This window comes from Solanum stenotomum, chromosome 2 (genome assembly GCF_019186545.1).
Source record: "Solanum stenotomum isolate F172 chromosome 2, ASM1918654v1, whole genome shotgun sequence".
Taxonomy (NCBI): domain Eukaryota; kingdom Viridiplantae; phylum Streptophyta; class Magnoliopsida; order Solanales; family Solanaceae; genus Solanum; species Solanum stenotomum.
The window spans coordinates 11,256,022-11,328,110 of record NC_064283.1 but is presented as its reverse complement, the minus strand read 5'-3'; the positions used below and the strand labels follow the sequence as shown (position 1 = coordinate 11,328,110).

The 72,089-nt window shown below is 32.3% G+C and overlaps 5 protein-coding genes and 1 non-coding gene across 6 annotated transcripts; 3 read left to right on the top strand and 3 right to left on the bottom strand.

The window, feature by feature from the left end:
• Nucleotides 1-25,257: 25,257 nt before the first annotated feature.
• Nucleotides 25,258-29,253, bottom strand: LOC125855453 (putative F-box/LRR-repeat protein At5g02700). The gene is made up of 4 exons (XM_049535175.1): nucleotides 29,057-29,253; nucleotides 27,473-28,396; nucleotides 27,246-27,404; nucleotides 25,258-25,760 (listed from the first exon to the last, which is right to left on the bottom strand). The coding sequence occupies exons 1-3, from the start codon at nucleotides 29,090-29,092 to the stop codon at nucleotides 27,390-27,392; spliced, it is 975 nt and encodes a 324-aa protein (XP_049391132.1). The 5' UTR covers nucleotides 29,093-29,253; the 3' UTR covers nucleotides 25,258-25,760; nucleotides 27,246-27,389.
• Nucleotides 29,254-40,863: 11,610 nt separating this feature from the next.
• LOC125854266 (abscisic stress-ripening protein 1) lies at nucleotides 40,864-42,505 on the top strand. Its single transcript, XM_049533762.1, has 2 exons — nucleotides 40,864-41,073; nucleotides 42,007-42,505. Exons 1-2 carry the CDS (start codon nucleotides 40,924-40,926, stop codon nucleotides 42,184-42,186), a joined length of 330 nt encoding a protein of 109 aa, XP_049389719.1. The 5' UTR covers nucleotides 40,864-40,923; the 3' UTR covers nucleotides 42,187-42,505.
• A 7,175-nt stretch (nucleotides 42,506-49,680) lies between these two features.
• On the top strand, nucleotides 49,681-50,968 carry LOC125854265 (stress protein DDR48-like). The gene is made up of 2 exons (XM_049533761.1): nucleotides 49,681-50,301; nucleotides 50,567-50,968. The coding sequence occupies exons 1-2, from the start codon at nucleotides 49,681-49,683 to the stop codon at nucleotides 50,750-50,752; spliced, it is 807 nt and encodes a 268-aa protein (XP_049389718.1). The 3' UTR covers nucleotides 50,753-50,968.
• A 6,609-nt stretch (nucleotides 50,969-57,577) lies between these two features.
• LOC125856889 (uncharacterized protein At4g08330, chloroplastic) lies at nucleotides 57,578-63,715 on the bottom strand. The gene is made up of 2 exons (XM_049536542.1): nucleotides 63,379-63,715; nucleotides 57,578-58,278 (listed from the first exon to the last, which is right to left on the bottom strand). Exons 1-2 carry the CDS (start codon nucleotides 63,453-63,455, stop codon nucleotides 57,882-57,884), a joined length of 474 nt encoding a protein of 157 aa, XP_049392499.1. The 5' UTR covers nucleotides 63,456-63,715; the 3' UTR covers nucleotides 57,578-57,881.
• A 2,062-nt stretch (nucleotides 63,716-65,777) lies between these two features.
• LOC125856661 (egg cell-secreted protein 1.2-like) lies at nucleotides 65,778-66,170 on the bottom strand. The gene has a single exon (XM_049536248.1). The coding sequence runs from the start codon at nucleotides 66,168-66,170 to the stop codon at nucleotides 65,778-65,780; it is 393 nt and encodes a 130-aa protein (XP_049392205.1).
• A 5,040-nt stretch (nucleotides 66,171-71,210) lies between these two features.
• On the top strand, nucleotides 71,211-71,302 carry TRNAY-GUA (transfer RNA tyrosine (anticodon GUA)). The gene is given in 2 exon segments: nucleotides 71,211-71,247; nucleotides 71,267-71,302. It is a non-coding gene; the product is annotated as a tRNA-Tyr (tRNA).
• Nucleotides 71,303-72,089: the final 787 nt, after the last annotated feature.

Sequence of the window (72,089 nt, the reverse complement as noted above, 5' to 3'; positions counted from 1 at the left end):
TTTTTAAGAGTTAAAATTTGGTTAAAAGTGGAGTTTCGAGACATTTGGAGTTTCGAGACTGGAATCGGATTTCTGTCGATTTCAGTAGTTTTAGAATGTCGAAACGGGTCTATGAGAATTTACGGAGTCGAATTTGGAGTTAAAACGAAGATTTGAGGTCCTAAGTTGCTAAAATTGTGAAATTTTGATCAAGAGTTGATTTTGGTCAACAAACGAGGTTCCGGTGCTCGAAATTGAATTTCGAGGGCACCGTTGGATTCAGGGGGTGATTCTAAGTCTCGACGATTTCATTGAGTCCGAAATGTCATTTTCAAGCTAGTAGCATATTTGGTTTGTGTTCAGGAAGTGCCAAATGAGTTTTGAGTGAAATTGTAAGCTTCTTGGATGCTTTGACACTATTTCAGTCAATTGTGGCAACTAAAGGGTTCATTTTTAGTTTTAAAGGTCGAAAAATTATTCCGAAGGTTCTGAAATTTTGAGCATGAATTATAGGACTTATCTGCAAATTTTGGTGCATTTTCGCTAACCCGAGATTGGACTTTTATCGCAAATAAGAAATAATTGTTTACCGAGTAAAAATGATATTTAACTGGGAAAACGAGCATGAAATTGAGCTCCGATTAAACGAGCAGGTCCGTATAATTATTTAAGACATTTACAAAAAAGAATCGGGTCATTTCACTATCGTATGAGGAAATTACGGTCTTTTTAGTGAAAGATTAACTGCTGTTTTTCTGGTGCATAACAGCCATGCACTGTTATAAAAATCTCAGACTGTGTTCATTTGGTATTTTGAGCATATCGGGAGTTCTAGAGATCGGAATGGAGTGATTCTTACGGGTTTCTTCTTAAATTAATATGAGAGTTAGTATTCAATCTTCAATTTGACATTTTCTCATAATTTCTTTATCTGGTTTTTTTTCCTATCCGTAAATCTCTTGGGAAAAATTGGGGTTTTATCGATTTGGACTCCCTTTTTGATGAAAAAGGTATATTTACGATCCTTATGTTATGGGTAAACTGATTTTAACATAAAATTATTGATTCATCGATTATTTTCATCATATTAACCGCGTACAATTTGGACTTTCCCGGTAAAGTTAAAGTTTGATAAATTGAGAATTTCAAGGTCGATCTTAACTCCGTTTTTGATGAAATTTCATATTTGAACTTATCTAAGCATGGGTAAGATGTTTTTCAAGAGATATTTCATTTTCGAGTCGGGGTTTCGGATCCGAATATTTTAGGCTTCTTCAAGAACGTGGATTTTCCTTCAAATTGAGTTTGTGAATTGATTTCAACTCCGTTTTCAAATTGGTTTTCACCATTAGCTTCCAAATACTTTAAGGATCATTTTACATCAAAAATTTCCAGATTTGGGTATCGTTTTCCGGTATGAGACTTTTGGACCGTTTTGCCCTTTTTCCCTAAATTTCTTGATTTTGGTGTCATTGGACTCGAATTGTGATTGTGAATAATTGTTTGAATAGATTATCGTGATCCGGATTATACTCGGAAAGGAAAGGCTCAAGTCAAGTAACTTTTGGAGTTCGTTTTAAGGCAAGTGGCTTCCAAACTTTGTAAAACTCTTAGACTACGCATGATTACTTTCCTAATTGTGTTGGGGAGTAATGGGGATTGAGGATGGGTTTTATTTGTTGATTGAAATTGTTGTAAATGAAAGATGGGGAATAAAACGAGCTAAATGTGTTATATGTGAATTGAATTTGTTGAATAAGTCATGTGATAACTGATATTGAGGGGATAGAAGAGCATGAGTAGGCTATGATTGATACAGACATTGATGTTGAGACAGATGATGTGTAATACTATGATGTGGTCGTGATATGGTTGTGATTGAGACATGTGATGTGTAATACTATGATGTGGTTGTGATATGGTTGTGATTGAGACAGGTGATGTGTAATACTATGATGTGGTCGTGATATGGTTGTGATTGAGACAGGTTATGTGTAATACTATGATGTGGTCGTGATATGGTTGTGATTCAACTTTCAAAGAAGGAATTAATTGTCCTATAGTCATTAATCTCTCAGACGAAAGATTCATGAATGCAAGAGAAGGAAATCTTGGCATAGTTGAAAGAAACCTATCCTACACCAAGCTTCTATTCACATACTATCCATAATATTGTATTTCACTAAAAGATACATACATACATACATATATACATACATACATACATATATACATACATACATACATACATACATACATACATACAGACAGACTCTATAAGCGTAAAACAACACTAAAAGATACATACATACATACATACACACACACACACATATATATATATATATATGTATGTATGTTATCTTTCTATTTTTTATTTTATAAAATCATTTAAATATAAAAGTTTTGTATTTAAACTCAAATCAAAATGCAGATAATTTTTTATTATACACAATTTATTAGGTTAAAATCAACTACAAATTCTAAATTGAGTTATATATATATATATATGAAAATTCACTGCTTGAAGCAATACATCTGCTGACATTCACAAGGGTGTTTATGAATTTATTTTTTGAAGATGAACTTTTCACTGTATGAAAAATTATTTGTGAAAACTGATTCTTCTCAAGGATAGTATTTGAAGAGGACATATATTTATAGAATAAATGAAGCAAATGGATAAATAAGTAACTTTATTTAGGATTTCAAAAATTAAAGGTGGTTGCATATTTCTTTTTTTTCAGATTTTAAATTAATTTGTTAAATAATTTGATTATCTTTTAAACATATTTTCAGATTTAAACATTTTAAAATTTATATTTATATTCTATATAATAGGAGAGGTGATAACACCTACGTGTCAACGCCACAATTAATCTCTAATTTTTAAATTTTAAATTATCAACTAATTAACTATAATTAATTAATTTTAATAAAGAAAAGAAGTTACTGTTTTAGAAGATAAGTTAGAGTTTTTAAATTAATAAAAAATGTTTTGTTTTTTGTTTCAGAAACACGTTTAAAATAGGAGAGAGATTCTTGAATTTTGAGTTTTTTTTAAAAAATAATTAAATATATATATAATTAAAAAATGATTTTTAGAAAAGTACCTATTTAATAGCAATAATAATAACCTTTCCACAACCTCCTTAATTATAGCAAAATAAATGTATAATAATAATAATAATCTGAAAAAATATAATCTTAAAATTCAAAAAATAATTTTAAAAAGATTAATGTTGATACAGTATTTAGTGGAGAATTTTAAGAGGTGATTTTAGTGTCCCGAATAATTTCAAATGTTAAAATGAATAATCTGAATTTTTTAATTTCAAAGTTTTAATTGTGAAGTGAGGGTAGTTATTAGTTTTAAAATAGGGAAAAAGGTTTGAAATATATTCGAACTTTGGCCGAAATTGTTGTTATGATACCGAACTTTGGAAATGACCTTTTACTCCTCTACACTATTTAATAGTGTATCTTAAAGGTATATGTGCCCACATGGACATCATAAATATTGCATAATTATAAATAGTAATGTGTCCATGTGGGCACATATATACCTTTAAAATACACTATTAAATAGTGCAGAGATGTAAAAGATCCTCCATAAAGTTTGGTATTGTAACAACAATTTCGGCCAAAGTTAAAGTATTTTTCAGACCCTTTTCCCTATTTTAAAATAATATAATTAGGAAAAACTACTTGTATAGACATATTTTCATACAATAACTACATATATTCCCACTAGTTTAAAAATATTACTTATAATACCATTTTTAATAAATATACCGTATCTTTTTTTTAAAAAAATCAGATACACAATCCCATTAAAAATGGTACTCCCTCTATCCCAATTTATGTGACACTTTTCATTTTTCGAGAGTTAAACAATTTAAGTTTGACCAGAAATTTGCGCATGGGATCTTCAATTTTTTTGAAATGAAATTTATATATTTGTAAACTATATAAAAAGTACTATAAGTCACAATAATTGATAATTCAAAATGTTTAAAAGATCTATAAAAAATTCACGGTTAAAGATAGACTTGTTTGAATCTCGAACTCTGAAAAGTGCCACATAAAATGAGGCGGAGGGAGTAATTAATAATTATCCTAACATTATACTTCCTTAATTATTGGGACTGTTTACAATTCAAATCAATTTCCCTCTTTCCAACACCACCGTTTCCCTCCCCAGTCACACGTCTTCTTTGTATCTCTACCCACACCCCCACACCTACACGTTATTATCCTCACTACTAGAAATATGATCTACTGTCACGGTTACCATACCGTTGCAATAGGCTTCTCTACCGTCGTTGTAGCTCTAACGCCACGGTTTAGGCAACCGCTACAACAGTTGGCGTTGCATTAGTTCTATTGGGACGGTTGTTTCCAACGGTTATTCAAATTGTAGCAGTAGATGGCCCTATTGCGACGGTTTACACATTAATAAATTGCCAACGGTTAAAGCTCTATTGGTACGGTTATGAACCGTCAGAATTAAGTTTTATGCCACATTTATTTACAATCCATTGTCGACGGTTAACACCCTATTGGTACGGTTATTTACCGTCGCGATAGAGTTTTATGTGACAGTTCTTTGTAGGTTGTTGCTACAATTATTTTTAGAAGCATTTTGATTCTATTGCAACGGTTGTTATATGGTAATGCATCAATTTTAAGCTATTATAATTGTTGCTCAATGTCTATTGCTACAGTTATTATGGGGTAATGCAATAATTCTTTATTTTTTGCAACAATTAATATATACATATTGCAACGATTAATATTAGGCTATCCCAACATATATACTATTGGTTCCACATATATTATTAATTGAGCCATTGCAATACTTTTATAACATAAAATACACATAAGAAGATCATGTGAAGAAGTTATATTTCATTACCAAAATTATAATCTAAGATCCATGGTTGAGTACGTAATATCGATAAAAGCAAAATATATAAACATTTTTCAACCATTCAAAAAGGGTGAAATGTACAGATGCACCACACGATTTTCAATTCTCAAGAAGAACAGACTTCCAAAACATAGGTAAAGTTAACATCAACTCAATTCAGCTCCTATGTCAAGTCTTCAGTACTACTTTCATCTCCTTCTTCGATATCATCACCTACATGCAATTAATGAAAATACAAAATAGTTTAGCAATTTTGTTGCAAAAGTTCAATGACTTCAATGATATATTTGAAAGTTATCACTCTATATCTACAACAAACATATAAATTGAATAAGCTTCAAATGACATTAAAAAATAGCATAGTTGGAGGAGATATTTGCATACTGCGCATGCTTCTAGGAATTATTCCATCACTCCTAATTCAATTCAATAGTTACTCAAAACTAATTTCTTCCTCACTATTAAAGTCTTAATTTATTTACAACAAGAAGAACAATGACTAACAGTAAAACTATTTTTTGACTAATAGAAGAATAATGACCCAGCTGCAAGAGCAATCAGATAAACAGTTCACATACATGAGAAACAATCTTCATGAACAGAATAATTGTTACAACACTGAAGCTACTAGAAAATCTGATTCAGATCTATGAGCCAGACACTAAAAGCAGGGGAAGAAGTAGGGTCAGAAAAAATGTGAGGAAACATAGAAGCCGACAATATCCAGTTAGATCATAGAAGACCAACAATCTGCGGAACATATCAAGTATAAAATGTTTTAATTGGAGGAAACACAGAAGCCAACAATCTGATTTAGTTTTAATGATTAGTGCACTTTTCTGGAACATAAGAGGTGTTAGGTCATAGAAGGCCATTTACAAGGGAAGAACTACGCATTGTACCTAGTTGGATCAAGTTTCCTGGTTTTGATTTTAAGTACTGGAGTTCGAAATGACTTAGTAAGATTGGTAGTTTGGTTGGAAACCTCTAATGGTGGACCATAATACTGAAAGAAAAGTAGGACTGAACTTTGCGAGGCTGCTAGTTGAAGTTGAAATGGACACAACGCTGCCAGAGGTGATCCTGTTCAGGTCGGAGAAGGGTAATTTGATAGAGCAGAAGGTGTTGTATGATTGGAAGCCAACGTTATGTAAGGTTTGTGATAAATATGGCCATTTAGAAGTGAACTGTAAGAAGAAGAATACAACTCCGGGCACAAAAAGGGAGGAACTGGAAGTAAAGACGACTCGAGTTGGCCAAGATATCCAACCTTCAATTAAAGGAATCGTTGTTCAGGAGAAAATATCATCTCCAACAAGTGTGTTGGATCCTCATAAGGCAGACAGATTAGATGAGTCTCAGAATCAAAGTGCAACTAATGTTTGGGTCACACCTCTAAAACCACTGAAGTCTTAAACTAAGCAGCCACTACATGTAGAGAGTAAAAACAATTTTCAGGTACTGAACAAAGAGGGTAAGAGTAAGAAAGCTATCAGTAACAGTGAAGGAATAGTGGGAGGCCATCATAATCTTAACATTGGGAATGGATAGTTGTCTTTGTTGGAATGTGAGAGGGCTCAATGGCCCTAATAAACAAAAGGAGGTGAAACTCCTTTGTAATAATGAAAAAATTGGGCTGATAGGGTTACTGGAAACAAAAAATAAAAGTAGGGAAGATTGATTTGATAGCTCAGAAGATATTTGTTGGTTGGCCGTTCATTACTAATCTTGCTTCTCATTACAATGGTAGGATTTGGATAACTCGGAGGCCGAATTACTATACAGTTACACTAATAGAGGCAACATCTCAGTTGATTACTTGCGAAGTGAGAAATGTTTCTTTGCAACAGACATTTATCATGACAATGATTTATGCCTATAATACAAAGGAAGGCAGGAAAGAGTTATGGGATTCTCATATGGCTTACAACGTCGTTTGTCAATTACCTTGGATGATCCTAAGTGTATCGGCCCCTTGTTTGTTAATGGTATTTTATAGTTTACCAAAAAACATAAATGTTACAGCAGTCCAACAGACATTAAAATGCTACAACGAGAAAAAAAGGGAAGATCTCCTAAAATAGTGGTATATAGAATGATGTTAGCTGATACTTAATAACTCATAGCCGACGAGGCTGATCCTACAACATACTCAGCTAACCAAATGGTAGGCAAGGCACAATCAAAAGAAATAGGCAATAACAAAATCAACAAGACTTTACTCAATAGTCCCTTATAACATAAATGTTACAGCAGTCCATCAGACATTAAAATGCTACAACAAGAAAAAAAAAGGGAGATCTCCTAAAACAGTGGTATATAGAATGATGTTAGCTGATATTTAATAACTCATAGCCGACGAGGTTGATCCTAGAAAATACTCAGCTAACCAAATGGCCGACAAGGCCACAATCAGAATAAATAGCTGACAAGGCCATAATCAGAATAAATAGCGACACTAACCTTGCTCGACTGTTTGAGCAGAAGTAGCTTCTCTTGGGGAAGGAACGGACAATGCTGCCAGTATGTTAGGATCAATTAATCCTGCATGTTGAAGTTGTGCAAATACATCTGCAATAACTTCTTGTCGCATAGTTCTCCTTTGTTCTTCCATTTGTTTCTCCATTTTTTGCATCCTTTCTTGCATTTGTTGCGCTACATCATTTGTTGCATTCAAAGTTGGTTCAGAATTGTCAACTTTCTTTTTCAAAGTTGTCTTTGTAACACCCACTCCATATAGTGAGAAGAACAAACAACAAACAATAGGATCTGTACTAATATATCTATAGTACCAACATTAGAAAGAAAATATTTCAGAACAAATAAGCAGAAATCATGCAACCAGCAGTTGCAAATAAGCAGAAATCCAAATAGAGTCCAATCGACATTCATACTTTATATGATGCAACTCAAAAAGGTATTTATTACTCACTACAAAATAATGAAGAAGAGAATGTATTGAACAAGTTCGGAAGATCCTTTGTCAATCGTCTGCTCCATCTAATCCCAATCAGTGTCATCAAAGTCATCCTTCTCTTCTGATGTTTCCATAGTTACATCTTCTGAATGTTGTGCAAGGGAAGGCAGATCAATGATATCAACAGGGAGATCTTCTCTCGACCATCTAACATCTACATCGAGTACTCTTTTTGATGAACCAATGTCATCGTCAGACTCTCTCCAAAATGTTTCTTCAATATTAGGACAATTCTCTTCCTCCAAATCATATAAATCCATTGGAACTTTATGTCTTGCATAATATACGTTTTTCTCAATTGGGTCTTCCACATAAAAAACTTGATGCACTTGAGATGCTAGTACAAAAGGATCATTCGTGCTGCATTTTTATTAAAGTATACTTGAGTCATTCCATATTCATCAACTTCGTTATGAAACCAATCACATCTAAAAAGTACAACACTAAAGCAACCCCAATAATCAATCTCAATGATATCCTGAATAATTCCATAATAAATTACTATTCCATCGATAGGATTTTGGTCCCTAGCGCTAGCAAAACTATCTGTTGTTGCTGACAAAGTCACTCTACTATTCTGAGTCTTGCAAGGGACATCCCGTGTCTTTGTATGAAATCTATATCCATTAATGAAATATCCAGTATATCTTTTAGCCACAAAATTAGGCCCTTTAGCTAGCCATCTTAAATGATTGGACACGTCAATATTTTTAACTTTATCCTTAAACCAATCACTGAAATCTCTACTATGGATTTGTGCTTTTACCTATGCATTTCCTCTGGTACGATTATCAATTAAATTCTTATGTTCCCTGCAAGAATGATATGCAATTTAATCAATGTAACCTTATTAATGGAATTTAAATTTAAAAACAAATGACTATTTTATCTTACTTGATGAATGTCTCTACTTTTTAATCTCCAATATTGAACAAAGCATATCGATGAACTTCAAACAACTTATGATGCTCCATGTTAAAAGTCTTGCCTTTCCTTTTATTCATACTTCCGATTGGATGACCTGTCTTAGGAAATAAGGTGAAGCATCACCTTTCCCAGTTTGATTATCCTTATCATTCTCGATTTGATACCTACTAAACGTTGTCTTCACCATATCAGGTAGGTATCTCGAAATAAAGGTCAAACACTCTATAGCTGGAAAAAACCCACTCTCTACTATTGCCCTTTCTGAATTTTTTCGATTACGAACAAGCCCCTTGAAGCCACACATAGTTCTTTCAGTAGAATACATCCAACGCAAATGAGTCGGGCCTCCAAGCTTAATTTCATCCACTAAATGGATAGGCAAATGTGTCATTATATAAAAAAAGGATGGAGGGAAAATCTTTTCAAGCTCACATTCTATATCTATGATTTCAGCCTTCAACTTATCAGGATTGCTTCTTCTTATAACCTTACTACATATGGCTCTAAAATAATTCCTCAACCTTATTAAAACCAAAGACACATTCTTGGGCAACACTTTTCTGACAGCAACCTGGATCAAGTAATGTAATATGAAATGAACATCATGGCTTTTGTATCCTGATACTTTCATATCTTCAATTTGCACACGACTTGATATATTAGAGGTAAATCCTTTTGGTAATTTGTCATCTTTTAAAACAGTGCAAAATAACCTTTTCTCCTCTGGTTTCATAGAGAAACAAGCTTTAGCCAAACGAATATTTCCAGTATCACAATCTTTTACCGGTTGAAGCTTATTGCGTATCCCCATCTCATGCAAGCCATAGCAAGAATTTATATGATCTTTGGACTTTTCAAGTATATCTAATAAAGTCCCAAGCAAACTTTCACAAATATTTTTCTCTATGTGCATCACATCAAGATTATGCCTCAATTTATTTGTTGCCCAATACGGCAACTCAAAAAATATGGATTTTTTTTCCATGGACCATCATTCTTTCGTTTCCTTTTCTTTTGGCCCTTTCCAAAAACATTATTGAATTCACGAAGTCCTTCAAGAACTTGTATGCCTGATAAGAGAGTAGGTGCAACTTTATCCTCCTCTTTGCCATTAAAGAATTGTTTATCTCTTCTATATGGATGATCATGAGGCAAAAATGCTCGATGACCCAAATAACACATCTTATGACTATGTTTGAGATATTGGAAATACGTATTATGATTACAAGTGGGGCATGCCCATTTCCCTTTGGTACTCCATCCGGAAAGCATTGCCAATGCTGGAAAATCACTAATTGTCCATAATAACGATGCACGTATCATAAATGTTTGATTAGTTACAATATCATATGTTTCCACTCCCACTTTTCATAGTTCCTTCAACTCTGCAATCAGTGGTTGTAAGTATACATCAATATCATTTCCAGGAGACGATGGACTTGGAATAATCATTGACAATATTATATACTCTAGTTTCATGCAAATCCATGGTGATAAGTTATAATTCATCAACATAACCGGTCATGTGCTATGGAAAATGCTCATATTTCAAAATTGATTAAAATCATCACTTGAAAGACCCAATCTAGCATTACGAGCATCACTAGCAAAGTCAGGGTGCAAGGAATCAAAATCCTTCCAAGCTTCCCATCAGCAGGATGTCTTAAATTTCCATCTTTGGGTCGTTCAGTATCATGCCATCTCATAGCTACAGATGTTTCAGAACACATGAATATCCTCTGAAGCCTAGGCTTTAAAGGAAAGTACCTTAAAACCTTTGCTGGAATTTTAGTGACCTTATTAGTCAAGTCGTCACGAACTTTCTTCCATCTAGAAGATCTATACACTGAGCACTTGTCTAACTTTGCAGTGTCATTCCAGAATAACATGCAATCGTTAGTACATGCATGAATTTTTTCATAATGAAGACCCAAATCTTTTATCACCTTTTTTGCCTTGTAGAAAGACTCGGGTATCTGAGCAAAGGGAAATGCCTCTTTTATCAAGTCTAACAAATCTGAAAAGGCTACATTACTCAACTTGTGAATGCATTTAAACAAGTATAACCGAATAGTGAAATTCAACTTAGAAAAGTTCTTACACCCCGGATATAACTCTTGTTTCCCTTCTTCCACTATTCCACTAACTTAAAGAATCTTTTTGAATCTTCAGATAGTCCCTCTCTTACTCCTTCATGCTTCAAGTCATCTGTGACATTTCTAAAAGTATCTTGAAGTAGTTTATCTATATCGTCTTGCTTGTCGAAATTTTCGTCATCATTGGTTGGATGTGGTATATTTCTTGAGGAAAACCCTTCTCTATGGAAAACCCATTTGGTGTATCCATGAACAAATCCACGACAAATCAAGTGATCCTCCACCACATTTCGACAATGTCAATAACGATTAAAGCACTTCTTACAAGGACATAGTATTTCATCTCCTTGGGAAGCTCGTTCAAATGCCTTGTCTAGGAAATCATTAACTCCATGGATAAACTCATCGGTGGATCTTCGGAGATCCATCCAACTTTTATCTCCAACATCCATTAAATATCCTATGTTACATGAGTAAAACATTAAAGAGAATAATTCATTAGTACAAGCAGTATCAAGAGAACTTTACCTTTCAAAGTTTCAAGACATTCTTTACCTTTTTGTTTCTAACAAAATCACAATTGTAAATGATCTAATTTAGGTCATTAGGTAATTGAAATTTAGTTACATAACCTATATTTTACTTGATAGTTTAATTCCTCAATTTATTCTATAGTACATTGCAGGTACTGCTTTACTACACAAAAGAAGAATCATTATAGATAATAAGGTAAAAGTCATTCACAAAAATGGTAGAAAATGTCCTGATGAGATCATTTTAGATCAATTTAAACTATTAACCAAACAACAATACATATAAAAGTATCCCAAGGTATTACTGATCCTAGAGCTAATGAACAACAATAGAATAAATCTAGTGACTTGTCTATTGAGTGGTTTTTAACAATTAGAGTCTTATCTTTTATCATCTTTTAAAGATTTTATTTATTAAATGTTATGTTACCTTTTCAAAAGTATATATATTATTTCAAATAAGCACCCAATTCTAGATATTATTTGAAATGTGAGGTGTCTTATTTTCCTGAAATAAAAATTTGAATGCCATCAAATTATAAATGGCAAATTGATATCACAGGGGACACAACATCTTGACTGCATCTGCTACATATTCAGTCACAGCAACTACGATAATATTCGGTAAACTCACTAGATTGAGAAAAGGAGAAATGATCTGGAACACTAGTATGCTGGATAGACAAAGAGTTATATTATGCTTGACCTTTTCAGAACAAGCTGCTAGCAAAGTTTTCACAACAAAATAAAATGTTTCAATTAAAGGGGATGTGAAGTTTCTATCCCATGGAGGACAGGGATGTTGAAAACGTACTTCTCATTAGTCATAAAACTAGAGAAATCACTAGAGTCATAAAGTGATTAAACAAATGCACACACTGTCGTTTGCCAGAACATGAAAGCTTAGGAACATGAAATTTTTCCAGCACATAAACAAACATACTAGAACAATCATTACGTAGATACTATAAAAAAGTAAAAGAGATAACATGAGTAATAGGTTTCAACATCCAAAATCCAATAAAATGGAATTTTCACCAACTGTTTTATATATATCCCCATCAGTTGAAAAAGATGTTTTGTTCAACTTAACTTATCAGCTATGACAGTAGCTATATCAGTAAACTTTGGAAACATTCATAATGATATGAAAATTAAAGTTCACAATAATAACTTCAAACTTTCGACCAATGGGAAATTTTAGTTCACATAGATAGACCAAACTCAAAATGCAAATCAAAATACTCAAAGCCCTAGGACAAAATCAACTACAAAATAGCAGTTGTTTCATAAAAACGAAACCCAGCTTTTAAATGATTTTTTCACAGAGTTATCAAATCTTCACAAAACTTGAGTTACAAAGTCTAAACTACAAATGGAGTATATCAAATAGACCTAAATCAAAACAAATAACAAACATTTCAACAAACCCATTTGTTATTCTTTAAGATTTTTTTAGAAGCCCTTCAATGAAATTTCTGATTTTGGAAAATAGTACATGTATAACAAAATAGAGTCAATGAGGACTTAGAAATCACCTTAAGAATAGCACCTTTATATGCAGAAGCTTAATGTTGAAGAAGACTACTTTTGGAGAAGAAGACCTCTGAAGATGAACACTTCACACCGGAGAAGAAGACAACTGTAGGAGAAGGAACTGATTCTTCACCGAAGCTCCAAGTTTACTGTCGAAGAAGACCACTGTAGGAGTCAGCGGAGTTCTAGAATTTTAGGGCAAACTCGTGCTTTTGCTGTCAACGAAGACCACTGTTGGAGTCACCAGAGTTTTGGAATTTTAGGGCAAACTCGTGCTTTTGTTGTCGAAGAAGACCAGTGTAGGAGTCACCGGAGTTCTGAAATTTTAGGCCTAACTCATGCTTTGATTTTGATTATTAGAGAAATAAAATGGGTATTTGGGAATGTATTTTGAGCTCTTATTTCACTGAAATAAGAAAAGTGCGGGTTAACTAAATTTGTGGAGGGAAATTAATTTTTTACACAATTGGCGAATTTGACAATTTTTTTTTACTTTTCACTTAAACGAACCGTTGCCACAAAAGGTTTTTTTGCCACGGTTAATAAGTATGTGGCCATAGATAACCTATAGCGACGATTATATAGATGATGCCACGGGTTATATTAAGAATTGTTCTATTAGATCTAAGTATATATCCCAACGGTCATAATTGTTGCAACACATACTCTATTGCCACGGTTGTGAAATTGTTGCTGAATAAGCGTTGCATTAGGTCAAATTTCTAGTAGTGCCTTCATCTTTCATTACCCCTTCTTCTCAACCTACTCAGTGCATATTAATGATGTAAAAATTTCATACCCAACTCTACATAATCAGCATTATATATAGAGGTAAAGTAATCATTTTTTTCTTGGTTAATGTATTTTTGTTTGACACCATTTTCATCTAATTCACAGATGTAGTAGTTTCAAAGTTCAAATTTTAAGATTTTTTCATTGGTTGAATTTGTTAGTTTTCATACTATTTTAATGGCTGATTAACATTGACTTATCGCTCATTTTTATTTGTATGTTTTCGTTAACAATGTTGCAATGGTTGCAGGTTCTGACCAGGGGCGGATCTATGTAGACAGGTGGGGGTGCCACAACACCCAGTGATCTCGGAAAAAACTTTATATATCTGTATATATATATATATATATATTAACTTTGCCACCTAGTAACTGAAATGCTGAACAGTTCAATTGGTTAAGGAGGCCTGCCTGCCACACAGCCAACACGGGTTCGATCCTCGCTGAAAGCGTCTACTTTTTTGTTTCATTAATGTGTAAAGGATTTTTTGTTTGCTCCTCTTTTTCTTCTTTTTTTTGTCTTTTTCATTAATGTGTAAATGACTTTAATTTTTTTTCTCCATTCATTATTATTTATTTACTATTTTTTATTAATTCAAATTGACTCATTTTCACAATTAATTTTTTTTTTTACTTTCTCTTTCATTAATTATTAATCTATTGATATGAGTGTTACGTGTTTATTCTTTATCAATTAATGACAACTAAAACGTCAAATAAATATTGTTAAGAATATATTTAAATGGTAATTTTAAAAAAAATATAAGTTTTAAAAATGATGAATATTATTATTAGATTTTTTTTTTTAATTTAAAGGTTCTTTTGATCTTCACTGACGTTCTTGCTAAGTAAGATGATTAGGCTGAAACTATAATTTTTATTTTTCCCTACTATATATCTCCAACAACACATAAAATCAATGGAATATGAATATATTAAGTTCATACTATTAGATAGTTTATACAAGCTCAAATTTTAATGTGAAAAATCTTTTTTTTTCTCAAAGTTTCAGCGAATAAGACATCTAATTTCAAAAAGTAAATAAAAATTAATTTTTTCAGTTGTCTCTAATCTCGGAATATCTAAAGAAAATATATTATTAAAATGCATATTTGATCGATTTGTTTATAAAAATAAAAAAAATTAATAACCCGAATTGTAACCCAAAATTAAAGCAAATGATCCTTTTATCTTACTTGAACGATGTGGCACCCATGACCTCCAAATCCTAGACCCGCCTCTGGTTCTGACTATTCATCTTCCAACATTCTAGCAGAGAGTAGAACTAAGTTTAGGAATGATCCAATTAAAATGGCTGAAAAATGCCAAGAATCAATTAATGTTCAGATACACAATCAATGCAGCAAGACCTATTAGAATCTGACCAGATACAGGTATGGTCCCTTTTTTGAATTTTTTCTATAGCATTTTTCAATATATTGTTATTGTTAATTGTTAAGATTAATTCATCTATTGTGACATGCAAACTTTTTTTATTTTCAATTTATATTGTGTTTGTTCAAATCTTTACGATTTGGGTATTTATGCATCTATTGTGTTGAATAATCTTTTATATGAATTTGGATTTGAAAAGTATTATGTAGATATAACTTTCTTATGTATCTTCAATTTCAATAATAATTATACACTTTATAGTAAGAAGGTTGTTTTTGTTATAAAAACACATATTATAGATACATAAGAATGTTAGCACAGAATACTACATTTCTTATGTTTTATAGGAGTTCGAGTTGTTTGTAAAAATCCTCCCGTTCATGCTTTGCGTATCGTTAGTTCTGCAAATGATGACGCTATTCAAAATATTAAGAATAATCTTGCTGCTCAATAATTCGACATGTTCAGGCAAATATGTTTTGGTATGTATTTGATAATCTTACTGCTCAACAATTCGACATGTTCAGGCAAACATATTTTGGTATGTATTTGGATATTTCAAATTGCACATTTCAACCACAATTACATCGTTGCCTAATGACACTCGAAATTGATCAAGAAAATAAAGATGAATTTTGGCTACGTGCAAATGGATCTAACCTTCGTTTCACTATTGCTGAGTTTGCTCTGATTACTGGGCTCAAGTGTAATGGTAATGATTAATGAAGAAGGCTTCATGGCTGATGTTACTTCTAATAATAGGCTCCAAGTTGACTATTTCTATGACAGTGAAAATGTTAAGAAGGAACACCTTATCAAGTGTTTTGATGACAAGAGGTGGGGGAGTAACGATGAAGACGCTGTCAAGATTTCGATATTGTACTTCATCCACAATTTTATCTTTTCCCAATAGAATGATGTTTCCATTCCTATAAGAGACTTTGTGATGGTTGATAATGGTACATACGAACAGTTTCCATGGGGGAAGTTGTCATTCAAATCCTTGATGGAATCATATAGGCGCAAAATGAATTTTACTAAGAAATTGTATCACCTTCGGGGAATGCCGTAAGTATGGATTTATGAGTGTTGCATGTAACTCCCACCAACATTAGTTGTTCGTCATGATAACTTAGTTCCAAGAATTCTGAACTGGCGTGTTGTTGATCCACAACCTAAATTCAACACCATCATGAAGTCAAACTTTTTTTGAATGAAGTAAGTATTTGTATCTGGCATGCATCTTTCATGTAACTAGTATTGTATCTGTTATGTATCTACCATATATCTTTTAAAGTTATATCAACTAGATATTGTTGTATCTAGTAATGTTTCCAGATGTATCTGCCATGTTACATTTTATAAAGTTATTTCCCCAAGTAGGTGTATCTAGTACTATTACAGTCATTCTAAACTAACTAGCGTGCTATTTATTCATTTCTTAATATGTAAGCATCTAAAATGTATCTTATAAACTTTAGGTCACATATAGGAACATTTTTCCGTCTCCAACTGAATTGGACTTGACTTATTTTACGGAGACTGCTCGAAATCATGCTGACACTTCTATTGTTCCTGATGGATTTGATGATTTTAGTACCCCACCGCCGCCAAATGTGTACATGATGTCTAATGTGTCTAGATCATCATCGGCGCAGCCTTACAAGAAACATAAGTTGGATTCTACATCACATCCTGTTAAATATGACACTCCTGATATGCGTGGTTGCATAGAAGAAACAATGATCAGCAAGGGTAAACAACCATTGATTAATCCAGACATCGACCATCCACACAAGTATGGTGAAAAGCAGTATAAATTTTCTAAACTCTACAAAGCAGTAAAAACATAAAACTTCATTGATTGAAAATGTAGGAGCTCCATTACAATATAGCTCTAGAATCTAAGCTTTTTTACTACACTATCTAATACACTTTTATCTCTTTATATAAATGACAGTTGTGCTGACTCAGACTCTAACTAACTTCACATTAATCACGTGTTATATCCTTTACTGCATCAATAGCCTCTAACCAAGTTTATAACAAACTAACTGATTCTAGAAGATTCTTAGTTGGCTTCTATTAGTAATTCAATACACCCCCTCAAACTGAAGGGTGAAAGATATCCAACACACCAAGTTTGCTCAAAAGATGATGATGTTGTCTAACCCCCGACCTTTAGTAAGGATGTCAACAGGCTGCATAGTGGTGCAAAGATACGTGGGGCTAATGAAATTGGACTTCACCTTTTCTCGAATAAAGTGGCAATCAATATCTATATGTTTCGTGCATTCATGAAAAACTGAATTCTCAGCTATTTGTATAGCTGATTTGCTGTCTGTAAACACCTTAATTGGATTAGTGACTGGAAAATTCAGTTCAGCAAGTAACCCTGCCAACCATACCAATTCAGCTACAAGGGCTGCTAGACTTCTGTACTCTGCTTCAGCAGAGCTTCTACTAACAATTTGCTGTTTTTTAGACTTCCAAGAGATCAAAGAATCACCAAGTTTTACTATATATCATGTCACTGATCTACGTGTGTTGGGACATGAGGCCCAGTCTGAATCACAATATCCTGTGAGCTCAAGAGGACATGATTCCCTTTTAAGCAAAACTCCAAGGGCTAGGGAATTTTTAACATATTTCACAATCCTCAGTGCAGCCTCCCAATGTGAGGTTTTTGGATGTTGCATAAACTGACTCAACACCTGTACACTAAAGCAAATATCAGGTCTGGTAATCATCAAATGCAGTAACTTCCCAATCAACCTCTGGTATGTTGTGATGTCTTTCAGCTCTGTATCAGCAGAATCAGTAGTGTTCCCAATGTGTTGATCATATTCTATACTAGTTAGCTTTTGATTGAACTCTAAAGGGGTACTTGCAACCTTTGCTCCACTTAATCGAACTTTTGAAATGAGTTGCAAGGCATACTTCCTTTGATTCAATAATATCCCTTCCTTTGACTTCAAAATCTCTATCCCTAAAAAATATTTGAGACTTCCCAAGTCCTTCATCTTAAAGTTTTTGTGCAGTGTTGCTTTTGCCTCTTGAATCATTTGAGAGCTACTTCCAGTGATTAAGAGATCATCAACATACACCAGAATCACAACCATGTCATCTCTTTCCCTTTTTATGAACAAGGAGTGGTCATGGGCACTGTGAGAATATCCTGCTGACAATAGTGCATCAGTAAACTTGATGTTCCATTGTCTTGATGCCTGCTTGAGACCATAGAGTGACTTTCTTAGCTTACATACTTTATTATCACCCTTCTTATGGAAGCCAAGAGGAAGTTCCATGTAGATGTCTGTAACTAAATCACCTTGTAAAAAGCATTATTGACATCTATTTGAGAAAGATCCCAGCCATGTGAAACTGCCAGACTTAGAATGGTTCTGATGGTAACCATCTTTGCAACTGGAGAGAAGGTGTCATGGTAATCAAGGCCTTCTCTTTGAGTGAATCCTTTTGCAACTAGTCGAGCTTTGTACCTATCCACTTCACCATTTGACTTGTATTTGATCTTGTACACCCACTTTGAACCAATTGCCTTTTCACCTGGTGGCAACTCAACAATGGTCCAAGTGTCATTGTCTTCTAAAGCTAGGATTTCCTGCTGCATGGCATCCATCCATAGCTTATCTTGAGAGGCTTCATTGAAAGAATGAGGCTCTATAGTTGCTGAAAAAGCATGTAAGTAAGTTTGATAACATGGGATACATTGTCATAACAAACATAATTATTAATAGAGTGGGGATTAGCTTTCTTGGGCACAACAAAATCTTTGAGCCACACAGGTGGTTTGCATGATCTGTGTGTCTTCCTTGGACCAACATTGGCTAGTGGCACCTCTTGTATGGGAGCAACTGGAATCACATCTTCTTCTTGCAGTGAATCTACATGAGTTTGTGGAGAAATTTCTTCTACAACAAGGTCTGAATCTGATGCTGTGACATGTGCATGAGATTCAACAGGAGAAACTTCTGGTGTTTGCAAGTCAGCATTCAGATATAAATTCTGAGTTGGAGCTTCATCTGCATGATCTGAGAAGGGTAAAAACAAAGGATAGGGACCTTCATTGTCAGACTGCAAATCTTTAAAAGGAAATACCCTCTCCTTGAATACAATATCCCTACTGACAAACACACTCTGTTGATCTAAGTCATACAACTTGTATCCCTTTTGTGTGGTAGAGAATCCCAGTAGTGCTGATTTCTTTGCTTTGGCCTCAAACTTTCCTCCTCTAGGCAACACACTAGCATAGCATAAACAACCAAACACTCTAATGTGATCTAGGCTAGGTGATTTCCCAAACAACACTTCATAAGGAGAACACCCTTTTAATACATCAGTGGGCAGTCTGTTGATTAACTAGACTGTTGTTTGTACATAATCACCCCAGAACCTGCTAGGCATATGAGATTGCAACTTCAAGGCTTTGCCAACTTCCAAAATATGTCTATGTTTCCTTTCAACAACACCATTCTGTTGTGGTGTATAAGGACAACTACTTTGATGTATAATGCCTAATGAAGGTAGTAAATCAGAGATTTGCTTGTTAAAAAACTCAGTACCATTGTCAGACCTCAGAATTTTTATTGAACAATCAAACTGATTACAAATCATGGCTATAAAACTTTTCAACACAACTACTACATCCTTCTTCAATTGTAACAGAGTAATCCATGTGAATCTGCTAAAATCATCTACAATAGTCAGAAAATAATGTTTTCTATCATAAGTGGGATCTTTATGAGGTCCCCAAACATCTAAGTGAACAAGATGGAACATCTTAGTAGTGTGAGTGATACTAGAAGGGAATTTAAGCATACATTGCTTTGCTAGGGGACAAATCATACAATCAGTCAGCATATTTTCATCAATTATATTCTTCAACATTGAGAGATGTTTCATTACTTTTATTGAAGGATGGCCCAATCTAAGATGCCACAGTCTATGCTCTGTTGAATTCTTCTCTTTTAGAACATCTCCAATTATAGGTGTAACTTCATGCCTATGCCTCAGGATATACGGACCTTCCTCTTCTTTACCAATCCCAATCACCTCTCCAGTACATAGAGCCTGCATTACACAGAAGTCAGGATAAAAAGACACCATGCACTTCAAATCCCTGGTCAGTTTAGATACTGATAGTAAATTGAATCTGAAGTCTGGTACATGTAGAACATTTTTAATCTTACAATCTCCCAAAATCAATGCATCTCCAACATGATCAACATGTATTCTATTTCCTGTTGGTACCTGCACCTTGTTGTGATGTGAGTCTGATAATTTTCTGCATTCACTTAGCAGACTCTTACAATATGTTATATGATGTGTAGCCCCTGAATCAATTATCCATCTAACATCAGCATTAATATTGCCAGATAAAGCATGTTTACCTGCTAGAGCATTAGCCTTGCAAGTTCCTGTTGGTGGATCCACCATGCTAAGGAGTTGATCATAATGGTCTCTAGTAAATTATCCTTCTGGAAAATAGAACTTAGAACCAGATCCTTCATTTTTCTCTGAATCTGATGAAGTGACTGTTGAGGCATTGGCATGAGGCATAGTATCCTCATTTGCTGATGACTTTCTCTTGCTTTTAAAATCAGTTGGAAAGTGTGATTTTGTTTGGATCAGCCCCGACCTCTTTCCATGTGAGTTCTGACCTTGAGGTTTCCTAGCTTGGAAAGTGTGTTTTTGTGTTTGAAAATTGTGTGATTGTGTAGTTCTACCTGCCATCATTGTTAAAGGATCCTTACCACCTTCAGCTTGTCCTAGTCTCCTTTGACTCTCCTCTTGAATTGCCATTGCATAAGCTTGATTAACGCTCGGAATAGTTGCACTAAGTAGAATAGAACTTCTAACTTGTGCATAACTTTCATTTAGTCCTACTAAGAATTGTAGTAGTCTTTGTTGTTTAACATGTTCAACATGAGAACTTGACTCCACACAATCACAAGAAGGATATGGTACCATTACATCCATTTCATCCCACAGATCTCTCATTTTCGACTAATAAGAAGTTACAGAATCAGTACCTTGATGAATCATGCTGATCTCCTTCCACAGATGAAAATTTTTGGTCAAATTCGATTTATCAAACCGTTCCTTAAAATCGTTCCAGATCTTCTTCAAACTAGATGCATAAACAATGCTTGTCATCAACTCCGGAGCTATTGCTGCACTGATCCATGATAGCACAACAACATCACACCCTTCCCATCTAATTGCTAGATCTCCTTTGTATGAACTCTTAGCATATGTGCCATCAACAAATTCAAGCTTGTTTTTGACTAGTGCCAGACGCATTGATCTGCTCCATACACCATAATTTTCTTGCCCAGTGAGCTTCATAGGAATCAATGCAACTCCAGAAGTATCTGAAGCTTGTAGATGAAGAGGATGATTGTGATTTGTCTGCGGATCAACCTCTGCTTCTTCTGTCTGTGTTTGCACCATTGTTAACCTTCAAAGCTTTAAGGATCTGATTTCTTCTTCTTCTTAGTTTTGCCCTTGATCAGAGCTCTGATACCATATAAATTTTCTAAACTCTACAAAGTAGTAAAAACATAAAACTTCATTGATTGAAATTGTAGGAGCTCCATTACAATATAGCTCTAGAATCTAAGCTTTTTTACTACACTATCTAATACACTTTTATCTTTTTATATAGATGACACTTGTGCTGACTCAGACTCTAACTAACTTCACATTAATCACGTGTTATATCCTTTACTGCATCAATAGCCTCTAACCAACTTTATAACAAACTAACTGATTCTAGAAGATTCTTAGTTGGCTTCTATTAGTAATTTAATAAGCAGCATACTACTTTTCATCACGAGCAGTCTCACAATAACCAAGTGCAAAGCACACACTCCAAAAATACTTATAATCAGGACCAGACTCATAATATCCAAGAGCAAATTCCACAATCCAAAAGCACAGAAGATGATTCCAGTTTTAGTCAAAAAGAATATTCTTTGCTTCGGAAAGAGATCGATAACTTAAAAGAATCGAGAAAAAACTTTTTAATTAATTATGTTTAGTTTTTGTTGTAATTTTTTAATAAATGCTCTTAAATATTATGTGACGCTATCAAAGAAAAGCAAGGTTTGGATTTTAAGGTTAAATAATCGTATGTTGCTGCATCCAAAATAACTTCAACCATGGATGTATCTTGGTCAAAAGAAATTTCACCATTGTTGCTGCATCCAAAATTTTGCTCTTCCGTTGTTATTAATAATGGATATAAACCACAATTGGATTAAAAAACCTCATACCCATCTTATTTCAAATTTCCATTGGAGTTACATTGCCTTCCATCATGTATCTTATCTCCATTCTTTTGCGTGAACAATCGATCCCTAGTTGTGTTGAAATACCATCGACTAGATCATTGTAGGTTGCATTCTCTCTCAATAGTATTCCATCAATTCTATAATTTACGTAATCGCTTTCAGAGATCCACGAACCCGAATGTCGCAACAATATGGTTATATTCGCCATTCGGACAAAATAACTTTGAAAATTCAGTATTCAAGGGAATGAAGCGAAGAAGAAGAAGAAGTTTATCTATGCGACTTGGTCCTTTTTTCAGAAAGCTGTAACAGTTTGATATCAATTAATCCACCTAATTCGTGGGTTGTTACATCCCATATTTTACTCCTTTGATTGTGGAATTAAGTTACATCATTCTATTTAAATTAATTAAATATTGTATCGCTTCCCTTTAATTATGATAGATACACGTATCTAAAAACGTTTGATTCATGTATCCGACTGAAAAAAAGTGGTATAGCAAGTAATTTAAAAATCCATCGGAATTTTAAGTAATTATAATATAAAGTGGTGGGATTTATGTAGTTTGCTCTAATTATCTAATAGCATGTATTACTTGGCCCATATATATTAAAGTGAAATTTAGTACTTTAGGTTTATAATTATTATTATGTAAAGAAAAGGGAGAAAGAATGGTCGTGGGCGTACGAACATGAGAGGAAAACATCAAACGTGAGATTTCAGGTAAGTAAACAATTAGTTCATAGTCTTAAATTTTCTATAACGTACTATACATATGAATAGATGACAACCTATAATGACTATCTAAATTGGTGGACAAGGAAGCTAATTTGTTTTTCGCTAATGTTGCTGCCACGATTTGGAGGAAAAATTGAGGAATGAATGGGCACTTAAGGTTGGTGATCATCTTGTATGGTTTGGTAAAGTTTAATAACGTTGTACTCTGTGTTCGGGAAAAATATGCTCTACTTGTAAACAAGTGGTGTCTAGAATTTCTATATCATATGAGATATGTCTCTTTCTGCTATGGATGTCAAAGATTCATTTATTAGGTAGTATATCATATGGTTTCATGACTACAATAACAACATACGTACCCAATATAATCTCACAAGTGGCATCGGGGTATAGTTTCATTACTGATTTCCAATATCTACTATTTGACAGCTAGAGACAGACACAGATATCCTTTTAGCAAAGGCTAATACAGGGGTGGCTCAACAAATCTCGTGGCCTAAGGTAAAATCATATTAAGAGGTCCTTAAATTTATTTTATAAAATTTATACATTAACAAGAAAATCTATTTTCTACACAATAGATTAATCATTTAAGACAAAAAATATCAATTTTTACACAAAAAATAAAAAAAAAAAAGGAAGAAGAGTACAAAATATAAAAGTGATGGATTATCGATGTTAAGCTTCAAAACTCAAATTGTAATTTTAATTTGGCTATCATCACAAATAAGAAAAAGAAAAGAACATACATAACTTAATAGTTGAAGTTTTGAGCATGGATACTAACAAAAATATCCAAATTTCAGGTCAATTTAAATGATATAATTCTTTTTAAATGATATAATTCATTTCATTAAGTAGCACGTGAATATCTAAAACAAAATATAAAATTTTCATATAATATATTATATTAAAACGAAAAGGAAATTTGTGCATGAATATTTTTATGTTCACATAGCCTAAGAAAAAATTTTAAAAAATTCATTATGTTATCAATATATATAACTTAGTTTCTATATAAAAAGGATAAAATTTAAAATTGGAAGTTAAAACAAATATATCAACTAATGAGTGAAAAGATTATGAGAATTTATGAACTTATTGGTAAAAAATACTCTCAAACAAATAATAATAAAAAATATACAATAACAATTTTATTTATATAAATTATATTAATATATAATCAAACTAATAATAATAATTTAAACAAATTTGGGGCCATCAAATTTTTGAGGCCCAAGGCAATGGCCTCACTGGCCAAGCCTTAGAGCCGCCCCTGGGCTAATATGACCCTCAAAAAATACAAGATGCATATGGTGATAGCTAACGAACTATCAACCCGTAAAGAGGAAGTTATAGTTGTCACTGAGCAGGAAAAAGTAACAGTTCGCAGGGACAGCACTCGGGCAGGGGCTTAAGTCGAGTCTCCGATGGTTGAGCTTCTTGTTGATAAACATTCAACATATATCAAGAAGTTTGATGCATAACAAGTATGGTTTTGGATCATGCATTTTATCGCCCAAATGTGGAGTTACACCTTACATAGACATTTCAGTAAGCAAAATTAGTGGAACCAATTGTTGAAAAATAAATACACAAACCTCAGGTTATCCTGTAAAAGAGAAAAGAAAAGAGTGTTTCTTTAGCTTGTTTTATTTTTGATTGGCAATTCTTTTTTGGGATTGCACTGAGTATGTTGTTGTGGTCGTGCCCGAAGGGATATGAAGAAAATTCATGGAGTAAATGCACAAATATATGTAATGTAATGTATGGTGGAGGGGGTGATAATGAAAAAAAATCAACTTGACGTGTTTAAGACCACAAAATTAAAGAGCATTTTGGTACATTTGACATAACTTTAATTTAAAATCACAAGATTAAAAAGTTTTATTTCTTTTCTTATACTCCATTTCAAGTCAAAATAGATCATTCTTTTTGAAACGGAGGAAATAGTAACTTTGATGATGGATGATTTCCGAAGAAATAAAGACAGAGGCAACCAACACTGCCAGAAAGAAAACTTTGAGGGCGTCGCAATTATTGTTGCATCTGTTACAGGACTTGCTAGTCTCTCTTAATTACTACTGTTTCTTATGATTAATTACAAAAACAAAAATAAATATTGCATCTAATGTAATGATGCCCAATACTAAACGATATCAGTTCCCTTGATGTAGCAAAAATTAAAATGGTGTAATAATTTAATTATTTTGGTAATTAACATACATATTACAATATGACCAACTCAATATCCGGAGGTACTTCACCTTCAAGATGGAGCTTAGCAAGATCTCTTGCAGTTTGGGCCTCCTTAATGAACAAAGGGTCTAAAGGAAAATGAGTGGGCATTGGGGTACTGGGATCAAAGATGATTTTCTCGAGTGCAATAGCATTTTCCAAGAAGTACCTAACAAGTTCAACATGAGCTGCACCGCTATAAAACCCCCACAACTTGACCACTTTGAGGTGATGAAGTCGACATTTTATGGCAGCCTTCCTACACACTCTGTTTGTCTGGACGGAACATGTCGATATCAACTGCCAGAGACACGCACAACAAAAATCACAACATAAGTATATGCAAAAGAAAACACCTCCTAGCTCAGTGTAATTCCATAAATAAGATGATTTCCAATCACAAACCCGAGTACAGAGACTGAAAACGGATAAACCCTAATTTAAATTAGAGAAAATATGAACAGCTAGCTATTTGTAAAACATTGATCTTTATGACAAATTGACAATGCATGTCTAAGAATTATACAAAATCGGATTGATGGACAGGAAAAGTGTGACCAGAGAAGATTGAAAGGATATAAGTAGAGGAAGCCTAAAAGAACCACTAAGAATAAGTGCAATTATATGCCTGCCGTGATAAATAGATAGAGTGGAGAAGATTAGCAACCGGCAGGAAACAATATCTGTCTTTTATTTTTGGGGGTGGGGGGAGGGACACATATAAAGTGTCATTGACACTATCCTACTAACGTAATGTCCCTGTAGCCTATGCCAAAAGGTGTAAAGACATTTTGATAAAATAAGGAAGAAGATGTGGCAAGTTGATCCAAAGCGAAGGAGAATACATTGAGTAGAATGGCCTAAAATTATATGTGCTCTAAGAAGAGTAATTTGTGCAAAAAAAAATTGGGTATTCAGAAAAAGGGTCTTATTGTTGAAATGGTTGAGATACATCACAGTAGACCAGAAAAATTTATGGATTGTGTTGTTAAATGCAAAGCATGGCAGGTATGAGATGTTCAAATAAAAACTAGTCCCTGAATCATATGGTTTTAACAATTTAGAACAATTTATGGATTACGTTGCTAAATGCAAAGCATGCCAAGATATGAGATGGATTCCTCATCTCCGAAACCTCTACTCCGGTGCATGCCTCCTTCACTAGCTTACCTAGCCTGGTAACAACTTAGTTCTCAACTCTCTAGGTTGTTAGTTTTGTCTGACATTAACCAGTATAATTATCACAATAAAGTAGGTTTATCGAGCGCGAAATAGTCATTGTACAATACTTCCCAATTTTATCACATAAAAAACTAGCAGCAAGGGGGTGAACACAATAGATTTTGGAGGAATGCATTGGGCAACGGAAATCACAATACCAGAACTCTCAGATCATTTCACTATACCAAACAAGCTCTCGGACACACACAGTAATTCAGTAAAAGAACATAAGAAACTGGCTGAGTGATGAGAGTATACACTCTTTTTTCGATAAGAAATAAGCACTCAACATTGATACAGCTGTCTAGAACCTATTGAAAAATGACCCCTAGGTAAGCGCAGGGACTTCATATATGCACAGTCAAGCAACTTGAAATTAATGCAAAAGTATCATGCATTAAAGTTCAGCTCGCCACAATTGTTTCAACTCAAGCAGGATGACTTAAATAACTAATATACTCAAGAAATAGCATAAGTAACTAGATGAACCATAATTGCTAAAACAAATAAATCAGACTCTTGTACCAGCCAAAGGGGAAAAAGAACTCAAAACATGATACTTACCTGTAGTTCAAATTCCTTTAACTGGGGAGCAGCCCTTATTATAGGTGTGCAACCTAATAGACTCTTGTCTTCCTCTCTGCATGTAGTGAGGACAAATTTCTTGAGCTTAGTAAGTTGAGGAAAATTGTAATGCTCCAATTTTTCCTACGAAAGATTACACTAAATAGAAGGCACCAGTTAGTGCCAGCAAAACATAGGTAGATAGACACAAAATTTTGTTCACTAACCCATGAATGAAGAACATGTATATGAAGGACCACAAGCTGAGAGATAACACAGGAAAGACAAGAGGATATGTCTTTCAAAAAATGGATGAATTCCGCACTAGAAATTTCCACCTCAACCAGCATTGGGACATTCTTAAGCAGTAATTTCGCTCCTGCTGAAGTCCTTAATGTTACAAGGTTTGTATCACAAATTTTAAGTGATTCAACATCGTAGCAGTACTGTATATCCAAGTGTCTCAACTTGAGGGACGGACCAACAACTTCCAAATTTACCAAAGTTCCTGATCTATGAACTACCATTGTTTCAAGAAATGGACAATTGTGTAGAAAGAACTCAAGAACTTTGCCCGTGACATTTACTGATTTAAATAGCAGCACTTTTAGAGACTTGAAGTTCTGCTTGACAGGTGAGAGTATTTGGAGGTCATTAGAATGAGGTATGCAAGAAGAAGAGTCAGCAGAATCACCAAGACCAAGGAGCCATGCTGGAAAAGTATAACAGTTCTCAAAAGTACGGATGTAGTCTCCACCCTTTAATAAGTCTAACTCTAGTCTTTGAACATTCCTAGAAAACGCAAATTCAATCCATTTATCAATCTCATGCCGCGCAGATTTGTTCAAATCAAAACAAACCCGAAATTGGTCTAGTCTCTGCCCTTTACACATTTGCAAAGTACAACTGACCCATCTAAGATACTTCTTCATTTGCCTTTTCTGTAGCTGGGGTTGCAAGGCTACTTTATCCAAGGGTTTGGTAGCATCAAAATCAAGCCGATCAATGTATCTCCACAAGCTTAGCCACCGCCTTGAGAGGACACTTGTGTTAGCTGCTTCTTCAACAGTAAGAAAAGATAGTATATGTACCAAAACTTCATCGGGTAACTGACTTATGCGATCTTTTGCAATGCAAACTCTCTTTTGACACTATAATAAAAAATAAGAAAAAGCTTCATCAAATCAATCTATTGGTACCATGAATGACAGCCAAAATCTTACAAAATCAACCTATAAATCAGACATAACAGATTCTTTTTGATAAGGTAATGTTTCATCAACAAAAGTAGCAAGGAGGTACACAAAAATCATTAGCTACTGCATAGCACTATCACTTACATTCCAAAAACACCGTTATCTACTATATCTCCCTCACACCAAAAGAATTAAATTTTGAATACATCTAATCTTTAAAATAGCTCCTTAGATTTTCTTCAGATCTTTCCTGACTTTCTGGGATTGCCAACATATCAGTAAATCTTACACATTCCTTGGCATGCACTCCGCTCATGTTCAGAAAAAATCTCATAGTTGTTGTATATGCCAGCAACAGGAAAAGAGATGTTCTACAGAGTACTGGGACTTCCTCTGATTACCACAATCCAATCAAAGAAGGTAACTTTAAAGGTGCTAAAGACCTCACAGCACTTTCCTGATTAAACTATACAATGTAGGAAATTTGTTCATGAACTTGTCTCCCTCAGCCAAACTTGAATCTACCACCATCACCATCACCATCACCAAGTTCCAACGTTTTTAATTCAGGGCACTGAATATTCGTGTGAGAGAAAAAGAAGAGAGAGTACTAACCTTATTTAGAGCAAAACTTTGCAGTCGTTTAGCCATGGAATCGCAATGAATCTACGATGAATAGGGGTAAATCAGTTTTAAAAGAGTTCGCTAATCATCAAAGAATTCAGATCCTAAAGATGAATACCTGTAATAGAAGCAGAAGAAAGATGGGCCTCTTCAAGTCAGACTCTCGCCGTCAAAGGAGAAGAGGAGAGAGACTAGGTAGGTCGGCGAATATAGCTTATACTTATACTCTGTTTGGATCATTGTTACCCATTGTTTTATAATGTATTGTATTATATTGTATTATACTCTATTGTACTGTACTGTATGGTAGATACAATATTTGACTACACTGTATTGTTTGTTGTTGTTTAATAACATTTTAATGTTTGGTTTGATTGTATCGTACTGTATTGTAATTTATAAATTTACTAAAATATCATTAATTATTCTAGGGTAGGGGATTTGACTAGAATTAAATAATATAAGGTAAAGGGTAAAATAGTATTTTGAAATATTATGTAAATATATAATTGGAAAAAGAAATTAAGTAACAATGGGAACACACCAAAATCGATTGTTCCATAAAATAGGGGTTTTCATTGTTACGTAACAACGAAATTTAACAATACAATACAATACATTTTAAGTAACAATCAAAACAAACATTGTAGGTATAGTAACGATACAATACAATGATCCAAACAGAGTGTTAAGGTATATATATATATATATATATATATATATATATAATAAATAACCTAGCGTTATTTAAAAAAAAAATTACTAATATAACTATGTCAAGAGTTATTCATAGTCCCTTCCGGAACATCCAATAAAAAAAAGAGTTATTCAATATAACTCATCTCTATTTTACCCATCTTTATTATTCTCACCCGTAGAATAAAGAAATAAAAACTACATAATTAGACATACTTAACTATCATATATATACATATTTTACCTATAGTTTAAAAGTATTACTTATAATATCATTTTTTAAAATAATTATATCATATATTTTAAAAAGTTAAATCAGATACATAATTCCCTTAAATATGATATTGAATAATTATCTTAAAATTCAAACTCCTTAATTAAAGGTAGATTAACAACTGTCCCTCAAACTCCTATGCCAACAATATATCTCCCCCCACCCCCACACCTTTTACATCACATTTGCATTCTCTCTCTTCCTTCATCATCAATCTCCTATACCAAGTTCATCTTCCCATTCTCTTTCTTTCTTCTTTCCCCCTCATAAATCTTCTTTACTAAACCATCCATGATGGCCGAAGAGCCGATACAAACAAACGGAGAGGAGAAGTCAAGATAGTCATAAGCTAAAGCATGATAAATTGTTCAATCTATATAATAAAAAAGGGACTTCTTGATAATGCACACAACTTAATTTGAATCTTTGCAACCAACAACCATAGAAACATTGATTGTATGGCACAAAGGGACTATAAATCCAGGTTTCACAAGTAAAGTCATCGTGTATTCTGGCTCTTCCATGTGGAACCTAAGCACATCACGGATTCCATGAGGTGGGATCTAGATTCCCTTCTGAAGAATAGGCCCTAGGACCACATCTGAAAACTCAGATACACAAGCCGAGCAAGATGATGTTTCAAATATTTATGTAAAAAATGCAAGATCTATTCATAATTCACAGTATACTTTATGTATCTATTTTACAATCTCAATTTTGCATTGTATCAGATGCCATGAGATATATTTGATATAGTTATTTTTCATTTTTTGTATCTAATATATAGCAATGTTGTTTATTAGATACATGTATATCTAAGAAGTATTGGTATTAATTAAGATTTATGCTTTATGAATCTTGTGTTATATAAGATACAAAGATGTATCCAACATTAATTCATGTATATTACACATGTTCTATAGTGTATCAAAATTACTTACATGTATAACATGTATCTGATCTAATATTAACAACGTAATGCACATGTCATACTTATTAATTTAATGTATATGAATTATCTCATATACAATTTAAATTAAATATGTTAAAAACTTGTTTTAAAGACTTGAGCACTAAGTTGAGGAAGAGTAGACCTGAGTTCATTTTCTTTAAAATGATATATGAGAACTAAGTATTCTCAAGAGTAAATGATTTTACATTTAAGATGAGAGGAAACTGAGATTTCTAAAAGAGTTTTAAGCAGTTTGAGTACCATCTCTTTTAAGAAAAAGATTTTGAGTAATAATCTTAAACCACAAAAAGAGTTATGTTTTTAAACATATGAGATGAATATAATTGTGGGAGTAGTATTGAGCACCGATATGAGGACGAATTCAGATAACTCACATCTCCATAAATCATGTAGCCAACTTGGGTAGAAAGGATCATACTTTTTAGATGATTCCTTAATGATTTTTAGCATAGACTAGTGAATCTACTTAGTTGAGAGGTTATATACCCTGACAAAGTATAGGACAGTTCTGGCAGCGTTGGTGAGACGATGTATCATTACTAAGTTCATGGTGATGGTTGTCGGTTAGAAAAACTCACATAGAGTTATATTATATTCTTTATATATATACAAACTGAGTTATTATTGTATTCTTTAATACATTGAGTTGTTGTCCACTATTTTAAAAGCTTTCCATATATATTGCATCTTTTACTGTTTTTTTTAATCCTTGAGTATCTTGAGTTGAGTACATTTGAGTTGAATAACATACCTTTGAGTTGAGTATCTTATTCTTGAGTTGAGTTGAGTGAGTTGAGAAGAGGTAAGTATGTTTCATTTTTATCAAGTTCAAGCCTATGTTTATGCTTTAGAATTCCCCTTATATTCTCATACATTCCACGTACTGAGCCATTTGGCCTGTATGATTTCATGATGCAGATACAGGAATTCAGGATCATCAATAGGCTTTTCGTTGAAGTCATGTGATATTCCAGTCAGCTTTGGTAAACCTTTTTATATTCCGAAGGACTTCACCTTTATCTTACAGTTAGTAGTTTTGAGATGTTGTGGGTCTTGTTCCTATATCCTTCTGTAATAGTAGAGGCTTCATAGATAGACAATAGAGATTGAGAAGTCTGTTTCATTTATTTTGTTAAATGTTTTAAAGACTTGAGTTGCCTATTTCTGACGAGTTGAATATGTTTTACTCGAAAATATAAATAAAAGAAAAATGATTGAGTTTTCAAAAAATCGATTAAACTTATGATTTAAGAGAAATCGAATTTTCAAAAGAATAGAGTCGCCACTTAATTTTTTAGAAAAAAATCAATAAAAAAAGCTAAAGTTTTCAAAAGATTTAAACAGATAAAATCAATTGAAATTAAAAGGGTTCGAAGTCCAATGTGCATTCCGATAAGGTGTTAGGCCCTCGAAATGTCCGCTAACTTGCGGTTGACCGGTGATTTGACTAAAAAAGACTTTGACTAATTTTTTTTTAATTTTTAATCAAGTAAAGAACTCATTTTAAAAAAAAATTATTTATTACTATTATTTTTTCTAATTAATTTTTTTTTAGGGGAAATAAACTAAAGGGGGATTATTCTAAAGGGAATAATTTTAAAAGTGCAAGTCAAATTAAAAGAATATGAGTAAAACTAAGTGATAAGTGAAAATATAAATATATTTAAATTAAGAACAAGAAAATAAGAAATGGCTTCTCCTGGGGAATTTAATTAAATAATAATCAAACACAAAAAAGTTAGTCGACATAAATATAAATAAATATAAGGGAGAAGAAGAATCAAATTTGGGCTTTTGGCCCAAAATCGTATCCTAATACTAAAAACACTCAATCATGGGTTTGGGCCTATTTAAATCCAAATTCTTCTGCTGGACTTTCCCTTTGACCTCTTGGGCCCATTTTTTTAACCTTAAGAAAGCCATATACAATGAGTGTATATCAATGTATACGAAATGAATTGGAGCCTGAATCCTTGCATTTATTCATGTATATCCGTCTTTAAACCTGTACGCCTACATTTTTAGCGTGTTTCAGCCTGCAACTCCGAATTTAACCTGTATATCACTTGTATTTTTTATTGTATACCACTGTATGCATCAAGTATACCAGTGTATACAACCCCTTTTTCAGGCTTTTTGGAGCTTGAAAATTCGAATTCCAGCCTTAATTTGTTGCTTTCAACCTGTACACCAGCTGCTTGGACTCGATAAAGAAATAAGTGGATGTGGGCCTTTACGGCCCATCCAACATATGGGGGAGAAGATAGGAGTCCAAGAGGACTCGGAAAGTACCACATGAAACAAAAGATAAAAAAAGGATTAGAACTCAAAAATAACATTACAAAACCGTAGCTCCAAACGATAACAAGATTTACCAATTTAGGGGAAAACAATAATGTATCCAAGGGAAACCAACTAAACACATTTTGAGCAAGCAAAACCAATCAATTGAAATTAAATAAAGTAGCGAACAGTTGGCAACATATAGTTTACAAATAAAGGAGTCACTACATCTTGATTAACAAACAAACACATTGTATTAAACATAATGTATCTATACGGCAACTTGACAGTAATAACAAACACGGGAAAAGATCAGACAAAACAAAATTTAGCAAAAAAAATCATATAAAACTAAAATCAGCGAGGTATATTATCTTATGAATTGGATTAGACGAAACAGGATAGTCCACATGTAAGCACGACAGGAAACTCATAATAAAATGAAGTAATGAACTTAGACAGAGCTAACCACGATAGAAAGATAAAAAAAAAACAAGGGAAAGGGTGGGATGCACAAACCACTATACACTAAGGCTTACATATTCTCGCAATCTATTGGAACTGATTAACGATAGGCACAAAACTCATAAAAATCTTAGACAGTAAAGAAGGTAGACTCGACCAAAATCAAAGAATATACATGCCAAATAAGCTAATGACCATGGTCACGGAAACACGAAGCAAAAGAAAAGTTAATGAACTAGACTAATTAACAAAAAAAATAAAAGAAAAATGCAGACAAACTGCATTAGTTGGCAAGCCTCATGTATATAAAAAAAATCATTTATAAGCAAGCATGAATATGGAGCTAAACAACCCATAGATTTACATTAAATCGGAATGATCAGAGAATGGGAACAAACTATGTATCAAATTGCGAAAGCCAAAATCACTTATAGAAGGTGATTTCGAACTTCACAACAAAATCTCCAACTATCTTAACCATCCAAACGAGACAGTCAGTAAAGAGAAAAGGAATCATGAACAAATGGAATCATCAAACCTTCAAAGCAGACAAAGCAAAGGACAACAAAAAGAACGACAAACGAGTTACAACATTGATTTGCAGCAGACGATAAGTCAAACATGCTCTCAAACTTTAACATTTCGAACACTATAGGCAATCCAAGATCCAAACAGTCGTCACGTTAAAATAAAAGAGACATAAATCAAAATGAGTATCACCTTTTCGAGGGTAGCAGAACCGAGACAGAACAAGCAAGGAAGAGTTCTTCCATCACTACACACAAACTTCGAGAGTTCTAACAAGCAACGGGAAAGTCGTGTTCGGAAGAAGAAACTGGGAATCAAATACTCTTTATAATATTTGATTTTCGGGTCTATTTTTGCCTCAAAGAAACCTATGTATTTCCTGTATGCTTCCTTTTTTTCTTGACTCAAAATTTTCCAACTCAAAAATCTCTCTCCTTTACACAGTGAACAACAAGAAACACATATAGAAGGGAGAATAGGGTTCAGAAATAGGGGAAACAGACGAAAAATCGAGCAAACCAAGACCCAATTCCAAATTCAAAATCAAAATCTTTCACAATTTCTAACAAACACCCTTTTCTCTGAAAAATCGCCCCATTTCGAATGAGGAAAGGGGAGATAAACGGTTGGGATTGACTCCATCGTCCTTGGATGCAGATGTGGAGCGATCTCGCAGCCCCAAAGATTGAGACGTGGCTTGCTGGTAGGTGCTTTTGCTGCTGCGACTGCGAATTGAAAAGGACGGGAGGAAGAAGCCAATAAGAGACGGCCCACACTGCTTGATCGGTCTTCGTTGCTGGTGCTTTGTCGCGTTTGCTGGGAATATTTTGTCGTTTCGTCGCTGCTAACGTTAGATGGGTCTTCTTTTTGTGAAGGGAAAGGAATTTGGGCCGGGTCGGGGGGTTGAAGTGGGCTGGATGGGTCAGCTGAGACTATTGGTGGGCTATTGCTGTAAGCTGTTGTAATGTTAGGAATTTTAGATTGTTGTAATGTTGTAATGGGCTTGGTTATTTGAGAAGGAATTGGGCTGAAGGAATTGAGAACAAAAGAGTGGGCTGTTGAAAAGGCCCACAATTTGGCCCTTTAATAGCTAAATGAATTATTGATTTAGCCGAATTGAATTACATTAGTGAATTTGGCTAAAACTTAGATAGGAAGAATTAATATAATTAATTTATGAGCTTCTCAAACTTAACGAAATAAAATAATTAATTCGAATATAAACTAACCGACTTCAATAACTCAAAATTATAGCTATAAATTATACTAGACTAAATTAATAAAATATTTACTAAAACAATGTAGCAATCTTTAGATATGGTTTTCAAATATTAATAAAATATATTAATTATATATATAATTATATGAAATACATTTATTATTCAAAATACTATAAAAAGTCGACTGAAATTAGCTAAAATAACCTTGAAACTATATGAATTTTATAAAGCTAATTATTCTAAGTCGTTTGAAATCCAAGAAGATCAAAAATTAATTATTATCGGGGAGGGTCGAAATTGAGTGTCAACAATTGTCCCTCGTTTTACTCGAATTGATGCAAGAAATTCAAGGAAAATTAAATTGACTAATCCAATTTTAACCGACCACATCTTCATCTTTAGGAAAAGGAATTTGGTACAGACTTTAAGAATTATGGTCGGACCCAGAAAGTGGGTTTCCTACATATCTCAGGCTATATGAGAATTCAGGCCATTTGTAGTTCGATACACTTGATTTAACGCACGATTTGAAAAAACTCAAAAGTCATCCCGATATCAGATTATGAAGAGACCGGAATGCTCGGGAATAAGATTTGAGAGTGAATGTTGGAATACAGCCAAGTTTTTCAACACTGATCCCGCCTACATATCCCTCCACCTAGGGAATTAGGCTGCTTGTAGTTCGACTCAATTGGTTAAAAAGGAAATCTATTAAGCCATATAACCTTTGGTTCGGAAAGAGTGACAAAATAAATCAAGTATGAAAAGGAGGGTTGCAATCTCTTAGCCATGAATGTGGCGCGCTTCACACCCATAATTAAGAACCTACACGGACATAAATTCCAGAGCTCTTGGTGCATTATCACTCAGATTGGAAAGCTGCTTCCGGTAGAGACCAAAAATTTCTGGATGCGAAACTGAAACCGACAAACCCAAAGATAAACCCACATGTCTTCTGATAGGAGTGTGGTTTGATTGTGGTGGAAGTCCCTCCTCTGCTCGCGTCCTAAGAGTTTGGCACTCCTCTTTGGACTATATCCCAGTCCGCTGCTAAGAAAAAATTTCACGTTGTACTGCATCCTTTTTTATGTCGTCCGCCCCTGTTGTTTGTTTTGAGAATTCATCCTCTCGGATGCTCTTGACAAAGACTGAGATAAAACTCATTAGCATAAAAATGCAATTCAAATGGAGAGGTAGTGTCTTTTACCGTGTTGACACTTAATTTCTCTCTTTGAACATTTGACGTCAACTTCATCGGGTTTGACGTAAAGCAAATAAAGCTTGTGTCTCATATTTGCAATATAATTTTCAATGTACTCTTTCTTTGATATCGAAGTAATAAAATAGGCTGATATAGTATGTTGATAGCTCTCTTGATATTGTTATTGCGAATGAAAATGATGCAGTCGGTGTTGATTTCCTTGTGACGCATGGTCTCCTTCCCTGCGATGCATGAATCTTTCTCTTGCGATGCACAACTCCTCTTACTATGCATGAATCTTTGTCTTGCGATGTATGACTTCCTTCTCTTGCTATGCATGATTTCCTTCTCTTACAATGCATGACTTCTTTCTCTTGCTAAGCATGACTTCTCTGTGATGCTTGACTTTCTTCTCTTGCTATGCATGTCTTCTCTGCGATGCATGACCCTTTATTTTTTCTCTTGCTATGCATGAGTCTTTCTCTTGCGATGCATGACTTCTCTCTCTTGCTATGCATGACTTTCTGCAATGCATGACTTTCTTCTCTTGCTATGCATGATTTCCTTCTCTTGCACTACATGACTTCTTTCTCTTGCTATGCATAAGTACTCTTTCTCTTGCTATGCATGACTTCTCTGCAATGCATGACTTCTTTCTCTTGATGCCTCCTTGATACAGAACGAAGATAATGCTTCACTTAGTAACATATATGATCTTCTGCGTATCTTTTGAGTGGCAGTATCGTCTCAATCGATAATAAAATAAAAATGACCCTCGGAGTAGTGGTATCATCTCATTTGATGATACGATATAAATGACTCTTCGGATAGTGGTATTGTCTCAATCGACAATACGATATGATTGACTCTTAGAGTAGTGGCATCATCTCATTCGACAATGCAATATAAATAACCTTCAGGGTAAGAATATTGTCATATCTGATGATATAATGTAGATGAACATCTTCCAGGTATTTTTAGTTGCTAGAAAATAATAATATTGCTCTCTTCGTGGTTTTCGTTTGTTCCATCTTCGAACATAGTTGCAATGTTCATTATGGACCTTCCTTTGCTGAGAATTTGAATAAAAGAATATTACTCATATTCCCAACTCTTTGGTATAAAAAGCATAAAAATTTTCTTGCATCGATATAGTTCCTACTCCCTTGTGTTGCATTGAATGTGTCTAGTTTGGAATTAAAGTTTACGTACTTTTTTTATGTGCATTTGATGTGTTGCATGCATGATGGGATGCTAGTCTAGAGTCATTTCCTTAAGGTGTGTTTAGAATCTTCATTCGAGGATGAATGATCCCAAGGGGGATATATTGCGACACCCCGGCAATAAGTATGGACTTTGTTACATGTTTTTCCATTCTCTCGGAGGAAGTTTGATTCTATTTGGGTAATTATCCTTAGACTGCATAAATAAGCCCATTTCTTACTAGTGAGGACCGCATTTTTATATGAGGATTATGCAGGGCTATATACTAGAGATTGTTAAATTGATTGGTCTCTCTATATCGATTATCTCAGACAAAAGATCATAATTAACAACACTTTTTTTTTATAAAACTTTCAAAAATGGTCTTGGGACGTCGCCAAGACAATTAACTGGGACAGAATTTTTTGAGGATGACCTCAAAAATTTCAATAAGGTTCATCGGCAGTTTAAAGTAACTTTGAATACTTCTCAACAAGTAATCGAATAGACTTCGAGGCATCAACCTCACAGACGTTCATTAAGCTTGACGTGACATGACACTTGGCAGTTATCTTTTCCAAATATTTCTTTTTCGAAAGTCTATTTTCCTTAAAACTTTTCTTTCGTGTTTAAATTATTTTTGCATAAAAATGTTTTGTCTTATTTATCAAGAAGAGGGAGATCGGAGAAATCAACCGGAGATAGCAAGACAAGGAGGAGACAATTGAAAAGATCGACACAGATTAGTTCACTTTAAGCTAACAATTTTTCTGTAAATTTTTAGATTTTTTTCTTCGTGTTCTATATTTAAGCGAAAATATTATCCTAAAAAAAATTGTATATATTTAATCTAAATAAATATTATGAAAGGTTGTGATGGGGAATGGGTGTAGGGATGGGCACTACAGCCTACATGGGGTAGGGAGGAGGTGTGTTGAAGGGTAGAGAGGATACGATCAATATGAAATGTCACTAGTTAAACTTGTTTTTCCTATTCCAATGTTAAATCATTTTCCTCTTTTTCAAAAATCTTAACCAATCAAATAAATATGAAAAAAATTAGAAGAAAATGTTTTCCTCTCTATCTAACACACTCTCAGTGTCTCAGTCAACAGAATATAAGACCAAGAAAAAGGGAAAGGGATTTAAAAGAAGAAATTGTTGGACCTGAAAGCAAGATTGGCAAATATGAAATATATCTATAATTACTAAAATATAATTAGTAGATTGAAGGTAGATTCAAAAAAATTATTCAATTTTTTTTTACTAATATTTGAATAGCTTATTAATGAAATTATGAAAACCTATTGTTTGAAATGAAGTATGCGAGTTTAACCATTAAATGGACAGAATTATCAAAAGACGAAGGATTTTGCTATATAATCAAAATATAAGCAATTACGGGAATTTTCTCCATCATTAATTAATTATTCCGTGTTTGAGTCTTAAACATAAAATATATATATAATAAAACCTCACTAAATTAATATAGATGGGATGAAATATTATTAATTTATAGAGATATCATTTAATTGATAAATTAATATTTATTAACTTAATGTTTCGATACCGCAAAATTCGTTCGGAATGAAATCTTAGAGATTTTAAATGAAACCACTTGTGAAAAAATCATTCATGAACTTGATGTCATGATTAATGATCTCAGCTATAGCAATACAATGGATGTTAATAACTCGTTAGATACACTTTAGTTTGCGATATTACGCATCTTATCAGACTTTGGTGCCTCCAGATAAGTCCAAATACATGTATCTGATGCATGGGGTCAAATTTAGGTGTAATTTGTTCTAAATATATTATATCCAAGTGTATTAATTAACATATATATAGGATACATAGCAAATCCCGCTCGCCTCTCTCCCATCTCGCTCGCCACTCTCTCATGTATCTGATATCCCAAATACATGCGAATCATTCAAGATACATGTATCTAGTGTGATTCACATGTATCTAGGATACATATAAATCTCACTCGCTTCTCTCTCTATTTTTGTGTATCTGGTAACAAAAATATATGTATCTAAGTGTAAGATACGTAAAAAATTCTTAATAAGTGGTAAGATACGTAATATTTTAAAAATATAGATAATAATAGTATATATGGTAGTGAAGGATGTTTAATTAGGTATTTTTTCCTTTTTTGAAAACTGAAATGAGAAAAAGCAAAACATAAAATTGACTTGAATGACAGCTGCATGACATCTCCATCTTGTGGTAGGGACATAGTGTTTGTTTTTCTCCTTTGCCACATGTGTTCTGTTATCCTTAATCTCTAAGTAATCCCATATTTTGGTTGATGATTCACAATGGTGATTGGCAATTGGGAAAGATAATTAATATCGAATTAATGAAAAGGAAAAAATATAGTCTAAAGGTAACTAAGCAATTAAAAATCTGTTGAGTACTCTTTCATCTGCAATGGCATGCAGTCAATGGAACAATAGTGAAAGAGATCTTGGAAAATTTTATTTACACTTAAAATGGACTTTGGACCTAGCTTAATCTTAAAAGTTAGATTATAAAAAAAAGATTGTTTAAGATCATGTAAGTGCCCAAGTCACTTCATCCACCTATGATGTGAGATTCTTTCTACATTCATCACGCTCTCCGTCCCCCACCCCCAAGACAATGTACTCCATGACGTGGACAAATTATAACATCATGAATAGTCTAACTCTGATATCATACTAAATAAAGCTTGAACTTAATTTAATCCTAAAAGTTAGCTCAATAATTTAATAATTTCACTCATTTTTTATATTGTTGTCTTGTCATTATCTTTAGGTAATACTAGTGTAAAAATTATTTTACACGATTAAACTACATAAATTATACAATAGCATGATATGACTACCAAAGTGCCACCTCATGGCACAATAATTTAATTTGGACTATTAGTGAATGAATGAGTTTTAATTATAAATAGAGCACTTGACAAGATCATATTTGTATCAAACACCATACACTTTCTCCATAGTCATAAGAATCGATCTGATGGAGGAGGAGAAACACCACCACCACCTGTTCCACCACAAGGACAAGGCGGAGGAGGGCCCCGTCGACTATGAAAAAGAAACCAAACACCATAAACATCTTGAGCAAATCGGTAAACTTGGCGCTGTTGCTGCCGGTGCCTACGCCTTGGTACGTTAATATAATCTTACCTTATATATAAACGTTATTATCGATTATTTATAAAATCATTTTCTTCTATTCAAATTACGATCAGATACATTTGTTTCCTTTAGAGTTTATATACCGGAAACCTAGTAGATTGGTTACCATCATGTGCTTAATTATGATCTAAAGAACAATAATTATACCTCACTAATATTTATTTATTTTATTTTATTGGTGTTCATTAGTCAGGATTTTCATCAGGAAGTGGAATAAATCGATCCCTACTAAAATTACTTTATTTCCTTGATTCAATACAAAAATCTATAATTAGGACGGAAGAGTAGCTACTCCACCACAAGTTTACATGGTCTAACGTACGTTTGTTGCTTTTATTCCCAAATGATCTTGTCAAAAGTTGTTGGATTACCGGAATAGGAGGATTTTTACTGGCTAATTATTTATTTACTCTAGTACAAAAGAAAAAAAGTCACAAGTAACATATAATTCTAATTTTTTTTTTTCTGTTTTACATTTTCAGTTTAATTTCTTGATATATGTAATTAAGAAAGGGGTGTGAGAAAATTAAAGAAGATAAACAGAGAAGAGATGATTTTATTTGTGAGTAAAAGAGTTTATTTTCTATTTAAACACTTATACTCTAATTTCACATTAAGTTCACCTAATTATAGTAGCTCTCTACCATCTTTATAAATTGTGTAATAAAAAAAATTATTCTACAACTTCAACTCTTTATAAAAAAAAAAAAAATTTTAAAAAGAGAATATAGATGTTGAAATTACTTAGTACTCCATTCGTTTCAAAATAAGTGTCATTATTTTTATGACCAACTAAAACTGAAAGTACGTCACATGAATTTGAATAGAGGGAGTAATTAGTGTTTGTTATTAATTACTTTTTTCCTCTTTTGTTGGTGATAATAAACATGAATGAAATTAGCATGAGAAACATGAGGCAAAGAAAGATCCAGAACATGCACACAAACACAAGATAGAGGAAGAGATTGCAGCAGCTGCTGCAGTTGGGGCAGGTGGATTTGCATTCCATGAACATCATGAGAAAAAGGATGCCAAGAAAGAACAAAAAAAAGCTGAGGGGGGTCACCACCACCTCTTCTAAATTGTTATTTTAATAAGATTTTAAATACTTGTTGAATTTTCATTTTCTGAGCGTTGTCGTGTTTTTCTATCGTACCGTGTACAATAACAATAAGTTCAGTGTGATATTATAAGTGGATCGAGTTGAAAAAAGTGCAAGGTCTAAATATATTTTATCCTATCTTGTGTGATGTAAGAGGTTATTCTCGCTTGAGTAGATGTATTGTGATTTCCAAAATAATCATGTGTGTTTTTGACTTTCCTCGCAATTTTCTGTTGAATTACCTTGTATAATATTGCCTTTTTAAGTGGTGTAATAAATAAATGACTTTTCTTGTGAATGGATTTGTGTGATTTCCTAAATAATGATGCTTTTTTCTTATTTCCTCGCAATTTTCTATTGAAAAATTGCCATACTATTTCTATATAATTTAATTTACTACAGTGAGTCGATTGCTTTATTTTTTAAATAATTAATTTAATTATTATTTTTAAATTTTTAATTAGTTTCACTTATTATGACAGATACTTAAAATTATATGAAATGATTTGACAGTGTTATATCATCCTACTCATAGTAAAGAAGTTAGATTGAGCCAGTGTCACTTGGTCAGCAAAAAGTATCTCGAAAGTATGATGATGTGATTATATATGAGGATTAAATTATGTAACAAATATACTTTTAAAATTAAATGTAGGATGACATGAATCTTTTTTTAATATATATATATATATAATTTTGATCATCAAGAGCGCCAAGCAATATTTCGCTTTGATTAAGAAAATAATTCTAAAACTATAATTTTTAAAATTTTCAAAAATTGTCATATGATTTTGAAAAAACTATTTCACCTATTTTTTCCCTATCAATCCAACTGAGATCCACCTAACAAAAAAAATGTATCCCTTTTNATGTAACAAATATACTTTTAAAATTAAATGTAGGATGACATGAATCTTTTTTTAATATATATATATATATAATTTTGATCATCAAGAGCGCCAAGCAATATTTCGCTTTGATTAAGAAAATAATTCTAAAACTATAATTTTTAAAATTTCAAAAATTGTCATATGATTTTGAAAAAACTATTTCACCTATTTTTTTCCCTATCAATCCAACTGAGATCCACCTAACAAAAAATATTTATCCCTTTTTATTTAAATTCGATCCAAACTCATTTTATGATTGAATAGAAGAGAAATTGAGTTTATTTTTGTGAGTTGGATTTTGAAGGTGTAAAAAAAATGGGTGAGGTAATTTTTTAAACTCAAGTGACAAATTTCAGTAAATAAGTATTTGTTAACGAAAAGAATAAATATAAATTATTTGTTAGATTATGAATTAATATGCACCACTTCATTAAATGAGGATTGTGATCCACTCTAAATTAAATTGGAGGTATATTTATGCCCTTTCCCTTAAGAATATATAATTATTGAAAAGATTCACAGCTAATTAACTTTGAACTTCTAATTCAGATATTTGGGATAGTTGAAATTCAGAAATGCCTACTATATATTTAATTCATCTACCAATAATGACTTGTTCAAAAGAATCACCCAACAACTAATTAACTTCTTTTTTCTTAAAAAGAGACGAATTCAAAGTTATTGATATAGAAGGAATTAAGCTAATTAAATTCTTTATGGATTTGAGAATTCATTTTCAAGATTATGTCTAAATCATTCAGATTCAGGCATCCAATAAATGAAAACAAACAAGGACTAAATAATGATCAAAGGGTCATGTGAGATATTAAACAAAATGACCAGTGGATAATAATTTTCTTAATTGTTCTAGATTACTAAGGTTGAGATTAGTTAAGATATTAAGTATGGTGCCATCAGCCATGTATATAATTCATCTACTCTAAACTAAAAACTATTTTTTGTCATTTATTGTTCCAACTTGCCATATGGTGTGCCAAATTCTTCTTAACCAAGATTTTGAATTCAAATATTGAATATATAAAAAAATCAAGATATGAAATAGTTCCCTCTTTGATAGATTTTATATCATATAAATTTAAATTAATTAAATTCCGAGAAAATTAAATTCAGAAGATCACACAAAGAAACTTGATAAATTATGTAAACTTTGCAATTCAATGGGTTATTTAGCTTGTGTGATGAGAAGAAGTAAATTATGTGGCTTAATCACACGACTTAATGGAAAAGTATTACCCCCTCCCTTTCAATTGTTTCTCTGATTTTGATTCGATATGGAGTTTAAAAAAATAAAAAAGATTGATTGATTTCAAATTAAGATATGTTGAATGTAGCAAAATGTCTTTTAGTCTTGTGGTCTTAAACAAGTCAAGTAGAAATTACAATTAAAATGTCATCAAAATAAAGAAGTGTTTTTATGTTTTTTTTTATAAATGAACTAAAAACTAATGAAAAGTGAAGACAAACAAATTGAAATGAAGTTTAGCCTTTCTCGGTGTGTTTGGTACGGAGAAAAATATTTGTCAATTTTTTTATGTTTGATTGATTTTCCTAGGAAAACAAACTTCTTAAAAAATGAGGAAAATAACTTCCCTAATAAAAATTTTTTTAAAAAAATCAAATAAATTACATAAGTGATATTATATATCGTAATTTTTATCGTAATTTCTATTTTTAAAAAAAAAAACCTTGCCGACACGTCCTAATATTAATGGGGCCATGATGACAAAAGGTTCAATTAATAATTCAAAAGGATTATTTGACTCATATGCTAAAGAAGTGAATTATTATATTCATATGAGATTCTTGTGATCCATTCCACATCAAAATCCCCACGTCACTAATTGTCGACACCCATAACTAAAATATCTCCATCCAATTAAACTACTCTTTATGCGGATTCCACACGGGATATTCTTACACTTCTTTATCGTAACAAATATTTTTTCAGTTGATCTTCGTTTTATATTAGTTGATTATTTTTTTAAATTAATAATTATTTTATATTAATTGTTCACTTTACTAAATCAAGAAAATATTAATTAATTATTTTCTATATTACCCTTGTAATTAATTCCTTTTAAAAGTGTTCATATTTGTATTGTAACATTTCCAAAAAGTTTTTTAAGTGATTAATTAGTAAAATTATCTTCTTATTTATGATAATATGCGTGTAAAAAGGAAAAAGGAGGAAGTAATACATTATTATTATTTTTTGTCTTAAATTATATGATATGGTATTTGATACAGAGCTTAAAAAATATGTTTTTGAAATTTATAATCTAAAATAAGTCATAAATATTTAAAATAATTATAAATTATTTTATTAAATGTAAAATAAATATTTTAAAATTAGTTATTATAAAATATAAAAATATATCATGTATCTATCACTTTCTCCCGACACCACATATACATGTGCGACTCCGCGACTTGATAATAAATTAATGGTTAATCTACTTAAAATATCGTACAAGTCTTTTCTTATATATTGAAAATCGACCTAAAAAAATCTTCTTTTTTAAAGCTTCTTTACTTCCTCTTCCTTTTTCTTTTTCTTTTTTCCTTTTTGTTGTTTTTTGTAAAAGCATGTTTCGAGATTTTATGCATGTAAAAAAAAAGAAAAAGAGAGATTTTAGGCATGAAATCATTTGTCAAAAAAAGTGTTTTATTTTGACATAAATCCCGTGTGGATTATTTTCTACACCCTAAATATTAAATTCCTTGTTCATTTAAGTAAAAAAAGTATTAAAAAAAAAAAACGTATACGTGTAGAAATCACTACATTAAATAAAGAATTTTTATTTGCGGCAATGCATTAGCGATAATAATATAATTGATATTATATTATATTTAATGATAGTAATATAATATGAGTAATTAACTATTTATAATCAACAATCTATATAAATATCATTAGAGACTTTAATAAATTTAAATGCAATGACATATGACACTAACTTAGTTATCATTAAATATTGGGAAAAGGGTCAAAAATGCCCTTAAACTATGTGAAAGGAACAAAAATGCCCTCCGTTTATAGTTTGGCTCAAAAATGCCCTTAGCGTTAATACTTTGGTTCAAAAATGCCCTTAAACTATGTGAAAGGAACAAAAATGCCATCCCTTTATAGTTTGGCTCAAAAATGCCCTTACCGTCAATACTTTGGTCCAGAAATGCCCCTATAGTTACAAAATGGGTCAAAAATGCCCTTTTCCGAATAAATATATATTTTTTCTTTTTAAACACATCTTCGTCCTAATTAAAATATTATTGAAGAACACTATTCTTGTTTTCTTTCTTCTAAAATCACTTTAACAAATAAAAAGGTAGGAAATATTTTTTTTCTTCTTAATCTCATTTTATCAATTAAAATAGAATAACGTCATGTACCCTTTGGACATATAATATATGTCATATATAAGATTATAGTATATCCATCATTAATTTATATTTATATAACGATAAAAAATAAGAAATATTTTCATTTTTTATTTTTTTCTAAATTGAAGTAGGATAAACATTTGCTAATTTTAAAAAAAAAACATTATTAGAAAAGAATGTGTTAAAAAAATATTTATTTGAAAAATGAGCATTTTTTACCCATTAAATAACAATAAGGGCAATTTTGGACCAAAATATTAACGGTAAGGTCATTTTTGGACCAAACTACAAACGGATGGCATTTTTGTTCCTTTCATATAGTTTAAGGGCATTTTTGAACCAAAGTATTAACGCTAAGGGCATTTTTGAGCCAAACTATAAACGGAGGGCATTTTTGTTCCTTTCACATAGTTTAAGGGCATATTTGACCCTTTTCCCTTAAATATTTTTAATAAATATTGTCACTAAAAAAATTATTGCCATTAAATGTCTCTTTTGCTGCGGTGAAAGGATTATTAGGTAGGTTCCTCTTTTATCTAATTTAGGAAAATGCTATAAAGATATATCACTAAATAACAAGAGACTTGGAGATCGATAGCGAGATACAGTTGGGTCAATTTGGTGTGATGTGATAATTCATGAGTTGTTTTTAGCAAACATTTTCTTCATCAAATCTTACTTCGTGAAATTCTATAAGAAAAAATACACAATCTTGTTAATTTCTGCATGTATGTCTATTTAACGGTTGAAAGTATCATAGAATAGCAAAAGAAAAGTATAATTGAGAAATCTTCTGCTTATCCAAGATTGTTAATTAAGATTAGAAGACTCAATCAAAGAAGAGGAAGCTATGAAAGGAGAAGGATGATATTGGATAGGAGAACTTTGTTCTGGAAGAAGACTCTTTGATTTAGATTGTTCTTGGGTTACATACAAATAACAATGGTCACCCCTAGGTCCTATTTATACTTGTGTAGGGATGCTTCTAGAAATTATTCTAGATACATCTATAAGAAAAATCTCGATATCCTTATCTTTCAACTATCTAACAAGAATCTAGATATTTCTATAATTCACTATAAATATCTACTTCTCTAGAATATCTACACAATTCTTAGATACGTCAAGTACTTAAGTTATATATTACTTTACATAACTCTAGAAAGTTCTACTAATTAATATCTACGATTATTTGTGCCTCCAAAAAATCATCTTTAATTTTTACTAGTACAACACGTAGGTCGAAATACATTTTCTCTTTCCATGTACGTTATTTTGAACTTTTTAGTTTTTCATGCCATTTATTGAATTTAGTTTTATTTTTAATTAGAAATTTCATGTTCAAACTATCAAAATATGCCTAATATTAAAGTGTTTAATTATTTTATTTTTATTTTTTTGGGATAGGAGGGCTAGCTTTGGTTTATCAATATGGATTATGGTGAGATAATTGAGATTCTTCCATCCTTAATTAAAGGTGGGAAAAGGGTCTGATATACCCCTCAACTTNTGATTGAGATTCTTCCATCCTTAATTAAAGGTCTCTGGTAGACCTTTAGGTATGAAATAAACCCTATTAAAAGTGTCGCCCCAAAACATGAGCTTTGAAAATACACGAATTTAAATTAGCCAAATTTTAATATAAATATCTGACATTGAACGAAAAATTTTGAAAAAATTGGATGGGGAGGAGGAGGGGAGGCTAGGGTTTATTTCCCTTTAGAATGGCAGTTAGACGGACAAAGACAGTAAACCAACAAATTAAAGACTAGCATACAAATAAACTATTCGACTAAAAAGCTTTTGCCGACACTCCTCAAAATAATCATAATGCTGACGCTATCAATACCTTAACGAGCCGTCTGGCTTGGAGTATAAGATAAAATAATTTTAGGGATAAAATATAAGATTATTTAATTTTGTATTTGGTTGGAGATATTAGACAGTTCTAAAATTGTTTATTTCATTATTTATACTTTAGTATTAAACGATAGGATAAGTTAATTTAATATACATGGTGAAGTAACTTATCTAGATATAATTAATTTGACATAATTTATTTCCAACCAATCGATCACAATTTCTTTGTATAGTTAAAAGAAATTACTATATATCAAGCATTTCATGTGGGGAGGGGTTGGGGATTAATTAGGTTCAAAATATTCAACATGTCCAAGTGTGATATCCAACTTTTTCTTTGTGCTTTTAATAGGATCTTAAATATACAGATAACGTGACATTGTTGAAAGATTAACAAATTCTATAAAAACGAGTTATGTTTCTCTTCTTTTTTTCTTTTAGTAACAGTAATGTTTAATTAACGTTATGACAAAGACTATCTGAAATCTGAATAAAAAAAGTAACTAATAAACTCACAGTTGATCAAAGCGTATAGCAAACGCGTATTGATCTGATAATTTGCGGCCAAACATCTCGTTGTCATCCTCAAAATATCTTGTGATTTTAAAATAAGGAGGTTTGTCTTTCAGTTGAATCTCGATACATTAGTCATAAAAATTTGAAATTTTCAGGAATTTCAAAAAAATAATTATTTTTTATTTCAAATTATTCATAAAAATTCAAAAATTACTCTAAAATCATTTTCCACTCTGAAACAATACTCACAATTTTATAACCTGGCACATAATTTAAGAAATAAATAACCAAGACTTTTGAAATTTTTAGTTTATAACACTCATTGAATCAATGGTTTTATTCAACAAGTAATAATTGAACAAATAATTTTTTTAAACAGATTAAAGAACTAATGAAGCAAACAAACTAAAATGAACGGGCACATCATAATAGATACGTAATTAGAGACGTTAATTACGGGGAAAAAACAAAAGTAAAGTTTTTTCCCCCATAAACAAACAAAATGAATAAAGCAAGTCATACATCATATCAGCTGCGCTGCTTTTAACAATTGAATTAAGCTTGCTTCGATTATTTTCTCCACTTGGATTGAAAATCCACGTAACAAACTTCCATCATAAAAATAAATCATGAATATTGGATAAGAACTTGTACACGTTCATTGAACAAACTAATTAATTAGTCCCCACTTCACCTCCACTTATAAATACCACTCAATACTAACAAGAAAAAAACATCCCAAAGTATATATTTTGTTCTACTAATACTACATTTTTTTCATACAAAATTATCACCAAAAAACATCATGGCTGAAGAGAAGAAACATCACTTTGGTGGTCTCTTCCACCACCACAAGAACGAGGAGGAAGACACCCCCGTTGAGAAAACTACATATGAAGAAACAACCTATGGAGAGAGTGAAAAAACTAGCACCTATGGTGAGAAAACTAGTTATGGTGATGATACATATGGCGAAAAAACTACCACATTCGGAGATGACAACAAATATGGTGAGAAAACTAGTTATGGTGATGATACATATGGTGAAAAACCTACCTCCTACGGAGGAGATAATACATATGGTGAGAAAACAAGTTATGGTAAGGGAGATGACAACAAGTATGGAGAGAAAACTAGTTATGGTGAGGGAGATGACAACAAGTATGGAGAGAAAACTAGTTATGGAGATAGCGGATACGGAGAGAAACCTAGTTATGGTGGGGGAGATGACAACAAATATGGTGAGAAAACAAGTTATGGTAATGAGGAAGGTGGCTATGGTGGAGGAGTTGGTGAGACTACTAATTATGAAGAGAATGAAAGTGAAACCAAAACTTCTGAGGATTATAAGGAAGAGAAGAAACACCACAAGCATCTTGAAGAAATTGGGGGACTCGGAGCTGTTGCTGCTGGTGCCTTTGCTTTGGTAAAAAATTTTCATACAGACTCTTTAATTCTAACTTTCCACGTGACATGTTTAAAACTACAAGATTAAAGGACATTTTGGTACATCCTGCGTGTCTTTAGTTTAAGATAAAACATTCAAATGTCTTCTCTTTACTTTTTGAAATTCCGTGTCAAGTGATTAAAACCAGACAAACAAATTGAAACAGAGGGAGCAACTACGTATGCTGCTCCATTTTTATGATAATTTCTTCTTCCATTAATTTTTTATGGTATGAAAATTTCAGCATGAGAAGCACAAGGCAGAGAAAGACCCAGAGAATGCACACAAGCACAAGATAGAGGAAGAAATAGCAGCCGTTGCTGCAATTGGTGCTGGTGGATTTGCATTCCATGAACATCATGAGAAGAAGGAAGCAAAGGAAGAAGAGGAGGAAGCTGAGGGAAAGAAGAAGCATCATTTCTTCAATTAATTCTCCTATCATAATATATTTACCTCTCTTTGTTGTGTGCTGATCAATCTATCCTTTAATTAATACTCAGCACCTAAATAATTTGTATGTGTGTTACAGTACTCTTGTGTTTGATGTAAGCGTTACTTGATCAATTTGGCGTTTTAAGTCACCTACATGTTGTAGTACTTTGCATGAGTGTGAATAATACTATTACGTATATTGTTTTTCTTAAAATTATTTCAATTAGCATACAAGTTGACTCTCAAGGGATTATATGTCCGTTCGCTACAAAAGGAAAATATTAGATTTTTTTCTTCGTGTTCTATATTTAAGCGAAAATATTATCTTAAAAAGAATTGTATATATTTAATCTAAATAAATATTATGAAAGGTTGTGGTGGGGAATGGGGATAGGGATGGGCGCTACAGCCTACATGGGGTAGGGATGACGTGTGTTGGAGGGTAGAGAGGATACGATCAATATGGAATGTCACTCGTAAAACTTGTTTTTCCTATTCCAAGCGAAATCATTTTCCTCTTTTTCAAAAATCTTAACCAATGAAATAAATATGAAAAAATTAGAAGAAAATGTTTTCCTCCCTACCTAACACACTCAGTGTCTCAGTCAACAGAATATAAGACCAAGAAAAAGGGAAAGAGATTTAAAAGAAGAAATTTTTGGACCTGAAAGCAAGAGTGGCAAATATGAAATATATCTATAATTACTAAAATATAATTAGTAGATTGAAGGCAGCTTCAAAAAAATTAATCAATTTTTACTAATATTTGAATAGCTTATTAATGAAATTATGAAAACCTATTGTTTGAAATGAAGTATGCGAGTTTAACTATTAAATGAACAGAATTATCAAAAGACAAAGGATTTTGTTATATAATCAAAATATAAGCAATTACGGGAATTTTCTCCATCATTAATTAAATATTCCGAGTTTGAGTCTTAAACATAAAATATATATAATAAAATCTCACTAAATTAATATGGGTGGGATCATAAAATATTATTAATTTATAGAGGTATCATTTAATCAATAAATTAATATTTATTAACTTAAAAGAGTGTTTCGATATCACAAAATTCGTTTGGGATGAAATCTCAAAGATTTTAAATGAACCCACTTGTGAAAAAATCATTCATGAACTTGATGTCATGATTAATAATCTCAGCTATAGCAATAAAATGGATGTTAATAACTCGTTGGATGGGTGAAAATGATACATGTTTAGGGGTTCAAAATTTAGAAAAAATTGTGGATACTATTGAAAAAAAAATGTTGATGATAAAGTTGAAGATGATGCAATACATTCGGAATTAACCAATTATGCGTAAGGATGCACTTATCACATTTACAACTCTTCATAATTTTATGGTGCAGTTCGAAAAGACAACACCAAAACCTTTTGATGCAATTAGAAAAGTTAGAGATGAGCTTCAACTAGATTTAAATTTTAACAAAAAACAGAACACAATAGAATCATATTTCACTAAATTGTCTTATATTATTTTATCGAAATGAGTGATTTTTTTCATTGGCCCAAGTTGGGATCGGAAGAAACTATTATCTTAGAGAAGCTATTAATTAACTGAGTATTAATTTAGTGAGTTTAATATATATAATATATATTGGAGAACCTTCCCTCGGTAAGGGAAATGAATTAGTTGGAACTTCAAAATTGATATCAAATATTGTGTGGAAAATTAATCCAACAAGTACTCTCTTGATTTGGGCAAGAAATGAATAATATCCAAATCTTTGTGGTTGTGAAATTTCCATGCCTTTCCAAATAGTGAATTTGAATATAATGTACATGAAAACTAAGTCATATCAATTAATGTAAAGTGGAAAATTGTGTGTGCCACCAGTGATGGAGATTGAAATTAATCCCAAGTGCCCCATATTAAAAATCTACTTTAACATTATTGCACTACTGACCACCACATATCTTTTACTTGAAAGAAATCTTGGCAATTGTCATGAGTTGTCCATTTATCGCAGTAGATGGTTCTTGTACAAGTGTACAACTATAGTTTATAAATGATCTTAGAAATTATTAATTTATAATTACGAGTTTATATTATTACTTACAACTTGAACCTCTTCTTTGTTCTCTTAATTAAGGATTTTTTGTTTTTTTGTTATTATAATACTGTTTGGATTTGAAGCTTGATGGATGGGTTATACAGTTAAGCTCCCTTCTATCACTGCATTCAAGGGTCAATTTGCCATCCAGCCCCAATACAAATTTGTATGATAGTATCCAACTTTCAATTTATCATTCATGAACGCTCATAAGATCCATCTATTTAGCAACATGTTATTGATAGCGCCTTGACACTGCAACAGCTAAGCAACACATGAATATGTAGCAAGAAATCCAATTTAATGAAAGAACCATATATATATTTGATGTCGATGGTTGATTTGTTAATTTTAAACCTTTTAAAAGCCTTAATATTTCAATTTCCTGCCTTCTTAGTATCAATATAATTAGCTACTAATAATTTTACAAAAAAATTACCTAGAAACAAGCAAGACAAAAATCCAGAACGTGGACGGAGGTGATGTATGTATGATTGTCGTCAGCTCATGTTGTTAGATTAAGTCCCACAAAGAGTAAAACCCAGCTATTGCCTTACTAACTAGCTAATCAGACGCGAGCCCCTCCTTAAACGGATTACTCCTTAAGAAAAAATATGCGATATTTTAATTTGTAGCTTTGTTCTTTTCATGTAAATTGATCAATTAGCTTAGTTAGTTAAGAGTTAGTTGGTTGAGATGTTTTTCTTAGTGAGTACACGTGTATTTATACAGTTGTGTTGAAGGTATTTAAGCTGATATATAACAATGACACTTTACATTGCGTGTCACTTGTGTGTCTTTTTTGTATATTAATTAACGGTTGTAATTATTTTTGACAAATGGACAAATTTTAACATTTCCTTTTTTTGGTAGTTTTTCTATTAGTTCCGTGTGTGCAAAAATTTGAGTCCAGCCGACAGGCTAATTAGTCGATGAGGCAAATTGATAATAAATCAAAGTCAACATCAAGTCATGTATTTGATTATGCTTAATTTCATAAGTGTCTTACATTTGTCACCGTTAATCATTTAACACCTATGGTTTGTTCTTCTCATTTTTGACGGCAAATAGAGATAAAGATTTTTAAAATGAATTATTGGCACTTTAAACATCATTATATCGAAATCGTGATCTTGATGATTGTGACCTAGATATCGAGTTAATTGTATGAGTGACAGTTTTGTTAGTTGTACACCTAAGTATATCAACATAGAAGAGTTAATAAGCAATATTAATTAGTATATATCTTTTGTTCTAAATATAATTGATTGTTTTGACAAAATGAAATTATTTTTTTTAAAAAAAAAATATGAAGTCAATTTTTTTTCATGTCTATTCATAAAGCTCCAATTAGTGTATTAATTGGGTGAGACATTTAAGGAAAGAGATTAAAAAATGATTTCTTAAATAAATATTATTTTTTATTTATCAACAATGTATCGTTCTTAAAGAGTGTACAAAAATTTTATAATGATACATAATATACTCTTCTCGTTCTTTAATCAAGTGTTTATTTTTAAAGTATACATATCTATATTTCCAATAAGGTCGAAAACAAATACTTAATGTTAAAGGGTAATTAGATTTTTTTTAAAAATACAATTTATTCTTATAACTTGAGCTAAAGGCAGATAATTATTTTTAATATACGGGACACGTAAACGAAAGGGAGAAAGCATTATGTATGATGAACTATGAAGAACCAAATACTAGCTAGTCACCATGCACGTCCAAATTAAAGCCGTCAAAATCAAAGTTCTTTTTAAGTGAAGTTTAATTTTTCTTCCTACTAGAATATGCTTGAGCTTAAAATATGTGTAATCAAATGCACTATTGCAAAGTGCCTTCTTCCAATTGGCAATATGGCATTAAATGGAACTAGCTAGCTAAGGGTCCTTTCAACATCAATAGCTATTAAGAAGATGAACCACTTTGCCACCTACTTTGTTTCAATTTTTCTACACCTAATTTCTGTGGTAAAGGAGGGGGCCCCTTGTCAAGCAAATTGATAACCACTTACCTGCGCTACAAGACATTTAGTGGCAATAATTTTTCTTTTAGTATTGTCGCAAATATATTTAGCGTTATCGATATTTATATAGAATGTTGATTATAAATTATTCTCAAAGTTTGTGATCAAACAATCTAACATGGAGAATGGACACATGGGTTTGATTGTAGTGTAATAATTGTGAATTGTGATCCCTCCATGGAGAAAGGACCAACATCAGATTCAAACCTCATGAGAATGAAAAAAATTGTTGAGACTTGAGAGTGTCGCCTCTAAAAATGAGCCATACGATGCTTGAATTTAAATTTAATCAGACTCCAATACAGATATCGAATATTGGATATGGAAAATTTGAAAGAAAAAAAAATATGGAGAAGGGAGCTCTATTTCTCCTTTATGGATCGATTTTAGAACTTACTATGGGAAAGTCTCAATTGTACGAGTCACATATTGAAGCAGTCTATATAGTATATAGTATTAACCAGCATTGACTAAATGGTAAAACTAATAAATGTTGCTTGAAATAATTGAACCATATTGATTGTTCTTTGTTGATTGAATGATGTCCATTGTAGTATACAATAGTGCAAATTGTACAATAGACGGGGTCAAACAATTATGTGAACACTAAAATAACAACATACTAACGTAATCCCACAAATAAATTATGAAGGTAGAAAAATGATTTTCAATAGACTCTCGACTCAAAAAACTATCTGAATGAACTCCAAATTTCATGCTAGAATTTGTGTAGGATCTTGTTGCACTATTTGTAGGGTGTGGACTGGGCTTTTATGGTCCATAATGGCTGAAAAGTCCAATTAGTAGTCTTTTCTTGGGTACCTATGAATACTAATATTTTAAACGGAGAAGGGTCTAAAATACCCTTAAAGTATTGGAATTGGTACAAATATACCCTTCGTTTACCTTTTGGCCACAAAATGCCCTTGGGGTTAACCTTTGTGGCCCTATAATACCCTTTTCACAAACGGAATAATTAGTCCACTTAATTAGCATTTTCATATAATATGTGGCACTATCTGATTCGTTGTAAGAATTAATTAACTAAAACTAAATTAACCCAATCCAAACCCGGATCCACCCAAAAGAAAACACCCGACCCATCTTCTAAAACTCAATTATTCTAAAAGGGAAAAACCCAAATTATTTTCTTCAAGCTGCTGAAACTCAATTATTCAAATGCATTTCTAACATTCAAAAAGGTAACAATCCATGAGCTATACAGATTCAAGAAGAGATGCATTATAAATCTGGTCAAAGCATTTCCAACCATCCAACATACTCATAGTCAAAGAGTATACATAGCACCCCCAAGAGCATGATTTTGTCTCCCTTAAATGTCATTAACAAAATTAGCAAATAAGGTACTTATTAAATCACGAAATCAACTACAAATATAGTTAAAACTACAACATAATGCATACTGTGCAACAGAACATCAATACATTCCTTAGAGATATCTATATTGTCTAAGCGCATCTTCATCCTATCACTAACAACTAGTTCTGCACTGAAACTTCTTTGATTTCACGATTTCTAGCCTTGAATAAAGTTACACTCTGAATTTAAGCACTGCCTCCATATCTGCAGCATCCCTTTTTTTTATCAATTTTGTTTCATAGGTTCACCCCTGCCGGTTCTGCTAACTCTTGAAATGCTGCCAGAGCAATTGCTGGTGTTTCAGCATTTAAGCACATTCTCAACTCCCTGATTCTTGATTGATTTGATGCCAATGTTTTCAAAATTACTTCTGCAGATTAAACAAGAGTAGGTGGAGACTTTACTCTAGAATAATTGGGTTTTAGAAGATGGGTCGGGGTATTTTTTGGGTGGATCCGGGTTTGGGTTGGGTTAGTTTAGTTTTAGTTAATTAATTTTTTCAACGAATCAGATAGTGCCATGTATTAAATGAAAATGCCAATTAAATGGACTATTTATTCTGTTTGTGAAAAGGGTATTATAGGGCCACAAAGGTTAACCCCANGGGTGTGGACTGGGCTTTTATGGTCCATAATGGCTGAAAAGTCCAATTAGTAGTCTATTCTTGGGTACCTATGAATACTAATATTTTAAAAGGATGACTTGAGAAAGGAAAACTAAAGGAGCTATAAGGTAACAAGAACAGCTTATATGAATTTTTATATGATCAAGTTATGTAAGAGATAAATACTGATAAATGTGTGTGCACAATAAGTATTAGTAGCACAAACAAGTTAAACATCAGACACCAACGAGAAGAGGGAGGTACAGTTTCACTTGCTTTGTAATCTCTTTCTCGATCAGAATCCAAAGCTTGTAAGGATGTTTAGCACGGTTGGGGGAAGAGAGACTACTCGTACAGTTCATAGAAGGATGTGTACTTAAGAGGAACATGCATTCATGAACCAGAACATCTAATGTTCTCTTATTTGCTTCCACCATCCCCCAAACCCGATTATGTTCTATTGATTGTGGTCAAGACCTATTTCTTCAACTACAAGATCTCTCACAGCCAACGATCAACTAAATTTTCAATTAGAATGTGTTGACAAATAAGACACAAACTAGAAAAGCCCGTAAAATACACAAGAGTAACAGCTAAGACCACCCTCGTGTGTGTGTGTGTGCGAGAGAGAGAGAGAGAGCACTGATCCAAGCAGCCATGAATTTATAGACGTAAGTTGTGACAGCTTGAAGATTGCCTGATAGGTATTCAAAACACACAATCAAAAATGACAAATGTTAAACTTAGCTGCTTCAAATCCACACCTCATTGACAGTTCTGTTTCTTATGTACAAAATACAAACTACATCCCCCAAAAGAGCGCTTGCCCACCTCTTGAGAGATGGATAGCAAGAAAATTATACAAATCCTCCAACCAAGCCTGTAATCTGATCAGTCTTATTTACTTGATAAGTAATATAACGGGAAACTAAAAAGCACCTCGAATTTTAAAATTTCAGCAAAGTGCTATTGCATGATCATAAATACATGCCAAACTTTCCTCACAGAAGAATTATTCACAGGCATTATATATCACTCAGGGAGAGGAGTACCCGAAGCTGACGAAGACGGTTGCAACGAGCGGATTTTGATATCGTATTTCCTATGAGTGGTTATTTCACTACCAGAGGCTGTATCTGATGCATCGGCTACAAGTGGGTAAGAAGAAGCACTATCATCATAAGCAATTCCAATATTGTTACCACATTTTCTGCACTGAAGTTTTGTTCGCCGCTGGAACAAGCCCCAAGACCGTTTGGAGAAAAAGAACGGTACACACTTGAATTCATCAACCTGGGTAAATCTGCTCTCATCAATGGACAAGAAGGAGATCATCCCTTTCTTAATGGACTTCCCATACTTGGATCCAATGGAAGCGGTATTGCGACTTGATGAGTTAAGGTTCAACTCATACCCACAACTGCCACAGCTGCATAAAAAACAAATCAGATAGATGATTGTGTTGCTAAAGAAGCAGTTAGACATAATAAGTAAAGACAATATCTACGAAGGTAAAAGAAAGAATGGCACAATCCACGGTAGAACCAATACGTTAATCCAAATAACTGGATTAAATGATTTATTTTTTTCACTTTTCGCTCACATACCATTTCTCTATGTTTGGGACAGTTAGCAAATACACACCTCATATACTTACAAAGCATACAACATTAGAATGACCCATGTCCATTAGAGGTTCATTCTGATTCACACACAGGCATCATTCTCTTTAATAAAACTAAGCAGGCAAGAGGAACTCTATGTATGCCAACCTGCCCCTACCAGCACACTAGCCGAGGAGCACTTTGTGACCGGTTAACCCCTCTTTAAGAAGACGGAGTTAGTAAAAAATCAAAAAAGCACCCGCATTTCTCAGAAGTGTAGACTAAAAACTGTATCTCAATTTTCTTTACGATTTAGATGCTTCAGGTTCCTAGTGGCTAGTTCTGCGCAAAATGTGAAGCTTACCTCAGAATTACTTTACCTTATATAATAGGAGGTAGTTATGCTACTAATCAGCCTTAAATAGGAATTCCAAACAACAGATACATCTTAAGTTCTCAGACATTCTAGCGTAAACCATAAGTAGGTATAAATATAGTCTCTGCTAAGTTTCATATAGAACCATAACCAGGGAGATGAGTTTTTGTTTGGCATCGAATCAACTTTTGCTAAGCCATGACTGGTGTCCATTCCCTTTTTCCTTTTTTTATTACTTGGTGCAAATTCAATTTTACTTTTACTTTTTTGGAGTTCAAAAAAACATTATGAAAAGCACAAACTCCAAAATGATGGTTTTCGCAGATCTAATTGACAAAAAAAGGTAATGACAGTTATTTAACTGAAAATCCAAAAGAACAATAGCAATCATGATGGCTTTTTCCTCTAAAACCCAAGCTTTAAATGTGCTTTGTGCTTCAACCTCAAACCGACTTTAGTGCCTTTTTGCACTGTTCGCTTTTGACTAGGTAAAATTTTTTAGCTCACTGAAAGAAATTATATCAGACATTGTTTCTCTTCCAAGAAAAATAAAGAAAGAAAAAGAACCCCTAACGTGTTCTATCAATGACAAAATCTACAGCAGATACTTTTGTCCAAAATACACTGCTGGTTGAGTAATTAGATTTACTAGAAAACACTTTCCAGAAAATGGCTAAATCCTAAGCAACACCATCAAATCTTCAAAGTCGATATGGAGCCATTTCTTTGCACTATAAGATACTGAGACTAATATCCAACATGTAGAATCACACCCATGAGCCCTAAAGTTCAAGATCTTCAAAGATTCAGCGATAGCCAAACTTTTCATCCAACATTGACAAAGGTGAATAACTTCATCATTCCCGATAATAGAGCACTACATTGTGAAAGGCTAATATCAATTCATCTATTCACTACTTTTCAAAACTACCTTATATTACTGACAACCTGTTATTAGAAGTAGTACAGTATATGGAACTATTTAGAGATAATTGGTGTACTTATCAATAATCGAAACCTAAAAAATGAACCTCACGATTCAATGAGAGCAAAATTGTCAATATATTAATCTATAACCAAAATATCCCCTCGATAAGCAGTTCATATAACATCATTCTAATGGCAAACCATAGACTCATCTTCAATGGTGAAATCTGAACAAGTGGCTATAGCATCTCCAACAAAGATGAAGTGATGAACCACAAAGGTACCAACTTTCATCCATGAAACAGATGTTTCAAGTCAATAACTCAATTAGATGTAAACCAAATGAACAATACATGCATTAAACCCCTTGACCAACATGCCAAAGATACAGCAAGAAACGAAAACCATGCTGGGATGTAAAGAAGGAAAATTCAGAAGGCAGGAGAAAATGAGAGAAGAGAAAACTTAATTCGTTGGTGATATTTTATTTAAGAGACAATTCCTTTGTCACCTTCCTCACTCTACTTGTCCATTTTCATATGTGAAAAATCAAACTGCAATTTTCAACCCATAGACAGAGAAGCTTCTAAAGGATTTCTATTTGATTATTAAAGCTCAAACATGTCCACAAAACCCCTTGTTTTCTTTACAGATTTAATAGGTTTCTTCAATTTTGAAGGCCTTACTTATGGTCGTGTGAACATTAGTTTGAACTTAAGAATTTAGCTGTCCAGTATCTATCAAAAGTGGTCAGAGACCTCATTTTCCCCCCTTTATTTTAGCTGTGATCTTCACAAGACCAAGAAAATGACTTGAATGTAAGACATATTACAACTTTAGGGTGATTGTCAAGGATTGAGAATGCAATGTCGATAACCCAATCAGATTTTAGTCAAACTTTAAACTTTAAGAAATTATCTGTCCACTATCTATACATGGTGTTTATTTACCTTGAGAAAGCATACGATAGAGCATCACAAGAAGTCTTTTGGTGGTTGTTGGAGAAAAAATGAATTCATATTAACATATACATGTCATAAAGGACATGTATGAAGGAGCTAACACTAGTGTAAGATAGTAGTAGGAAAAATAAATGAGTTTTCCATAATCGGGGGTCTATACCACAGATCAGCATTCAGGCTGTACTTGTTTATCCTAATTATAGATGAACTAACTAAGCATATGTCACATGGTAGTATGCTCTTTATAAGCGATATTGTGTTAATTGACGAATCTAGCAAAGACGTCAACCAAAAGCTCGAACCATGGAGAAATACTCTATAGGTGAAAAAACCACAGTGATTTAAGGAGTTAAAAGCGATCAGATGGAAAAAAAAATCATATGGAATGAAGTATCGAAATACCTAGAAGTAATTATACCACAGATCAGCATTCAGGCTGTACTTGTTTATTCTAATTATAGATGAACTAACTAAACATATGTCACATGGTAGTATGCTCTTTATAAGCGATATTGTGTTAATTGACGAATCTAGCAAAGACGTCAACCAAATGCTAGAACCATGGAGAAATACTCTATAGGTGAAAAAACCACAGTGATTTAGGAGTTAATAGCGATGAGATAGAAAGAAAAAAATCATATGGAATGAAGTATCAAAATACCTAGAATCTCTTGGAGCCCATGAGACCCAGCGAAATAGGACACAAAAGAATAAAAGAAATAATATCGGGGATACCAATTAGTTGGATTAAGTTTTTTCATCAAAACAACAAGTTGGATAAACCATAAAGTTTAATCATGTTGATAAATTTACTATAAGTCTTTTTTTAGATAGGATTTTTTTAGCCTTGTTAAAGATTTGTATATCAATAGAAAAAGTAAAAAATTTACTAGTGTTAAAGAAACTAAATTTTTAAATATTGAATCGAGATAGCTTTAAATGAGGCGACATGAACAATGAGGATTCATATAGCTAACAGTCAAGTGTCAACTAGTTTAAGAATGAGACATAGTTGTTGCTCAAATGCCGTATCTAAAATTTCATTTTAAAGGAATAAAGGAACAAGACATGGTTTACCTTTTCTCTCTCTTCTTTTTTTATGAATTAAAAAGGAACGATACAATGAGATCTTTAACCAAAGCAGAATGAAAAGATTCTAGAAAAATTTGTAACTTGAAATAAGTAGAAGATCAAAAGATAGCAGTGTAGCACCAAATGAAATGCAAACAAGTAGCTGAAATCCTTCAAGAGAAAGAGTGAGACTACAACATTGTAACAGGTACAGTTTATCTCATATCAAATATGAATTCCTATAAAAGATATAATATTTACCTTATAATTCAGTAAAATTTCTTATAGTATAATCTCTCTCTTTTTTTGCAACAAAAATAAGGACAATATAATCTAATCTTTTTAGCTAAAGAAACTTGACTCCTCAACTAAGTAAGAAAAAACAAGTTCTTTGTCCCATGTGTTCAAACTCTCGCTTCTCCATATCCGAGCAGCAATGCCAACAATAGGGAGGTAGATTAAAATGCATGTACACTTAACTTCACTCACTTCATTACCTAATACAACACTAATTCTTTTTTCCCCAAGAACAGCAAAAGTGCAGGTATTAACACTCTATAAATAAACATCTAAATTACACAACATGTGTTCTCACTAACATGGAAATTAAACTTAAAACAGAAGGAACTCAATTAGTATTTTCATACTTTCACGAATCTTCTGATCGAATTAATTGCTATTCCAAACGACCAAGTCATAATGAGATCAAAACCGATGCTTCCTTGGCCGTGTGGAATATGGATTAGCATTATGTCATTCCTACAAGTGATGACACTCAATATTTCTATCATCTATGCACGAACTTAGAGATCAAATATAATATGTTTCTTTCCATTCCTCGTGAGCCATTTATTTCTCCGAAACCAAACAAGAGATTGAAGTCATCTTCCTCCTCTTTCCTAAAAAGTCGACAATGTAACACCATTGAGATACTTCGAATAAACTTGAGTCTGATTTGACCAGTGGCGAATCTAGAGTAAAAAAAAAGGGCATCCGCACCCGTGGTCTTTNCGAAACCAAACAAGAGATTGAAGTCATCTTCCTCCTCTTTCCTAAAAAGTCGACAATGTAACACCATTGAGATACTTCGAATAAACTTGAGTCCGATTTGACCTAAATAATTGCAGCTCAAGATGAGCATATTATTTCCCCCTAAAATTGATATGATTATTCCAACAGCAAAATCCAACCAACCCACACAGCAAATGATTCCACAAAAATTAATTAGTGCACCTACAAAAACATGGCCAGACTCAATACTTACCACCCACAAATTCCAATTCCCAATGACAATTTTTCCCTTTTGGATATTAAAGTATGTGTTATTACTTAAGAAATTAAAAATGGAACCACAAAACAGAAACCTAGTTCTAAAAAATAAAAAGTTCAAGTCACCATCATAAGATTCCTCTTAAATTAATACTTTGAGAACCATGAAACACCAATTACCCACTAATTATAGCACCTAATAGCACACTTAAACTCAAAATCAAGACTTCAAATAGAAACTCTAATTTGAATCACAATTATTTTAATCAGATATTAAATTAAGACTCTTCACTTCAAAAAAGGTGCAGAAGTAAGCGAACCTGTAAGAGACATCTCTTCTAGAAGAACCAAAAGAGGAATTTTGATGATAATTCAGATACCCACTTGAAGTTTCCATTAATGCACCGAAAAAATACAAGCGATTAGCAATGGCGGAGAAACTAAGAAAGGTGGTGTTGGTGCTGATTCACTACTCAACGGCTAAGTGTTTTCGAGTTAATTAAATTAAAGTCGGACGTCACGCCGGAGTTAGTGCCTTCCGCCGGAAGTTTAGCCGGAGAAAAGAGGAGGAGGGACGGAGAAAATGATGGGAAAATAGGAGAGGAGAAGGGTTTAAGCGCTAGAGTAATTTGATTGAATCCGACATCATGTTGTTGAACATGGGGAGGTGGGGGGTGGCTCCCACAAATTAATAATTTATACTTACCTATGTTGAATTACTGGCAAATTAAAAAATAAAAATTTAGGAATTTTTTTTGTATTATTTCTTTCTTTTATAATATGATCATTTGATATTTTGAATTCACCTGCTCGACTAATAAGATTTGTATCTCATAGAATTGAAATCGAATAAATAACATATGATCCTTATTTCCAAGTAATTAGTCAGCGTCTTTGTATGTATATTATTCGAATTTCTTGATTCACAATATTAGATATTTACATTTTAAATTTCATAACTAAATTGTGATACGCTGCCTTTGATGATATTATCTTTTCTAATTTCTTATTCACTTGTGTTAGTGGCAGAGAGGTTGGTGTCTGTGTTCTGGCTTTGGGAGCACGTGTTTTGTTTGCCTTTGTCAATTATAGCATTCTCAGTTAGCTCTGAGAGCACGTGTTTTGATTCGGGTCAATTTGCAAGATATGTTTCATTTTTTCCTTTTATATTGATTTAAGATCCTTACATTTGAATTAATTTTCAAACTTGTAATAGAAAAATGTTTTTTACCAAAAATATCTCCATTTTAAAGTTCAAATTCATAAATTGAGACATTTAACTAAAGGTACGAAAATTTTAGTTGTCCTACTCGCTTTTGGAGGTGAATACTTCAAAAATAAAGAAGAAAGATCAATCTCTTCTCTTTTATTTTTTCAAAAAAGAAAAAGAAGCAAGATTGTAAAATATAAAGAAAATAAATATGGTGAATACTTATCTGGTTAGCTGAATACCTACATCCAATTAATTTAAATTAATATGAATGTATGATTAAGATGCTAAGTAATTAATAAGTGAAAAAGTATATATTAACTAGATATAATTAAGTAATTACTATTAAACATGCAGCATTTATATTAATAATTTAATATAAATATCATATGCATATAAGCTTTTATAAAAAGAAGGTTATCAATAAAAGGAAAATAATTAATTGTTAATGGTCATGACTTGGTCAGAACTCAGAACTCATTCTCAAGATTTTACTCTCTCTCTCTATATATATATATATATTTAGTGTTGGTTGTCAATTTGATTTGGTATAGTATGTCGTATTAGTTCTAGAAAACAAATAAAGTAGTCATTTATTGAATTATTCTTTTTAGTTTATAGTGAAAAGCAAATATAAAAGAATAGTATCATAGGTCGATGTCAACGTATATAATACGATTACAAGTTAGAAGAGGAAAAAAGTCTTTTTTTTCTCCAATAATTATTTTTCAGCTGTTACAACTTTTTCTATTCATATTTTGCTTGCAAGTTTTATGGTTAACAATCATTAGATGCATTAGTAGGTCTGATTATGATAAATTAATACTTATTTATATTGAGGGATCATTATACTATACTCTATTAATATAAGACATGCATCTTTCACATAAAAGTTTATAACTTAATTATGATTAAGTAATAGTACATATTCTTGGTATCCATTTTAAATCACGAGTAATTTAATTTCGTATTAGAAAATTTCTTTTTTAAGGATAAAAATGTTTACTACAAAGACAATTTCTTTGCCTTTTGCGAGATGGATGTCTTGGAAGGGTAATGCAAAAACGTAATTAAATACACACAAAAAATCATAAATATGAAATATATACTTTATCAATTCATCACAATCTCTCTGATGATAAGTATATCAATCTATTGTATCACTTATACTATATATTATAATTAAGTCCTCAGAAGCTATAATTGGTGTGTGATTTATGATTGCTCAAATATTTACATATATTCCTTTTTCTGATTTTGCTCATTATATATCCCCCACCATAAAATCATCATAACTTTCTCTTATATAACATCATCATGCAAAACTTTAATGAAGAATATTCGGGTGGAAAAAAAAAGTGATAAAAGACAAATATCATTGGAATCCAATAAAAGCTAGCGCTGTTCATCATAATATTATAACCAAATTTAGCACATTCCAAAATTATTACTATTAAATCCAAAAGTACTTTCGAAATCCTAATTTCACCTTTGCAAAAATTATCTTAATTAGACATTAAACTCTACAGCAGATTCAGGTGAAGGGGTGCCACAATAACCACGAAGAATATCAACTTCTTCAGCAGTAAAACCAACGGAACTTAGCATAGAAGGCCAACAATTATAAGTTATAGTTCTTATAGCTCTACAACAATCTTTCCCTAAATAAGATTCACCATTGAAGAAGAAGAGTATGATCTCATTCGTGCATGATTTCAACTCAAATAACGCGTTCCAACATACTGGCATGGTAGCTTCTCCTCCTCCGTCTCCACCTTCTAGTACTTGAAGTCTAGCAGCAATATCTTGGCCAGGTTTAATTTTGGACATGTTGGTTGCTATAGTAGTAGTTGTTAGAAGCCATGAAACAAGTAGTATTAGTGAAAGTTTGAAAGGTGCCATATTGAAATGGGAAATATGAAAATATAGTATATAGTACGTGGAATATAATGGAAAATATTATTTTTTTGGGGGATGGTTATTTATAGGTGTACATAGAGTAGTCATAGAGACTAACGTAACGGATGTAAAGTTGAAGAGGCAGAATATTAATTAAGATCAATTAATTTGGTAAATTAACTTTAATCATAGTAATTAGTTTAAAGTTTATGATTTCAGTTAATAATATATGTGTATGGAATGTGAAAAGTTGTAAACCTAATCAAAGTATTTATTTTTATTTTGTTTGGTAGAAATATTAATTAATTAAGGATGGATTACCTTGTAAAGGAATCGGCTTAATCATACAACTATGACGAAAAAGATTTATGAATTTTTCATCACCTATAAAAGCTACCTAATCAAATACCTAACGTACTTATTTTAGACTGATGAATATCTCCGACTATATATATAATTAGAATACACGGAACCTAACGAGTTAATGTATCGATAAAATTTAATAATTTTAACTTCATTTTTGTATTTCTTGTTTTTAAAAGAATATTATTAATATAACATAATAATTTAACTGTGAAACTAGTCGTTATATGATCTTGAAATTCAGAATTATAAATCAAGAAACTATAAAACCATTTGGTGCATTTATTGAAATTTATTTCAATTCATGGCCTATGTGTTATTTGATTCTTTCACCTTTCCCTCGCTATATTACTTCACTAATCGATCAACCATAAGTATTTAGCCTTGCATTGTGCTCTTTATTGCCAACCTGAGTATTTAGTTAATTTGAATCAACAATATGCGCTATAACAAAAATAACTTTTAACGGTAATAAATAAGTACATTAACAAAGAGTGTTAAAGTCTTTACCGACATTACTTAATTGTCATTAGATCCAATATCGCTATAGGCTTTAGTAGCATTTATAAAGATAGCTAAAAATATACTATTTGTGTCATTAAATAAACGTATTTAGCGGCAATTAAATTATTACGTTAATTAATTATCACTAAAGATCATTTTTGGTGTAATGATGTCTTGAATTGGCCCAATGTGTAGATTGGATTTCGATCGTTAAGGCCCAATAAAGCATCAAGACCAATGCCACAATGCCAAAGAAACCAATAGAATCTGTAATAACTAAAAGGGAGTTAGGTTTGACTTTTGTTGATAAAGCACATGAAAGAAGGTGGATTTACAATTTCTTAACTATATATATAGTGATGATATAGATAATTTGGGATTAAATCTTAATCATGTTAGTATATATGTTAAGGTTCAACATTTATTTACAAGTCTTTAGTCACGCAGAGCCAATCGAAAATGTATAGAACTTCTAGTGTTAGAAAAATTAGTTTAAATTGAGCGACATGAATACAGTCGATAAGGACCCGATAGTGTATTTGTGGACCCAAAAGATGAGCCTAAAACCCAACTCATAGTAGAGGAGCCCAGCCCACACCTTTGTCTGGTCATATAGAACCCACCTACCTAGGTTATGTACAGTTAGTACAAGAATGGAGCATGTGGGCCTATTACTTAATTCCATTTCTAAATGTGGGCTCAAATGCCCTACCTAGTTCCTACTTCATAAGTTAGCCCAACTAATGAATATCCCATTTGTCTGACACACCAAACGACCCATTAATTAAGGTGCATTCTTTTCTTGGTAAAGGTATATATGGCTTGAAAGAAAGAAAGAAGGTTAGATAGGTGGAAAAGAATTGATGGTGAGGGAAGGGGAAGGGGAAATCGGGGAGGAGATTACAATGTAGGGAATCGAATTCTCACCAATAAAATGAAAGTTTAAATATTTAACTAACTAAGCTACTTAGTTTCCTCAAGACTTGCTCTCGTTTTGATTTTTTCACTCGTTTCTTTGCTAAAAAAAAATCCAAATATTTTAAAGGAAGAATTTAAGGAGGTGAATTATATCCTGGCTGAATCTCAAAATATTAATTCCTAAATAGTCTTTGTAGAATTGAAAAGGCGTAAAAAAGGGGTGAATTCAAAAACATAGTATTATTTGTCTTCACTAAGCTACAAAAAAAAGAACTTTTTTCTCATAAAAAAAGTAAAAGAATTCACTATTTTATTTGTCCCCAATAAATATGACGTACTTAGGCTCGATTCATGGTGTCAAGTGAAAACTTGCAATCATTCGACATGTAAAAATGAAAACATCTTGTAAAATAAAAATATATTATTAATCAACTCAGATCACCTTTATAAATCTATATAATTAGAGTAAGGAGTGCAACAAAATCGAGTAAAGCACATTAACTAGTTGTTATTTCTTTTTCTCCGTGGTCCATATATAGAGACAAGATAGTGCCTACAATTTCATCACGAAACTAAAGACCTTTTTTGGGTCGAGATCACCAACTAGTATGATACAATAGTTTAGTACATAACAAATACTACTATTAAAAGTACATTTTTTTTCATTGTGATCCTAACAAACAAGAAATGAATGTGATTGAAACTCAAGTTGAAAGCTAGAGTTGATTAGGTCATATTGAGAAGTTATTTACACCTTCTCGTTCTTGGTATCGAGCTAATTCAATTAATTTCGCTACAAGAAATTACATCCAAAATTATTATTATTTTAAAATAGAATTTAGCTATGATCAATGGGCTATTGCTTCTCGGAGCATCTATCCGTCACTAATTTGCTCGTAGCTAAAAAAATATCATCGTCAATCACGAAATAGAATTAGCGACAAATTTTAATATTTAGCTACAAAATTATCTATCGCTAAATAACCATGTTTTTTAATAGTGCAATTATTTTGACCTCTGGTTGCCTCGTGGAAAACCTTCAAGGTGAAACGCAAAACATGTTAAATTTGAATTTGTGCATAAAACAAATGAGGTTAAAAGTTTAAGATCACACACTACCAACGTCATATGTCGCTCTTATGCTAGTACTCAAGATTTATTATTTGAGCAAAAAAACATAAATTCAATTAGTTTAGGACCTAATTACGTGCCTTTACTTTACTTTTTGAAATTAGCTTCTATATTATTTCTCCAAATATTTAGATACATGAATCTTGGATATATAGGGGTCAAATCAGGTGTAATTTTTTTTAAATACATTGTATCAAGCGTGATTCACATGTATCTAGGATACACCAACTTTCTCACTCGCCTCTATCCTATCTTGCTCTCCCCTCTCCTTATGTATTTGTATTTCAAAATGTATCTAGTATCAAAGATACATGTATCTAGCAAGTATCGTTGATATATATACCTAACTTGAAATCTGATACAAAGTTATTAATTAGTGAGACAATAAATAAATACTATATAGAATAGATTAATATTTTTAATATAAATATTTGTGTAATTAGATAGTTATATATTCCTTATTACTCCATTTAGCTTGTATGAAAAGGAAAAAGTTGTTCATGAATTAATTTAAGCCCAAAGATAGTGTTTACAAAGTTAAGAAGCCCATTAAGCACCTCAATAACAATATTTTCTTTTGAGAGAAAAGAGGTTAATTAGGATTAGGAATAGGAATAGAAACAAAAAAGTAGCTCCACTTGGAGAAGCAGGATAGATATTGTATGGTTTGTGTTGATTTGGAGGAAAAACAAAGAATGATAGGGGTAGATCAAAATAAACATGACATGTGATATAAAGGACAGGCAAAGAGTTGCTGGCATAAGAGGACACAACAACATTTACTAATAACTCAACCATTCTCTTGGAATTCGAGACATCGGTGCAAAGAAACCCTGCTTATCAAAATGCCTCACAAGCACATATATCCTTGACCAAAAAAAAAATAATTAGTAAAATATAGGATGTGTATCCGATATTTTTTCAATTTTTTCATGTTTGATTGTTATTGAAAAATATGAATTTCTTGAGAATGAAGAAAATGATATTAATAGTAAAAGTATAAAAAAATAAGTTCTTACAAATGACGTTCCAGCGCACCTTATTTTCATGCATACTTCACCCCCACTTCTTATAGTATTTGTTCTCATCAAAACACACTTTAATTTGCAAATGTTATTACTATTAATTTTGACTATATATCTTTTAAAGAAAATAATTTTCACCCACCAATCAAACCTTTGGGAAATACTCTTCTTGAATAATGTAATATTCATTCATTATAAATTATTTTTATGTATAAAATCAATACCATCATATACATCCATATTCTCCAGTGACATTGTTCAGCTTTTTCAGTAAAAATTCTTTGGTTGTATTAGAGGAATAAATGGAGACTAAAATCGAGAATTTTGGTAATGGAATATTACCTAATTAAACAGATGGCCATCAGCCGTCTATTATAAATTTATATAAATAATCAATTACATTTATGCCTTCTTATAATGGTTTATTTGTTAAAGAGGATACATACTATATCAAAAAAATTAGCGGTAATTAATTAACTAATAAAAGCTTAATTATGATCAAATTTGTAGCAACTAACACCTTTTGTAAATGTCCTTAAAGTCTATAGTGACATTGAATCAAATGACAATTATTTAATGCTGATAAAAACTTTAGCGCTCTTTATTAGTGAGTACATTTATTGCCTCTAAAAGATGTTATCCTACTATTAAAATGTGTTCCTTCCCTTGATATCTTTTTCTTCTTTTTTATTCTTTTTTTAAAAGGGGATCTTTCTCAAGTTGAAGCAACCAAAAATAATCATTGGAACATAACATTTACCAAGAAAACTAAGTTACCTTGATTTCTACAAAATTTACCATAATATTTCTTAAAGGATACTCATCATCATCACTAGTGTAGTTACCTTGATTTCTACAAAGTGTTAAAAAGGCTACATATACCAAATATCATACTTCTAGCCCTATGAGTATTTTATTAGCCTTAGTCATGTTGTTGTTTAGGTTGATCTCAATCCTCTACAATACCAGTCTTTTGATGATTACCACATAAAACCTTTTTTTTTATTTGTATTGGAACTTGTGGACACTCATTAGTAAAGGGTGCATCTTATGTGAACCACAATTATATAGTTATTTATTTATGGCAAGAAATAAATATCATCCGACCTTAGCTCAGTTGGTAGAGCGGAGGACTGTAGTGGGAAAATCCCTCAGATAATCCTTAGGTCACTGGTTCGAATCCGGTAGGTCGGATTTTTTAATTAATTTATTTTTACTCTTTTAAAATTCGTTTTCTGGTCTTCACAGACTTCCTTCATTCACTTTTACTTATCGATTTTATATTTTACACGCTTCTTATGATACAATAATAAAGTAAAAGTGAACCGAGGGAATAGAACTAACCCATAAATATCTCAACATCAAGAGGTTATGTCTTGGTTTTGAGTTATAATTAATGAGATATCATTTGCACACATAAATTATTTTCATGTTACAGTGTAAAAAAAATACTTTTTGGCAAAAATAGTTTGCTTCTTAGAAATCGAACATAAAACCTAGCATATCATCAAAAGTTTAGATAAACGAGTAAAAACTTAATTTTATAATAATTTATTAACTTGGTGTAACATTACTGATTGTGGGGCTATTAGTATTTTTAGGTGGCCAACCAAAATCTTACATTACCTTTTAGATTTTATAATTAATAATAAATTATACTAATACAATGAATCAAAGGACTTTTGATTTTTAATCAAATGACAGATGGAAATGAAGAAATTGGAAAGTGATAAAGTTTGATGAGAAAAGTAACAAATGAGCTGTTTTTTACTAGTACTAGTAGTATTGTAGTACCCCTTTGGCTTGAAGGTGACCCTATGCCAACTGTCGGTGGCACATAATATAATACAAATACATTTAACAACAATTATATTATTTATAGAGAAAAAAAATGCACATTGTCCACACATGACTCACCTGGAGTGTCGGCAGATTCCTACTAATACTAATCAGTATTTCCTCCGTTTCAATTTATTTTTTT

Excerpts from the sequence above, each read along its gene's own strand:
- LOC125855453 (XM_049535175.1), bottom strand. The coding sequence starts at position 29,092 with ATGGCTAAACGACTGCAAAGTTTTGCTCTAAATAAG. Across the intron at positions 28,397-29,056 it reads AAAGTTTTGCTCTAAATAAG|TGTCAAAAGAGAGTTTGCAT; the intron begins GTTAGTACTCTC and ends TTTTTATTATAG.
- LOC125854266 (XM_049533762.1), top strand. The coding sequence starts at position 40,924 with ATGGAGGAGGAGAAACACCACCACCACCTGTTCCACCACAAGGACAAG. Across the intron at positions 41,074-42,006 it reads CTGCCGGTGCCTACGCCTTG|CATGAGAAACATGAGGCAAA; the intron begins GTACGTTAATAT and ends GAATGAAATTAG.
- LOC125854265 (XM_049533761.1), top strand. The coding sequence starts at position 49,681 with ATGGCTGAAGAGAAGAAACATCACTTTGGTGGTCTCTTCCACCACCAC. Across the intron at positions 50,302-50,566 it reads CTGCTGGTGCCTTTGCTTTG|CATGAGAAGCACAAGGCAGA; the intron begins GTAAAAAATTTT and ends TGAAAATTTCAG.
- LOC125856889 (XM_049536542.1), bottom strand. The coding sequence starts at position 63,455 with ATGGAAACTTCAAGTGGGTATCTGAATTATCATCAAAATTCCTCTTTT. Across the intron at positions 58,279-63,378 it reads AGAAGAGATGTCTCTTACAG|CTGTGGCAGTTGTGGGTATG; the intron begins GTTCGCTTACTT and ends TTTTTTATGCAG.
- LOC125856661 (XM_049536248.1), bottom strand. The coding sequence starts at position 66,170 with ATGGCACCTTTCAAACTTTCACTAATACTACTTGTTTCATGGCTTCTA.